This window comes from Equus quagga, chromosome 3, assembly GCF_021613505.1.
Source record: "Equus quagga isolate Etosha38 chromosome 3, UCLA_HA_Equagga_1.0, whole genome shotgun sequence".
NCBI classification, from domain to species: Eukaryota; Metazoa; Chordata; class Mammalia; order Perissodactyla; family Equidae; genus Equus; species Equus quagga.
Genome location: NC_060269.1, coordinates 65339662 through 65411750, shown reverse-complemented (window position 1 = coordinate 65411750; position 72089 = coordinate 65339662). Strand labels below are relative to the sequence as shown.

The 72089-nt window shown below is 40.4% G+C and overlaps 1 protein-coding gene across 1 annotated transcript; it reads left to right on the top strand.

Annotated features, from left to right (window-relative positions):
* Positions 1-25948: 25948 nt before the first annotated feature.
* Positions 25949-47108, top strand: BNIP3L (BCL2 interacting protein 3 like). The gene is made up of 6 exons (XM_046656631.1): positions 25949-26133; positions 33072-33255; positions 37342-37414; positions 42340-42443; positions 42578-42727; positions 44346-47108. The coding sequence occupies exons 1-6, from the start codon at positions 26034-26036 to the stop codon at positions 44392-44394; spliced, it is 660 nt and encodes a 219-aa protein (XP_046512587.1). The 5' UTR covers positions 25949-26033; the 3' UTR covers positions 44395-47108.
* Positions 47109-72089: the final 24981 nt, after the last annotated feature.

Sequence of the window (72089 nt, the reverse complement as noted above, 5' to 3'; positions counted from 1 at the left end):
TGGCACTCCCACCAACAGCTCCTCCAGCAGCAGCGGCTGTATACAAGTCCCCAGGTCCCCGGGCCCCTGGCAGTGATAATGACACCTGTGAACCCACCACCCCTGGCAGTAGAGCAACCAGCACCCCCAGACAACCCAAGAGCAGCCGTATCCATGCCCATTGGGAGCCCATGGACAGCCAGTGGGGGAACACGAGACCCAGGGGACCCTGAAAGAAGCAGAAATGCTTGTACCCTGGTGACCCCAGTAGTGACAGCTAAGACTGTGCAACATCATAAGAAGCATGGCACTGGCAACCTCAGAGGCACAAGTGGTACAAGAAGGGCACTAATGACAAATCTAGCAGAGGCAGTGGAGGAAGAAATGGGCAAGCTCTCAAATACAACAAGCAGCTCAGAACCAAAGTAACCAAAGCCATACCCAAATAAGAAAAGTGATTACTACCACAAATGCACTGGCAGAGGATCAACTCATCAAACACCATGAAGAACTACTGTAACATGGGAGAAGAGAAAGAGAATGACAACTCTCTAGAAATGAAACTTGAAGTCACAGAAGATTAGACTCTGACAGAGAATTCAAAATAGCTGAGTTACAAGAAAATTCAGAAAGACAGTTCAATGAGCTCATGAATAAAATTAATGAAGAGAAGGAGTATTTCACCAAAGAGATTGAAACACTGAAGAAAAACTAAACAGAAATTCTGCAGATGAAGAAGACAACTAAAGAGGTGAAAGATAATGTAGAAAGCATTAAAAATGAGCAGACCATATGGAGAAGAGAATAAATAAGCTTGAAGATAGAAACCTAGAAACCATTCAGGTGGAGGAGGAAAGAGAACTAAGACTTTTTAAAAATATCTGACTCAATTAGGAAAAGTAACATAGGATTATAGATATCCAAGAAGGAGAAGAGAGGGAGAAAGAAGCAGAGAGCTTATTCAAAGAAATAATAGCTGAGAACTTCCCAAACCTGAGGAAGTAACTGGACATGCAAGTACATGAAGCTAACAGAACACCTAATTAACTCAATGCAAAAAAACTTTCTCCAAGGTATATAATATTAAAACTATCAAAAATCAATGACGAAGAAAAAATATTAAGGGCAGCAAGAGGGAAGAAATAATCTACAAAGGAACCCCCATCAGGCTTTCAGTAGATTTTTCAGCAGAAACCCTATATGCTAGGAGAGAGTGGAATGATATATTCAAAATACTGAAAGACAAAAACTATTAGTCAAGAATACTCTATGCAGTGAAATTATCCTTCAGACATGATGGAGAAATAAAATCTTTCCCAGACAAACAAAACCTGAGGGAGTTCATCACCACTAGACCTGTCTTACAAGATATGTGGCCCTCCTACCTGAAACAAAAAGGCAAAGGTTTACAAAGCTTCAAGCAAGGAGATAAACAGACAAACATAATCATAAAATTGCAGCTCTATATCAGAATAGGTTAATAAACACTTAATTATAACATAAGGATAAAGGGAAAGAAAGCATCAAAAATACCCATAACCACTTCAGTTTGCTCACAAACACAACACAAAAAAGAATAATTTGTCACAACAAAAATATAGAAGGGGGAGAGGGAAAGGAGGGAACCTGCATAGGCTAATGGAGAGAAGATGCTATCAGCAGAGAAGGGAATATCTCATCTATGAGATCTTTTATACAAACTTCATGGTAATCACAAAACAAAAAATCAGAGCAGAGTCACATATCATAAATAAATAAAAAACTGAGAAAAACATTACAGAAAACCATGAAACTGAAATGACAAACAGGAATATAAGGAAAAAGAAACAATGGAAATATAGAACAACCAGAAATAAGTGGGAAAATACACTCTGAATCTGTTGTGGGGCACTCCTTCTGTGCTTTGCCAAGCTGTTTACAACTCTGTCTGAGTCCCTACTTCTTGCTTGTGCTGAGCGTAGAGATCAGCCGGAGGTCTTTTCAGGTCTTTTGTAAGCACACATCCTGCCTTGGGCACATGCATGGCTTTGTAAATTCCTCAGTATACGTGGTCACTTTTGAATGCCCTAATTTACAGAAAAGACTCTCTCCCCAGGTTTTCCTCCCGCACCTTTGGCTCTACTACTAGCCTCAACTGTAATCTTTTGCCCAGGCAGCAGCAATAGTTCATTTCATTTACAGTTATTCCAAGGAATTTCTTTTGTAGAGCCACTTTTCTGCCCTGATTGGCTTCCAAGTTAGGTGAAACCAACGCAAGCACCTTCAGGTAGCCCCTACACAGGTTAGAACAGACAGACATACTTCTTTGATAATACAGTATGCTCTTCTCTCTCTAGAACCAATGACTAGCGTCCCACAGTGGGGATGCAGACTGCCATCATCAAGACCACCTCTGACCCAGGCAAGTGTGAGCTCAGGGCAAGTAGCACCGCCCACAAAGCTTTCCTACCATTTTCTAGTTGTCTTTTTCATAACTCAACAGTCCTTTGATTGCTGACTATTTAGTATTATCCAGAGTCCTGAGAAATTTGATTCTGACAGTTTTGCTTTGTTTTAAATGTTCAGTAGAGGAACAGACCCTTGAAATTACTTTCACCATTTTTGCTCGTATCACTATTGCCTTAGCTTTTGAAAGATTTTTAGGTTGACAGTTTTTTCTTTCACTACTTTAAAAATGTTACCTTGCTGTCATCTTGTTTGCATTATTTCCAGTGGGAAATCTGATACCATCCTTTTTTTGTTCCTCTAGATGACACACCTTTTTTTTTCTTTCTGGCTTCCATTAAGATTTTCTCTTTATTATGATTTTCAGCAATTTGATTATGAGGTGTCTTGATTTAAGTTTCTTCGTATTTCTTATGTTTGGGGTTCATTAACCTTTTTGGATCTCTCCGTTTATAGTTCTCTTCAAATTTAGGAGAATTTCAGCCTTATTTCTTCAAATGTTTTTTCGGTCTCCTGTTTTCTCTCCTCTCCTTGGGGACATTATTTATTCATATATTAGGTTCCTTAATGTTGTCCCAAAGCTCACTGGTGCTCTTTTCATTTTTTTTTTCTGTTTAATTTAGAATAGATTCCATTGCTATGCCTTCAAGTTCACTAATCTTTTCTTCTGAAATATTTAACCAGCCATTAATCTTATCTGGTGTATTTTTAATCTTAGACCTTGTAGTTTTTATCCCTAGAAGTATGATTTGAGTATGTTTTGTGTCTTCCATGTCTCTCCCTAACTTTTTTAACATATAGAATACAGATTTTAAATTATTTTAATGCACTTCTATCTTCTGTGACTGTTCTGGGTTGGTATCAACTGATTGATTATTTTCAAAAAATTAACTGAGCACGAGCTAAAGGAACAGAGACTTCAGAGTTCTCACATTACAAAGAATATGGACTTACAAAAATAATTTTTTTATTGATTATAGTAGTTTATAACATTGTGAAATTTCAGTTGTATATTGTTATTTGTCAGTCATCACATAAATATGCCCCTTCACCTCCTGTGTTCCCCCTACTCACTTCCCCCGGTAACCACTAAACTGTTCTCTTTGTCCGTGTGTTTGTTTATCTTCCACATACACGTGAAATCAGACAGTGTTTGTCTTTCTCTGCCTGGCTTATTTTGCTTAACATAATACCATCAAAGTCCATCCATGTTGTTGCAAATGGAACGATTTTGTCTTTTCTTATGGCTGAGTAGTATTCCATTGTACATATATACCACATCTTCTTTATCCAATCAACAGTTGATGGGCACTCGGGTTGCTTCCATGTCTTGGCTATTGTGAATTATGCTGCAATGAACACTGAGGTGCATAAGTCTCTTTGAATTGTTGAGTTCACATTCTTTGGATAAACACTGAGTATTGGGATAGCTGGGTCATATGGTATTTCTATTTTTATTTTTTTGAGAAATCTTCATAATGTTTTCCATAGTGACTGCACTAGTTTGCATTCCCATCAGCAGTGCATGAGGGTTCCTTTTTCTCCATATCCTCTCCAACATTTGTTATTTTTTGTCTTGGTGACATTATGGGCTGTGGTTTTTTAAAAACTATTTTATAGATGTCATATTGGCTTATAACATTGTGTAATTTCAGGTGTACATTATTATATATCAGTTTCTGTGTAGATTGCATTATGTTCACCACCAACAGAATTTATCCATTTCTTCTAGGTCGTCCAATTTGTTGGCATATGGTTTTTCATAGTATTCTCTTATAATATTTTGTATTTCTGTGGTATCCATTGTAATTTCTCCTCTTTCATTTCTAAGTTTATTTATTTAAGCCTTCTCTCTTTTTTTCTTAGTGAGTTGGCTAAGTGTTTGTCAATTTTGTTTATCTTCTCAAAGAACCAGCTCTTGGTTTAATTGAGCCTTTCTGCTGTCTTTTTTTTTGTTTCAACTTCATTTATTTATGCTCTAATTTTTTCCCTCCTGCTGAGTTTGGGCTTTGTTTGTTCTTCTTTTTCTAATTCTGTTAGGTGTAATTTAAGATTGCTTATTTAAGATTTTTCTTGTTTGTTAATGTGGGCCTGTATTGTTATGAATTTCCCTCTTAGGACTGCTTTTGCTGCATCCCATATGAGTTGGTATGCTGTGTTTCATTTTCATTTGTCTCTAGATATTTTTTGATTTCTCCTTGAATTTCTTCAATGATCCATTGGTTGTTCAGTAGCATATTGTTAAGTCTCTGCACTTTGTCTCTTTCCCAGCTTTTTCTTATAGTTGATTTCTAGTTTCATAGCATTGTGGTCAGAAAAGATTCTTGCTGTGATTTCAGTCTTCTTGAATTTATTGAGGCTTGCCTTGTTTTCCAACATATGGTCTATCCTTGAGAATGTCCATGTGTACTTGAGAAGAATGTGTATTCTACTGTTTTTAGATGGAGTTTTCAATATATATTTATAAAGTCCATCTGGTCTAGTTTTTTGTTTAATTCCACTATTTCATTATTGACTTTTTGTCTGGATGATATATCTATTGATGTAAGTGGGGTTTTGAGGTCCCTTACTATTATCGAGTCATTGTTAATATCTCCTTTTAGGTTTGTTACTAGTTGCTTTATGTACTTTGGTCTCCTGTGTTGGGCACATAAATATTTTTAAGTGTTATGTTGTCTTGGTGGAGTGTCTCTTTTAGCGTTATATACTGCCCCTTTTTGTCTCTCTTTACCTGTTTTATCTTGAAGTGTACTTTGTCTGGATATAACTATGGCAATACCTGTTTCTTTTGTTTGCAATTAGCTGGAGTATTGTATTCCATACCCTCACTGTGAGCCTGTGTTTGCCTTTGTAGCTGAGATGTATTTCCTGGAGGCAGCATATTGTTGGGTCTTGTTTTTTGATGCATCCTGCCACTCTGGGTCTTTCGATTGGAGAATTCAATCCATTTACATTTAGAGTGATTCTTGATATTTGAGGGCTTGATGCTGCCATCTTATTTCTCATTTTCTGGTTCTGTATTTCCTTTGTTTCTTATCCCATGTATTTCAGACTACCAATTCAGTTAGGTAGTGTTATGACGGTTTTCCTAGTTTCCCCTTATTCATAATTTGTGTCTTTATTCTAATTATTTGTTTAGTGATTACCATTAAGTTTGTATAAAAAATCTCATAGGTGAGATAGTCCATTTTCTGATAGCCTCTTATTTCCTTAGAGTAAGCCAACTGCATTCTTTTCCTCTTCTCCTTCTAAGTTATTATTGTCATATCTTATTCCATCTTGTCTTGTGAGATTGTGGTTAAAGTGATGGGATTATATTTATTTTGGTGTTTTCCTTTCCTCTAGCTTTAATGGTATAACTAAGTGTTTACTAACCTGACCTGGTAGAGAGCTGCAACTTTCTGATTTTTCTTACCTATTTATCTCCTTTGTCAGGGCTTTATAGACCCTTTCCAATTTTTTTTCAGGTATGAGCACCTTCTTGAGGATTTCTTATATGGGAGGGTCTTGTGGCAATGAACTCCCCCAGCTTTTGTTTATCTGGGAAAGTTTTTATTTCTCCATCATATCTGAAGCATATGTTCACTGTACAGAGTATTCTTGGCTGAATGTTTTCGTCTTTCAGAATTTTGAATATATCATTCTACTCTCTCCTAGCTTGTAAGCTTTCTGCTGAGAAATCCACTGAAAGCCTGATAGGGGTTCCTTTGTAAGTTATTTTCTCATGCCTTGCTTCCCTTAATATTTTTCTTTGTCATGATTTTTGCGAGCTTTACTACTATATGCCCTGGAGTTCTTTTTACATTGATATAGTTATGAGATCTATTGGCTTATTTAACTTGTATTTCCAGCTCCTTCTCCAGTTTGGGAAGTTCTCAGCTATTATTTCTTTGAACAAGCTTTCTGCTCCATTCTCCTTCTCTTCTCCCTCTTGAATACCTATAATCCTTATGTTGCATTTCCTAGTTGAGTTGGATATTTCTCAGAGAATTTCTTCACTACTTTTTAGTCTTAGTTCTCTTTCCTCCTCCGTCCCAAGCATTTCTATATTCCTACCCTCTAAATTGCTAATTCAGTCCTCCATAATATCAGCTCTATTTTTAGGGAACACAGATTTTTCTTTGTCTCTACCATTGTGTTTTTCATCTCCAACATTTCTGATTGGTTCTTCTTTATAGTTTCAATCTCTATTGTGAAGAAGTTCCTGGATTCATTGAACTTTCTGTATTTTCTTGTAACTTGCTGAGTTTTTAGCTATTTTGAGTTCTCTGTTATTTAGATTATAAATTTCTTCAGGTTGATTTCTGGGTGCTTGCCATTTCATACTGCTAGACAGCATGGATTTGTGACTCTACATAGTGATACTATCTGGTTGCAGCTTCCACCTGCCACCATTGGGTGGGGGTCAGGAGCTGTGTATTCTGAGCCTACCATGATCCATGGCTTCCTTGCCACAGACACTGGGTGCTTTCCTGTCTGTGCACACTGTGGCCACCTGCTGAGCTGGATCACTGGGCAGGGGGAGGAGCGCTTTCTTTTGCCCATGCAACCCCCGCAGCTGCTGACTTCTTTTCTATCTGTGCATGCTCTAGACATCTGCTCAGCTGGAGTGCCAGTTGAGGGGGAGGTGGCCTTTCTTTTGCCCACACATTCCCCCAGCCACTGACTGCTTTTCTCTGTGTGCGTGCTCTGGCCATCTGCTGGGCTGGTGCACCAGGCTGGGGGAAATGCACAAAAATAGCTTTTAAAAACCACTAAAAAACTAGACTACAGTCCACAACTAACAAAATAAACCCAAGAAGGAAAACATCTGATTTCCAGAGTTGCCATATTATAATATGCAAAATGTCCAGTTTTTGACAAAACATTATGAAGCATATGAGAAACAAGAAAGTATGGCCCATTTATAGAAGAAATTAACAGAAATTGTGCCTGAGGAAGCACAGACATTGAATTTACTAGACAAAGACTTCAAGTCAACTGTTTTAAATTTACTAAAGAGCTAAAGAAAACCATAAATAAAGAACTAAAGGAAACAAGGACAATAGTGTATCAACAAATAGGGATTATCAATAAAGAGACAGAAATTATAAAAAGGAACCACACAGAAATTCTGGAAGTGAAGAGTATAATAATTGAAATGAAAAACTCAATAGATTTAAGTGGACAGAAGATTTAAATGTACAGAAGAAAAAGTCAGCAAACTTGAAGACAGGTCAACTGAAATTATCCAGTCTGAGGAGTAGAAAGAAAAAAGAATGAAGAAAAACAAAGTTTTCTAGTTTGTGCTCTGGCATGTAAGAAGCTTGGAAGTTGCCACTCCATCCTATCAAAAAGTAAAAAGCTGAAGAAACTGAAAAAATTAATCCTTCTAGGATCCATAAGAGAAGTGAGAATGCAGAGCAAATAGCTATGTCCCAAAATGGAGAGCCTGACAGTCAAATACAGAGACTCACAACTTTTCAGGGTAAAAATCCATGAGCTGAAACTTCCCTAGCAGCCAGTGCTGGGGGTAGGAAACCTGAACTGTAATTGATGAATTGCTAAAGGCTCAGTGCAGATAACTCTGAGAAGTAAAAACTCCAGGGGGACCCATCATTGGGAGATCCCCACACTTGTGAATTTTGCCTCCTGGATTTCGACCAGTTTCTCACAGTGAATACCAGAGAAAAATCGCCTCATGGCTTCCAGCACAGGGAGGGGTAAAAACCCTTTTGAAATATGCCAGATCATTCTGTTCTTAATAAGGTCTGCCCTCAGGAGAAACTATTTAACCAGACCAATACCTGCTGAGGTTGTTATCAGAGCCTAACTGACCCAGGGAAAGGGAAATATCCAACCACAGACGACTCTAGCCTTCCACATGGAGGAAGGAAAGTATTCGACTCCAGGCCCTTCTAGATCTCCACACGGGAGAAGGAAAATACACACCCTCAGCCCGTTCTAGCCATCCTGTATCACCTAAGGGGAGTGGAGACTGAGAAGTCTGTGTGAAGTGTACAGGCTACAAGCAGAGGCTCATTACTAAAAGACTGAGACCTAATCATAGGACTGTAGAATATTCCCCCTCATCTATACCTTATCAGCGTGTTACTAAGGGTGTATTTACAGCAGATCCTTTTAGCCAGTACAGCATGCCCAGTTATCAAAAAGACAATTACAAGACATACTAAAAGGCAAAAAACATGGTTTGAAGAGACAGTACAAGCAACAGACCCAGACTCAGATATGGCAGGGATGTTGGAATTTTCAGGCTGAGAATTCTAAACAACTATGATAAATATGCTGAAGTCTTTAACAAATAAAATAGACAACATGCAAAAATAGATGGGCAATGTAAGCAAAGAGATAGAAATTCTAAGAAGAATCAAAAAGAAATGCTAGAGATCAAAGACACTGCAACAGAAATAAAGAATGCGTTTCATGTGCTTATTAGTAGACTGGAAATGGCTGAGGAAAGAACCTGTGAGCTTGAGAATATGTCAACAGAAACCTCCCAAACTACAAAGCTAACAGACAGAAGACTGAAAAATGCAGAATACAATATCCAAGAAGTGTGGGACAACTACAAAAGATGTAACATATACAGGTTATAACAGAAAGTTATAACCGAAGGAGAAGAAAAAGAAAAAGGAACCAAAAAAAACATTTGACACAATAATGACTAAGAGTTTCCCCCAAATTAATATCAAACACCAAACCAATGATGCTGGGAGCTCAGAGAACACCAAGCAGGAAAAACGTCAATAAAACTACATGTAGGCATATAATTTTCAAAATACAGAAAATCAAAGATAAAGAAAAAATCCTAAAGGAAGCTAAAGGAATAAAGATAATTACATCAGACTTCTCTTCAGAAACCATGCAAGAAGAGAATAAAATGAAATATTTAAAGTGTTGAGAGAAAAAAACTCATGAACCTAGAATTCTGTATCCTATGAAATTATCCTTCAAATGTGAAAGATAAATAAAAGCTTTCTCAAGCAAAAAGTGAGGGAATTTGTTCCCAATCGTCCTGCCTTGCAAGAAATGTCTCTCTGTAGAGAGAAGGACAACTATACAGGTCAGAAACTCAAGTGTACACATAGACTGGAAGAGCATTGAAGAAGAAATAATTGAAGGGAAAATAAAAAGTTATTTTTCTCATTCTTAATTGATCTAACAATTACAGTTTGTTCAAAATAATAACAATAGTAACAAGGTACATATACTTACCTATAATTTAAATAGATGAGAAAAATGATACAAGAGAAGGGATGAAAGAATTAGATTATTTTGTTATTATACGGTACTCAAACTACCTGAGAAGCAGTATAATGTCATTTGAAAGTAAACTTGGATTAGCTGTATATATGTATTGCACACTCTAGGGCAACCACTGAAAAAAGGGGGAAAAGCATAAATAATATGCTAAAGAGAGAAAATGGAATCATATAAAAAACTCAATTAAAACAAAAAAGTTTGTTAGACAAAAATAGGAAGAACAAGGGCAACAAAAAGAAAACAGTAATAAGAAAATAGTAACAAGTAACAGCCATAAAAAAAAAAATCTTGCCATTTGTGACAATATGGACGGATCTCAAGGGTTTTATGCTAAGTGAAATAAGTCCACCAGAGAAAGACAAATACCATATGATCTCTGTTGTATGTGGAATCTAAATAAATAAATAAGTGAACGAATTTTGAAAACCAAGCTCATAGATACAGAGAACAGGTTGGTGGTTGCCAGAGGCATGGGGTGGGAGAAATGACTGAACAGTTTTTGGTTTTTTAAGTTTAAATAAATTGAATTAAACAAAATAAAACAGTAACAAATATGGTAAATCTTAATCCAACTATATCAATAATCACTTTGAACACAAATGCTCTAAATGTGCCATTAAAAGACAGAGATTGTCAGAGTGGATCAAAAAAAAAAACAAGACCCAACTATATGTCTACATAGACACATACAGTCTACAAAAAAACTTATTATAAATATAAAGACACGTGTAGATTAAAAGTAAACAGATGGAGAAAGATATACCATGTTAACACTAAGCAAAAGAAAGCAGAAGTAGCAATATTAATTTTAGACAGAGCAGACTTCAGAAAGTGGAAAGTTTTTAGGGTGAAGGAGGGGCATCAATTCTCCAAGAAGACATAACAATCCTTAACAGGTATGCACCAAACAACAGAGCATCAAACTACATCAGGCAAGAACAGAACTGCAGGGAGAAAGAGATGAATCTACTATTACAGTTGGAGACTTGAACACACCTGTGTCAGAAATGGACAGATCCAGCTGGCAGAAAATCGTTAAGGACAGTGGAAATCAACACCACCATCAAAAAACTGGATATAAAGGACATCTATAGACTACTTCATCCAACAACAGCAGAATGCACATTCTTCTCAAGTTCACATGGAACATTCACCAAGACAGACAATATTACGGGCCATAAAACATACCTTAACAAATTTAAAAGAATATAAATCATATAACAACTGCTCTCAGATCACAGTGGAATTAAACTAGAATTCAATAACAGAAAGATAGCTGGAAAATCTCAAAATACTCAGAGAATATACAATACACTGCTGAATAACACATGGGTCAAAGAAGAAATCCCAAGAGAAATGTAAAAATATTTGACCTAAATGAAAATTAAAACACAGGTTATCATAATCTGTGGGATGCAGTAAAAGCAGTGTTTAGAGAGAAATTTATGGTGTTGAATGCATACATTAGAAAAGAAGAAAGATCTAAAATCAATAATCTAAGCTTCCATCTTAGGAAACTAGAAAAATAAGAGCAAACTAAATTCAAAGTACATAGAAGAAAACAATAAAAATTAGAGGAGAAACCAATAGAGAAAAATCAAAGACACAAATAGCTGTGTCTTTGAAAAGATCAATACAAACAATAAGCCTCTAGCCAGGCTAATTAAGAAAAAAAAGAGAGAGGACACAAATTATCAGGAAGGAGAGAGGGAACATTAATATATATCCCCTAGACATTAAAAGGAAAATAAAAGGATACTATGAACAACTCTCTGCCCACAAATTTGATAACTTGGATGAAATGAATGAATTGCTTGAAAGACATAATCTGCCAAAACTCATGCAAGAAGAGATAGACCATCTGAATAGGGCTATACTTATGAAAGAAACTGAATTGATAATTAATAACCTTCCAAAACGGAAAGTGCCAAGATGGGTTCACTGATGAATTACAGCCAAAATTTAAGTAAGAAATCATATCAATTCTCTAGAATCTCTTTCAGAAGATAGAAGCAGATAGAATTCTTCCTAACTTATCCTGTGAGGCTAGCATACCCTAACAGCAAATACCAAATTTTTTATACCAAATACCAAAACCAGACAGAGACATTATAAGAAAACTGCAAACCAATGTCTCTCATGAACATAGATGCAAAAATCCTCAAAAAACATTAGCAAATCAAATCCAACAATGTATAAAAAGAATTATATACTACAACCAAGTGAGATTTATCCCAGGTATGCAAGGCTGGTTCACATTAGAAAATCAATTAATGTAATCCATCACATCAACAGGCTAAAGAATAAAAATCACATACCATATCAATAGACACAGAAAAAGCATTTGACAAATTGTAACACGCACTCATGATAAAAACTCAGCAAACTAAGAAAAGAGGGGAACTTCCTCAACTTGATAAAGAATATCTACAAAAAGCCTGCAACTAACATCATAATTAATGGTGAGAAATTCTAAGCTTTCCCTTTAAAATCAGGTACAAGGCAAGAATGTCCCCTCCTACCACTCCTTTTCAACATCTTACTGGAAGTTCTAGCTAATGCAATAAGATAAGAAAATAAAAGGTATACAGATTGAGAAGGAAGAAGTAAAATTGCCTTTGTTCACAGGTAATATGATCATCTATGTAAAAAATACAAAATAATCAACAAAAACCTCCAGGAACTAAGAAGCAATTGTATCAAGTTGCAGAATACAAGGTCAATATACAAAAGTCCATCACTTTCTATATACCAGAAATGAACAAGTGGAATTTTAAATTAAAGAGCACAGTACCATTTACATTAGCACCCCCAAAAATGAAATACTTAGGTATAAATCTAACAAAATATGTAAAAGATCTATATGAGAAAAACTACAGAACTTTGATAAAAGAAATTAAAGAAAAAATAAATAAATGGAGAGATGTTCATGTAGATGGATAGGAAGACTGAATATTATTGAGAAGTCAGTGCCTCCCAACTTGATCTATAAATTCAACACAATCCCAGTGAAAATACTGGCAAGTTAGTTTGTGGATACAGACAAACATATTCTAACATTTATATGTAAAGGCCCAGAAAAGTCAACACAATATTTAACATAAGAATAAAGGTGGAAGACTGACACTATCCGACTTCAAGATTTACTAAAAATCTAAGATAATCAAGACAGTGTGGTATTGGTGAAAGAACAGAAAAATAGATCAATGGAACAGAATAGACAGCCTAGAAATAGATGCACACAAATATAGTTAACTGATCTTTGACAAGGAGCAAAGGTGATACAATGGAGAAAAGACAGTCTTTCCAATAAATGATGCCAGAATGACAGGATATCCATGTGCAAAAAAAATGAATCTACACATGGATTTTACATCCGTCACAAAAATTAATTCAAAATGGATCATCGACCTAAATGTAAAACACAAAACTACAACACTAAAAGATGACATATGAAAAAATCTAGATGACCTTGCATTTGGCAATGACTTGTTAGCTACAACACAAAATGCACCATCCATGAAAGCAGTAATTGATAAGCTGGACTTTGTTAGAGTAAAAACTGCTCTTTGAAAGACATTGTTAAGAGAATGAAAAGACAATCTACAGACTGGGAGAAGATATTTGCAAAAGACATATCTCATAAATGACTGTTCTGCAAAATATACAAAGAACTTAAAATCCTCTAAGAAAATAAACAATCTGATTTTTAAAAAAATGGGCCAAAGACCTTAACAGACATCTCAACAAAGAGAATATACAGATGGCAAATAAGCATATGAAAGATGCTCCACATCACATGTCATCAGGTAAACACAAATTAAAACAACAATGAGATACCACTACACACTTATTACAATGACCAAAATCCAGAACATTAACAACGTCAAATAGTGGCAATGATGTGGAGCAACAGGAACTCTCATTTATTACTGGTGGGAATGTAAAATGGTAGAGCCACTTTGCCATAGCAGTTTGGCAGTTTCATACAAAACTAAACATATTAGCATATGCACCATCTAGCAGTTGTACTCCTTAGCATTTACTCAAAGGGGGTGAAAACTTATGTCCACACAAAACCCTGCATACAGACGTTTATAGCAGCTTTATTCATAACCACAAATTTTAGAAGCAAGAAATCCTTGTTAGTTCAATGGACAAATTGTGGTACATCCAAACAATGAAATATTATTCATCACTAAAAAGAAATCTGCTATCAAGCCATATAAAGACGTGGAAGAGCCTTGAATGCATATTGCTAAGTGAATAAAGCCAATGTGATAGGGTACATGCTATATGATTTCAACTATATGATGTTCCAGGAAAGGCAAAACTATGAGAAAAGCAAAAAGATCAGCCATTGCTCGGCATTGGGGGAGAGAGGGAGGTTGAATAAGTAGAGCACAGAGGATTTTGAGGGCAGTAAAAAAACATCAATATCATAATGATGGATACATGTCAATATACATTTTCCCAAACCCAGAGAATGTACACCAAGAGTCATCCCTAATGTAAACTATGGACTTTGAGTGTTAATGATGTGTCACCGTAGGTTCATCAGTTCTGACAAATGAACCACTCTGGTTGAGAATGTCGATAATAGGGGATGCCATGCATGTGTGAAGGCAGGGGGTATACGGGAAATCTCTGTAGCTGCTCAATATTGCTGTGAACCTAAAACTGTTCTAAAAATAAAGTCTATTAAAAAAAAGAAAAATGAACAGAGCCTAACACACCTTTAGGATGCCATCAAGCACACCATCTTATGCATAATGGAAGTCCTAGAGAATATTTGAAGAAGTAATGGCCAAGGACTTCCCAAATTTGATAAAAGGTACAAATCTACACATCCAAAAAACTCAATGACCTCCAAAATGGTAAATGCAAAGAAATACACACCTCTACACATTATATGCCAAACACAAAAAGAAAATCTAGAAAGCAACAAGGAGAAGTAAATCCTAACACACAAGAAATCCTTGGTAAGACAACAGCTGATATCTCATTAGAAACCATAGAGGCAAGAAGACAGTAGGATAATATACTTAAAGTGTTGAAAGAAAAACTATCAACCAAGAATTCTATATCTGGCAAAACTATCCTTCAAAAATGAAGATGGAATTAAGACATTCCCAGATAAACAAAAGCTTAGAAAGTTAACTGCTAGTACACTTACAGTACAAGAAATGCTAAGGGAATCCTTCAGGGGGAAATGAAATGATATTAGACAGTAACTCAAAAATTTATGAAGAAATGAAGGACTCTGTTAAAGGTAAGCACATAGGTAAACATAAAACCAGTGTTGTGATTTTGGTCTGTAACTCCTCTTTTCGTTTCCTATATCATTTAAAAGACTAATGCATAAAACAATAATTCTAAATCTAGGTTAATAGGCATACAATGAATAAAAATATAATTTGTGACAATAACAAGACAAAGGGGAGTGGAGCTATATAGAAACAGAATTTTTGTATGTTAGTGAAGCTGTGTTGGTATTAATTCCAACTATGTTGTTATAAAGTTAGAATGTTAAATGCAATCCCCATGGTAACCAATGAGAAAATATTTGAAAAATACACAAAAAGGGAAATGAGAAGAGAGCCAAAACTATACAATGCAAAAAAAAAGTCAATTTAATCAAGATAAGTAACATTGGAAGAAATGAGGGGAACAAAGCTATGACATACAGAAATAATCAGCAAAATGGCAGAAGTGAGTCCTTCCTTATCAATAATTACTTTGAATATAAATGGATTATACTCTCCAATCAAAAGGTGGAGATCAGAAAAATGGATTTAAAAAGTATCATCCAAGTATACACTGTCTACAAGAGACTCATTTCAGATCCACAGACATAAATAGGTTGAAAGTGAAAGGATGAAAAAATATATTTCATATAAATGGTAACCTAAATAGGTCTGAGATGGCTATACTAGTATTAGACAAAATAGTCTTTAATTCAAAAATTGATACAAGAAACAAAGAAGGTCATTATATATTGATAAAAGGGTCAAGTCATCTAGAAAATACAACAATTAAAAACATATCTACCAATAAATAGATCTCCAAAATATATGAAGCAAACATTAAGAGAATTGAAGAGAGAAATAGAAGCTTCCACAATAATACTTGGAGGGTTCAATACTCTCACTTTTAATAACTTATAGAACATATAGACCAAAGATTGATAGGGAAATAGAGGATTTGAACAACAGTATAAACCAACAGTATAAACCAATAACAGACGTATATAGAACACTACACCCATCAATAGCAGAATATATATTCTTCTCAAGTGCAAATGGAACATTCTCCAGGATAGAACATATGTTAAGCCACAAAACTAGTCTCAATACATTTAGAAAGATCGGAATTATACAAAGTGTCTTCTCTTACCAGAAGAGAATGAAGTTAGCAATCAATAAGAGAATGAAAACTGGAAAATTTGCTAATGTATGAATTAAACAATACATTCTTAAATAATCAATTGGTTAAAGAAGAAATTGCAAAGAAAATTATGAAATATTTTGATATGAATGAAAACAGAACATAACACACCAAAACTTATGGGATGCAGCAGAAGCAGCGATCAGAGGAAAATTTACTAATATAAATGCCTACATTAAAAAAGAAGAAAGACCTCAAGCATATAACCTAACTTTATGACTTAGGAAATTGGGAAAAGAAGACCAAACTATACCAAAAGCTAGTAGAAAAAACTAAATAATAAAGATTACAGCAGAGATAAACATATTAGGCAAATAGAAAAACAGAGAGAATCAATGAAAGCAAAAGTTGGTTCTTTGAAAAGATCAACAGAATTGACAAACCTTTAATTAGACTGACTAAGAAAAAGAGAAGCAAATAATTAAAATCAGAAATGAAAGTGGGGACATTGTTACCAACAACATAGAAATAAGAAGAATTGTAAGATATACTGTGAACAATTATATGCCAACAAATTATAAAACCTAGATGAAATGAACAAATTCTTGAAAGATACAAATTACCAAAACCCACTCAAGAAGAAATAGAAAATCCAAGTAGACCTACAACAAGTATAGAGCTTGAATCAGTAATCAAAAACCTCTCAATATGAAAAGCCCAGGACCAGATGGGCTCACTGGTGAGTTCTACCAAACATTTAAAGAAGAATTAACGTCACCACAAACTCTTCCAAAAAATAGTAGGAGGAAGACTTCCTAACTCATTCTTTGAAGTCAGTATTACCCTGACACCAACAGCTGACAAAGACACCACAATAAAACCATAGACCAATATACTTTATGAATATAGATGCAAAAATCCTTAAAAAAATACTAGCAAACTGAATCCTATAGCATACTAAAAGGATTATACACCATGACCAAGTGAGATTTATCCCAGAAATGCAAGGGTAGTTCAATATAAGAAAATTAATCAATGTAACATTGATAGAATGAAGGAGAAAAACACAGGATCACCTCCAGTGACATAAAAAATGAATTTGACAAAATTTATCTTTTCATGATAAAAACACCCAGAAAACCAGGAATAAAAGTGAAATTGTTCAACATGATAAAGGACATTTATGAGAAACCCACAGAGAACATCATACTCAATGGTGAAAGGCTGAAAGCTTTTCCTCTAAGATCAGTAAGACAAGGATAGCTGCTTTCACTACTGCTATTCAGCATTGTACTGGAAGTTCTAGCTAGAGCAATTAGGCAAGAAAAAGAAAAGAAAGGCATCCAATTAGAAAGCAAGACATAAAGCTGTCCATATTTTCACATAACATGATCTTACACATAGAAAATCCCAAAGAATTTTTTTTTAAACTACTGGAGTCAATAAACAAATTCGGCCAAGTGGTGGGTACAAGATGAACACAAAAATTAGCTGTTTCTATATACTGGCAATGAAAAATCTGAAAATAAATTTAAAAAATAACTTACTCACAAAGTGACATCAGCAACATGACAGAGTGAGCTGTTCCCTTTGTCACTCCCCTTTCAAATTACAACTAAACGGACATTCACTGATCAGCACAGGATATCCACACAGCACATCAGTATGCCTGAGAGACCTGTGCAGCTATACATCTGAAGGGGTTGGACTACCCCTGGGGAGGTGGTGGATATAGGTGAGCACTCTCCAGCCCCCCAGCAGTCCTGTGCATATGTGCGAATGCTCTCCCAGCTGGAGCACCTATTGCACCACTGCAGCCCCAAGGGTGGGACTGCATCATGGCACGATGTTGGGAAAGGTGACAGCAGCCCTGAGGCACTGTATGATCGCTTTCCCATGTGGTGGGAGAGCCCACATGCTGTCATGGTCTCCAGGAAGCACCTCAGGCTTGGACCCTGTGGGGAGGCCCTGCCCACCAAGCACAACAGCTGGTGCAACCTACGAGGAGATGGTGGTGTATCTGCATGCCCAAGTGAATGAGTTCCTAGCTGCTGTGAACACCCAGAGTACTACTGCTGCCCTAAAGTAGGGAGTGTGTCTTGGAAAGACTATGGGAGCAGCTGGCAGGAGGCCTGAGCCCATATGATCATTTTCCTGTCCAGAGGGAGAGCCCACAGTACCACTGCAGTCCCAGGGAGTGGCTCAGGCTCAGACAGGCAAAGCTGACAGGGATCACAGAAGGCTCAGAATACACAGCTCCTGCCCCAAACCCCACCAATGGTAGCAGGTGGAATCTGTAACCAGATACTATCACTATGCAAAGACATAAATCCACCTCATCAAATAGTAATGAAGAAGTATATTAATACTCCAGACCAGAAGGACAAAGACAAATACCCAGAAATCAATCCTGAAGGCACAAAAAGCTACATAAATGACAGAGAATTGAAAATAGCTATTATAAAAAACTCAACAAGTTACAAGAGAACTCAGAAAGACAGTTCAATGAAATCAGGAACAAAATTAATGAACAAAGGGAAATCTTCACAAAAGAGATTGAAACTATAAAAGAAAACCAATCAGAAATGTTGGAGATGAAAAACACAATGAATGAGATAAAGAAAAATCTGGAGTCCTTAAATAACAGAGCTGATATTATGAAGGATAGAATTAACAATTCAGAAGATAGTAATACAGAAATGTTTCAGATGGAGGAGCAGAGAGAACTAAGACTAAGGAGAAATGAAGAAATTCTCTAAGAAATATCCAACAGGAGCACAAAAGTACATGAAGCAACTATTAGCTGACCTAAAAGGAGATATTAACAGCAACACAATATTAGTAGGGGACCTTAACGCCCCACTGTCATTCAATGGATAAGTCATCCAGACAGAAAGTCAACAAGGGAAAAGTGGAACTAAGTGAAAACTAGACCCAATGGACTTAATAAATATATATATATAAAACACTCCATGCAAAAACAGCAGAATACACATTATTCTCAAGTGCACACAGAACATTCTCAAAGATAGACTATATGTTGGGAAATAAGGCAAGCCTCAACAAATTTAAGAATATTGAAATCATATCAAGCATCTTTTCTGACCACAATGCTATGAAACTAGAAAGCAACTACAAGAAAAAAGCTGAGAAAATGACAAATATGTGAGACCAAACAATATGCTACTGAAAAACCAATGGATCATAGAAGAAATTAAAGCAGAAATCAAAAAATATCTGGAGGCAAATTAAAATGAACATACACCATACCAACACTTACGAGATGTGGAAAAAGCTGACCTTACAGGGAAATTCATAGCAATAGAGGCCCAACTTAACAAACAAGAAAAATCTCAAATAAGCAACCTTAAACTACACCTAACAGAATTAGAAAGAGAAGAACAAATAAAGCCCAAACTCAGCAAAGGAGGGAAATAATAAAAATTAGAGCAATATAAATGAAATAGAAACAACAACAACAAAAAACAGTAGAAAGGATCAATGAAATTAAGAGCTAATTCTTCGAGAAGATAAGCAAAACTGACAAACCCTTGGCCAGCTCCCTAAAATAAAAAAGAGAGAAGGCTCAAATAAATAAAGTCAGAAATGAAAGAGGTGAAATTACAATGAGTACCACAGAAATACAAAGGATTGTAAGAGAATACTATGAAAAGCTATACACCAACAAATTGGACAATCTAGATGAAACAGATAAATTCTCAGACTCACACAACCTTCCAAAACTGAACCAAGAAGAAATAGAGAATCTGAATAGACCAATCACAAGTAAAGAGATTGAAACAGTAATTAAAAATCCCCCCCCAAAATAAAAGTCCAAGACCAGATGGCTTCTCTGGAGAATTCTACCAAACATTCAAAGAAGATTTAGTACCTATTCTTCTAAAACTATCCCAAAAAATTAAAGAAGATGAAACACTGCCTAACACATTCTATGAGGCCAATGTCATCCTGATCCCAAAGCCAGACAAGGACAACACAAGAAGGAAAATTACGGCCTATGTTGCTGATGAACACAAATGCAAAAATCCTCAACAAAATATTGGCAAACTGAATACAGCAATACATCAAAAAGATCATACACCATGATCAAGTGGGATTTATACCAGACATGCTGGGTTGGTTCAACATCTACAAATCAATCACTGTGATAAACTACATTAACAAAATGAGGAATAAAAACCACATGATCATCTCAGCATGTCTGGGTTGGTTCAACATCTACAAATCAATCACTGTGATAAACTACATTAACAAAATGAGGAATAAAAACCACATGATCATCTCAATAGGCACAGAGAAAGCATTTGATAAGATCTAACATCCATTTATGATAAAAATTCTCAATAAAATGGGTATAGAAGGAAAGTACCTCATCATAATAAAAGCCATATATGACAAACCCACAACCAACATCATACTCAACAGCGGAAAACTGAAAGCCATCCCTCTGAGAACAGGAACAAGACAAGCGTGCCCATTCTCACCACTCTAACTCAACACAGTACTGGAGGTTTTGGCCAGAGCAATTAGGCAAGAAAAGAAATAAATGGTATCCAAATTGGCAAGGAAGAAGTAAAACTCTCACTGTTGCAGACAACATGATTTTATATATAGAAAACCCTAAAGAATCCATCAGAAAACTATTATAAATAATCAACGACTACAGCAAAGTTGCAGGGTACAAAATCATTTTACAAAAATCAGTTGCATTTCTATACTCTAATAACAAACTAACAGAAAAAGAACTCAAGAATACAATCCCATTTACAATCACAACAAAAAGAATAAAATATCTAGGAGTAAATTTAACCAAGAAAGTGAAGGAGCTAAACAATGAAAACTATAAGATATTACTGAAAGAAATTGATGATGACATAAAGAAATGGAAAGATATTCCATGCACATGGATTGGAGGAATAAACAGTTAAAATGTCCATACTACCTAAAGCAATCTACAGATTCAATGCAATCCCAATCAGAATCCCAATGACATTCTTCATGGAAATAGAACAAAGAATCCTAAAATTCATATGGGGTAAGAAAAGACCTCAAATAGTTAAAGCAGTCCTGAGAAAAAATAACAAAGCTGGAGGCAGCACAATCATGATTTCAAAATATACTGCAAACCTATAGTAAACAAACCAGCATGGAACTGGTACAAAAACAGACACATAGATCAATGGAACAGAATTGAAAGCCCAGAAGTAAAACCACACATGTGCAGACAGGTAATCTTTGAAAAAGGAGCTAAGAACATACAATAGAGAAAAGAAATATTCTTCAATAAATGGTGTTGGGAAAACTGGACAGCCACATGCAAAAGAAGGACAGTAGGCTATTATCTTCCACCATACACAAAAATCAACTCAAAATGGATTAAAGACTTGAAGGAATTCGTGAAACCATAAAACTCCCAGAAGAAAATATAGGCAGTACACTCTTTGACATCAGTCTTAGAAGGATCTTTTTGAATGCCAGGTCTACTGGGGCAAGGGAAACAAAAGAAAACATAAACAAATGGGATTTCATCAGACTAAAGAGCTTCGCAAGGCAAAGGAAACCAGAAACAAAATGAAAAGACAACCTACCAAATGGGAGAAAATATTTGCAAATGATATATCTGACAAGGGGTTAATCTCCAAAATATATAATTTAAATATTATAAAATGTTTATATTGTATATAAATATAATAATAAAAAATATAAAAATATTAGAAAATATAAAAACTCATACAACTCAACAACAACAAAACAAAGAACCCAATCAACAACTGAGCAGAGGTGGGGCTGGCCTGGTGCCATAGTGGTTAAGCTCCCATCCTCTGCTTTGGCAGCCCAGGGTTCACAGGTTGGGATCCCGGGCACAGACCTGGCTCATCAAGCCATGCTGTGGTGGCATCCCACATAAAATAGAGGAAGATTGGCACAGATTTTAGCTCAGGACCAATCTTCCTTGGAAAAAAAAAAACAGGCAGAGGATATGAACAGACATTTTTCCAAGGAAGATATACAGATGGACAACAGGTACATGAAAAGATGTTCAACATCACTAATCATCAGGGAAATGCAAATCAAAACTACAATGAGATACCACTTTACACCTGTTGGAATGGCTATAACTACCAAGACAAAAAACAACAAATGTTGAAGAGAGATGGAGAAAAGGGAACCCTTGTACATTGCTGGAGTGAATGCAAACTGCTGCATTATTATGCGACAAATCATAATGTACAAGTGAAATTTCACAATGTTATAAATTATTATGATGTCAATAAAATAAAAACTCATTTTACAATTGCATACAAAAGAATATCTAAGAATAAATTTAATAAAGGAGGTTAAAAATTTTTACACTGAAAAATGTAAAACTGCTGAAAGAAATTAAAGAATATCTAAATAAATGGAAAGACATGCCATGTTCATGGATTGAAAGACAATGCTGTTAAAATGCTAATACTACTCACAACGTGTTCAATGCAATTGTATCAAACTTCTAGAAAAAAACAGAGTAGAAAATCTTTGTGACCTTGAGTTAAGCAAAGATTTCTTAGAAACAATCTGCAGCCAACAGGTCAATCTTTTAGAGTATGCATTACCTTAGGGAATACTATTCTCAGGTAGAAAACTTCAGCTAGCTAGAGATAATTGCGCAAACTGGCAATAGGACCGATAATGAGCTGTGAATCTATAACTACAGAATTGGAAGTGAAGCAACACGGGGATTATGCTAACATACTGTTGTAGATTGTATTATTGTTCCCAATTCTTCGTCCTCCTGGAACCCATTCCCTTCACAATGTGACTTTGCGATTGGCTCTCTGACTTGCTTTGGCCAGCGGAATGTGCACAGAAATGATACTTCAACGCTGTGTCTGCTCATTCTTCTGGAATTTCTTTCGTCATCGTGAGAGGAACATGCCCTGGCCAGCCCTTGGTCCAAGGAGGATGGCAGACAAGGGAGCAGAGCTGGACCATCTTTCACCTTGGAACCAAATCCACCTGAGCTAAGTCTATATTAACTATCTTTCAATTGCATGAGGGAGAATAAACGTTTCTTGTTTAAGCCAGGGAGTTTGGAGTGTTTGCTACACAGCATGATTATGGCAATAGCTATAGGATACATAGACTATGATGTATAAACTCTAATTTTGAAATGAATAATTAACAAAAGTAGGTTGTGGCGGGGAAAAAGGGAGAAAAGAGATAGGGCAAGTATGCTACCTTATTTCTACTTGGCAAAATGTATCATATTACGTTGATAATCAAGAGATACATGTACCACTATATCTAAAACCACAAAGGAAACTTAAGATAGAATATGATCAACTAACAAATGAGTGGTAGAGGGAAATGTAGAAGAAGAGGAATTATACTAATTTTATTATTGTTCCTTTCTGGGCATTAAAGAAACTGTCTAAAGAAATGGAGAATTAAAGGAATTATATAAACATATAGCTATAAAGGGAAATCACTAAGAAAAAAATTTTTAAGCCATAAGATGAAATATATTGTAAAACAAATAGGTTCATAGTGAAAGATATTTTAAGATATCAAATGGAAAGCATGACATAAAATAACATTAAATCCAAATACATTTATATTATCAATAAAAGTAAATGTGTTAAACTACCATATTAAAAGAAAAAAATACTGACTAGATCCTAAAGCAAAGACTACTTTTTGCAGTTATAAATGACACACCTAATAGACAGTGATTCAGAAAGGAAGAAAATTAGAAGCTGCGTCAGGATGTTGCAACTGAACATACAATAAAAATCAGCATCATGATTTTGATAACAGACAAGGTTGAACTGAGGACAAAATTTTAACCACTTCACAGTGATAAATAAACAGTTATGAATATCTGTGCATCACATAATGAAGCATCAACTATAATGAAAGGAGACAGAAGAATAGAAATATATTAGGAGTAGGAAATATTCATTGACCTCTTGGAATTGATGACGCACAAAGAGGGGGGAAATATACAAATTTAAATGAAATTGTTATTAGAGTAGTTCCAATAAATACTTCAAACCTGATACCTTGAACACAGAAACTATGGAACATTTCCCAAAAGGAACCACATATTAGGCCCTAAGGAAAACTTAAGAAAAATCTCCAATCTAGAAATAGTGCAAAAACACACTCTGACCAGGGACAAATTCTTAAATAGCCAAATAATTAAAGAAAGAATGAAATAAACATCCAATGAGGAGTGATGGCTAATGAGTACAGGGTTTCTTTCAGGGACGACAAAAGTGTTCCAAAATTAGATTGTGGTGATGGTTGCACTACTCTGTGAATATGATAAAAACACTGAATTGTGAATTTTAAATGGATTAATTGTACAGTATGTGAATTATAACTCAAGCTGTTAAAAAAGGCTTAAGAATAATACAATTAGAAAAAAGCAATTCGATTCTAAAAACCCCATAAAATAGATAAACAATTATATAATATAATCAAGAAAAAATAGAGGAAAAATAACACAAAATAAGAAATAGAGGTAACATCCTACAGAAACAGAACTAATCCCCCTAAAAACACTAGGTCCGGATGTTTCCTTAGGAGAATTGCAACAAATCCTTAAAGTAATTTCAATTTCATCTACTTAAGACCATAGAAAAGGAAACTTTCTAATTATTTTTTATAAAATGAGCATAAGATTGTACCAAATTCACAAAAGATTAAAAAATGTTTAACACATTTTTGAAGAAGGACTTTTCTTTTAATTAAGAAAAATACAGGGGCTGGCCAGTGGCTGAGTGGTTACGTTTGCCCACTCTGCTTCCGTGGCCGAGGGTTTCACCAGTTCGGATCCTGGCTGCAGAAATGGCACCGCTCATCAGGCCATGCTGAGGCAGGCGTCCCACATGCCACAACTAGAAGGACCCACAACTAAAAATACACAACTATGTACCAGGGGGCTTTGGGGAGAAAAAGGAAAAAATAAAATCTTAAAAAAAAAGAAAAGTTATAGGGAATAGATTCTTAATCTGGGTGTGAGGGTATTCCCAAACCATATAAAAAACAATAAATTTGATTGCATGAAAATTTTAAACATCTACAGAGCGAAACAAAGTTAAAAGACAAGTGACAGACTGAGAGAAATATATGTCACACCTAAATCAGACCAAGGACACTGGACAAAGACGTGGAGATACGAGGTGGGTGGAGTGTTTAAGCTGACAGTTTCATGTCACCCACATATAGGAAACACGGTTTCCCACGTCATGTCCCCCAAAATAAATTAGGTGATGGGATTTGGGTATTTTCTTCTCTAGGTTTTCCTAAAATTTTCCAATTTTTTACAATGATCGCGAGTTACATTTCTAATTAAAATCTTTGAAATTCCTTAACAACTAAAAAGTCTGGCCTGCTTTATATTGTTCCCTGTTTGGAGTGTTAATGTTCCACCAGCTTTGCTTTAGGTTTACGGCGGGGAGGGACCGGGGTTTTAGCCTCCTTTGTGTCACCACGATACCCATTGCAGAAGTGAGTCCTTACAGATGTTAACAAGGAAATAATCACAGATTGGCTAAAACAACACTGATCCTGTAGGTGTGGAAGATTTGCCTGCCAACACGTGAGCACCTTACACTTCCTCATTACACACTTCTCCCTAGCCTCTATCCTAGTTCCAAGCGCATCACTCACTCCATCAGGCCATTACAAATGACACGCAAGAATTCATTCCTGGCGCGCGCGTCAGCGCACTCCCGCGCCTCCACGTCTGTAGCCGGCCTGGGAACGCCCCCGCCCCGCCCCGCGGCTTGTTGTGTTGTCATCACGTGGCCGGGGCGGGCCCTGACGTCAGGGGCAGGGGAGGGACTGCGCAGGCGCAGAAAAGGGGGCGGGGGACTCGGCTTGTTGTGTTGCTGCCCGAGAACCAAAGACGGTCCTGCTGCAGCCGCAGCTCTTCCAGCCGCCCGACGATGTCGTCGCATTTAGTAGAGCAGCCGCCGCCTCTGCATAACAACAACAACAACTGCGAGGAAGGTGAACAGTCTCTGCCCCCGCCAGCCGGCCTCAACAGTGAGTGCGGGGCCGGCGGGCTCGGTGAAGGGGATGGGGGAGGAGGAGCTGCTCGGGCCGCCGCTGCCAGCTCCGCGCGGGGGGCGGGAGGAGAAGGCAGCCCATTGGTCGAGGTCGAGGATGTGAGGGTGACTGACAGTTCCCGTCACCTGTCAGGAGGAACTGCTCCTGTCTTCCCTTTGACCTGTCTCCCCTTCCTCCCGGGGTTTTGGGTGGGGGACTGCTGGGGTTCCCTGGCGGGGAGGGCGGGGGGGTGGGAAGAGAATGGGGACGAGCCGATCCCACCTGTGGTGGGCCCTTGAGCGGAGCCAATCCGGGCGTGGGGGGCGGGCCTTGGGCGCGGGGAGGGAGGGTGGGCGGAGCGGGCGGCGGACGGTACGTGGGCAGGGATGGGGACGTGCGGCGGGGACGCCGGGGGATGGACGCGGGCGGCCGGCCGAGGGGAGGGGGCGGCCGAGGGATGGCGGGTGGTCAGGTGTGCGGCGGGCCTGGGGCGGATCCCGCTGACCCCACCTCGCTGGTCCGTCTTTCCCTAGGGCTCGAACGAGAGCCCTCTTGTCTCGGTCCTTTGTTAGCACGGGCTGGCCAGGAAAATCATTTGGTAATTTAGTGGTTACTTGTATCACGGACGGGGGTGGGGGGAGGAGGCTATGCTACTTTTTTTTTTTTTTTTTGAGATTTTTCAGAGTTGCTCAAGTATCTTTTTTTTTGAAACGATGGGGTTGTGTGCCATGTAAACCTGTTTATGAACAGCCTCTTGAGCCATCCAAGATTGCACAAATCACGGAGTCTGGGGCAATGAATTTTCAGAAACAGCGGTTAAAAAGACACACAGGCGATTCAAAGTTAATGGACAGTGTTGAGTTACGATCAACTACAGTTGCTTTTCATAACATTCTGATGCCGAAACATCTTGTCGGATGGTTGTTCCCAGTTGTCTTTACAGCTCTGTGTCTTGAGTAGGTTCTTGCCTAACCTATCCGTAATTCATCTCACGAAAGAGGTCGCTGGGACAGTTAGCATACGGCCAGATGAAATAGTTTAAAAATCATTTGGCTGCTTAAATGACATTTAAAGGCGCTGCAATGTCTTTCTTAAGAGGGAGGTGTTCAAACATGGCCTAAAGATTATTTTGAGAAGAGAGTTTCTGTCCTCCCAAGATGGGCATAGAATTAAAGTATTTTAAGATGTTATCATTGCTTATTGCTGCTGCTCCTTTTTCTTGATGGATAAATTCCTTAAATGCTGACTTTTTAAAAATTTTGTCTATTTTATGTTCTAGAATGTAAGATTTATATATTTCCCACAGTAAATTGGGATTAATTTGTGTCTTTAAATGTTATTTGCTTCACATATTAATATGCACTTTTAAATTATTTCCCCGGTTTTAGCATACTCTTAGAAGCATGAGATTTGAGAATGGGAAGAGACTTTAGAGATGACAGTCCCCTGGTATTTACCGGTACAGAAACGGGTCTAGAGTAAAGTGTGTTGTCCAGGTTTGCAGCAGGCTAGGACCTAGAGCTGGGGTTTTACTTTCACCGATCTAGTGCTCCTTTCAGGACGTGTCTTTTCAGTGGCCTAGAATCCCGATTATGTGTTTCTTATTCTTTCAGCATGTTATTCCGCCTAATGTACAGAGGTGACCTGCCTATCTCTTTCTAACATACTGTTTTTTAATTGTACTCAGTGTTTTCCTGTGATACTTATAAGTTAGCTATTTGGTTACTGTGTGCACGTGATTTCACAGAAAGCAAAGGAATTTTAATTTTCCTTTGACCATTCAACAAAAAAATGGGGTTGAGCCAAATGTGACTGTTTATCTCTGAATCTGACACACCTATGAAGCGGTTGATGTCCTTGCCAGTTTCTGCTACGTTCATATGAACTCTTACAGAAGTGCAAGAGCGCTCAGCCTGTGTGTGATACCAAAATGTGGCTTTTTGGGAAATCTGCTAGATAGGAAGTTTTCTATTTGGTGTAGAGTAAGCTTTTAAAAGTGACTGAAAAGCTTCTAGATAGTGCCATATTTCGTTCCTCCGCTCTTGCCTTTGACTGTTTTTTTTTTTATTTTAGCTTATTATACGACACCAGACTGAACAAAACAAGAAGCCTTATTGATTCCTTCAAGTGATTTTTGAGCACTGAGCAAAACAACTTATTCAGGCGTCTAATACTATCCAAATTGCTGATAAGTTGAAGCTCTTTGTTGGGTAAAGTTGCACAACTAAGAAAAACAGGAGATGAACTCATTGTCCAGATTATCTCTGGCTTGGGATTTTATCTTTGGCTCAGGGGTCAAAGCAGAATTTTAATAGCAAGTTATTGAAATACTTGGAATAATGAAACCTTTCTCTAATTTTTTTCTTTTTTTAGTTTACCGTTGTAGGGGGGACTGTAGACTTTCATTACAAATTAGTGGACAAACATCTGAACTACGTCCAAAGTTAAAAGGGTGTTTTCCAGTTTCCACTTGTTAGTTTTATTCCTGAAAAAACTATCAAGTTACTTAAGAATATTTGTATTGGACATTTGTGTGACAAAATTTTCTCAGTAATATAAGAAAAATCATGGTAGTAGAATTTTTTTTATTAATGTGGGAAGAACAGCCTTTTTCTTGTTAAACATCTTCAACCATGATGTGCTTGCTTCCTCACTGTGGCAAGAAGGCTTTTAAGGCTATGACACGTGAAACTTCACTGCCTTGTGATACTGTTTTGAATACATAAGTAACTGGTGTGCACGTACCTAATTGTGCAAAACAACAAACTGTTTTTAGAAGGAGGTCAGTGACAGTTCTTGGTCTGGATTCCAGCATCAGGTACTTGAAATAAAATAAAGGCTTTCAGGAAAAAAGATAAGACATCATGACATGTGTTACCCCTAGTTAGGGTGAGTTACACGTGGGACCTTGCAAAGTTGGGGAAAAAATGAGAAATTCTCTTTTTCCTTCTCTCTCCTCCGCCATCCCCTCGCCGTCCCAGTCGCCTTCTTGCAGGAAGATTGAACTCGTGATTATTTAACTATCAAGAATATATACGGCATGCAGTCATGAATGCCGTCACGGTTACTGGACCAGCCTTCATGATGTGCTATATTAGAGAGTGTAGAGGAATGCTTCTCTGCATCTCTTAGCAATTCTCAAAGACTTAAACGAGAGAACGTCTCCTGTATTGTGTATATGTACAGTCTGGCCTAGGAAAACAGGTTTCAGTGTGTTAAGTAGTCTTTTAATATAACAGAGAGAGCCTCCAGTTTTTAATTTTAAAGCGTCATAGGAAGACAGTTCACTCAGATTGTTTTTCATGTTGTACTGCTTGGACAGCACACTCCTCGTGTCTTGCCTTGTTTCCTTTTCAAGTAAAAAGGGACATTGTGAAGATTAGTAGAGTTAGAACATCAAGAAATTCTGAGGCTGTAAATCAGGAATGAAGTAGGTAATGAGAAAAAGGCCTGTGTAGTTCGTCTATAGAGAAAGACCAGTTTACTTTTTTCCATTTTACTCAAAAGATGAAGTGAATATGTAACCCCTTAATGAATATCTGTGTCCTGACTTCCTCTGCAGAAATACCCATAGATGATATTTCTGGAAGAGAGTTATTGAGTTAAAGGAAATCTACCTTTTTAAGGCTCCTAATACATATTGCTAAATCACCCTCTAGAATGTTCCCGGAAGCCCTAGTTGTAATAACCAGATATTAGAAACAGTCATTTGGGTAATGATTAACCACTGCTGTTTGGATGATCGGTAAAGATGGGACATCTTTATGGTGGGATGCAGTGCACTTGTTCAGAAGAGGGGAGTAAGGCAGTGTATATAGACGTAGAAAGATATCTATAAGCTGTTAGGTAAGAAGCACTATTTACAGAAAAATATGTATAGTACGGTTCCTTTTTTTTGTAAAAATGAAAGCAAAACAATTATATTTTATTGGAAAAACTCTGGAAGTCTACATATGAAACTGTTAAAAGTGGTTTTCTTTGGGAGTAGGTATGGGAGGTTGAGAAGATATTTTTGCTTATGTTTACATTCTTAAGGAATGCATTAATTTTGCAATAACAAATGTTTTTTAAAAGATACGGAGTATAATTATAATAGTAATAACACAGAACTTACCATGTACTGGAGACTTTTCTTACTTTTCTATGTGTTTTATTCATTTCATCCTCCTAAGGATGAGGTATGAGGTAGATAAAATTTTTTTTTCCTATGTGAAGGCAACAGTCCTTTTTTATTGAGATATAATCAACATAGAATATTATATTAGTTTCAGGCATACAGCATAATGATTTAACTTTGTATGTATTGCAGAATGATTACCACACTAAGTCTAGTTAACATCTGTCACCACACAGTTACAAACTTTTTTTCTTGTGATGAGAACTTTTAAGATCTTCTCTCTTAGCAACTTCCAAATATACAAGACAGTATTGTTCACTATAGTCACCTTGCTCTACGTGACGTCCCCAGCACTTATGTATCTAATAACTGGAAGTTTGTATCTTTTGACCTCCTTCAGGTAGATACAGTTGTTATCCCTGTTTTACAGATGAGAAAACTGAGATGCAGAGAGCTCAAGGAACCTGTCCGGGGTGTAACAGCTGCAAGCGATAGACTGGGAGTCTGGCTTTAGTCTCTGCTCTTACCCACTACACTAATATGTGCCAAATAAATGTCTGTCTTGAGAAGAAAAGCCTTCAGTTCTGCTCTAGAGTGTGAGGGCAATTACAGAGATCTCTTCTGCTAAGCCCTTCTCCCTCTGCCTCCTCGAGTTCCAAGGTTATGATTGCTTAGTATTTTTAATGCGGAAACTAGGATTTAGATACTTGTTTGGAAGTCCTTCAAAAAAGGAAGGTCCAGAAAACCTGATACCATTACAGCCTTTTTCTTCTTGATCAGCTACTTTAAGGGAATGTTAGCTGTGTTGTAGGGCAGCCTGGCTTCCTAAGGGACCCATCTGGAACTCCTGGTTCCTTAGTTCTGCTTTTGCCAGAGCAGCTCCCACCTTTGGTTTGTTTTTGCTCATGGTGCACATGGAGCTTCTGTACCAGAGAACTGATCGTATTGCTTTAAAATAAGTTTGCCCCTCCTGGAAACAGTGGGACTAGAGAAAACAGTTTAGATATAGCTCTGTCTCTCTTTCCCGTTAGAGTATTTTGCAGAGCTCCAAATTTAGGGATGCTTTTACTATATTTCTTATACACACCCGGAGCACTCCAAATATTTAGTTAAATTCCCTTTGGTGTTAGATCTGTCTTAGCTGTGCTTGTTGCGTTTGTTAATCCATTTTGAGTTCTATCTAGTCTTTGTCCATTTTGTGTAGCTAGAATGAGACCACGGAGATGTCATACGACTATGCTGTTTGGCAGTTTAGTCCCAAAGAATTGATGGTGACTAAGAGACTGTGATAACGACTGAGACTGCCTTAGAGGGAAAGAAGGGAAGGGTAATTTCATTTTTATTTAGCCAACGTTGTTCTAAGTACTTTACAAATAGAAAGTCGTTGACCATTGTGTAGCGAGCATCTCCTGTTTACTAGGCACTTTACCTATGTTCCTATTGTTCATCCTCCCAGCAACTCTGGGAGGTAGGCACCATGATATGGTCTGTTTTACAGATGAGGAAGCTGAAGGTCAGAGGGCAGACAGACAGACAGTGGTGGAGTCAGATTTCCAAGCAGGCCTGCCTTTGAGCTTATCTGGAATAGTCGTCACCTCCTTAAGAGTGCGTGTTAGGCTTTGAGCCTGTCGTGGTGATTGTTCTGGTTTACTGACCGAGAGCTCTTGAGCCACAGAACTCTCTGTCTCTTCTGCTGGGAGTCGAGAGGAATGGCCCGCCACCCTGCTTGATTACATTTTCTAAAACAATATTTGTTGTAAGGAATGGAAATGAGGAAAAAATACACCACTGTCTCTATCTGTTGTGAAGTTGGTTCATTGGCTACTGTTATAAAATTAAAGCACCTTAATGTGTTCAGCAAACTCATTGAGCCAATAAATATTTTGAAGACTTATCCAGATTACCAAGGCCACCTCCCCTTTCCTGTGGCTCCACCCCTTCAACTGTTGGCCTGAGAAAACTTGAGTGTCCCTCTGACAGGTGCACAGTTGTCTCTCCCCTCCAACCAACAAGGCTGAATGAAAACTCTAGGAAGTTAGGAACTCGTGGGAGAGAAGAGAGAGAAGACAAGTTTGCAAGGTATGGTTCATGCATAGGGAAAGGAGAGAGAATAGAAAGAGTGAGGTGTAAAGGAATGAAGAAACTGCTTTGTGAGATAGAGGTAAAGCTTTTTCAGAAATTTTAGCGTTATCACCTGATTTAGTTAAGAGCCAGCTGCGTTAATTTTATGCTCCAGATTTGTACACAAACTGAAATTTTTATGATTGTAGTTAAGTTTCCTCTCTAGGAGCTTCTCAGTTGTTTGTGCTTGTTAAGACGTTGTTAACTTACTTAGGTGAGCTTTAGGAAGTTTCTAGGCCTTATGGGTATTTCATTTGTGGGGAGGATACAGCTAAATAGCTGAGGTAGACTATGGAAAAAATATGTAACAAACATATTAAAGGTAAGTAGCCTGTCTGGTAATAAAGTAGCTATTTATTTTTTCAAAAGCCACCTCAAAGTTTTTAGTAAAGTGTTTATTGTTTATAAACTAAGCTTTAACCAGAGAGAAAAATTGGCTGAAAGACACGTTTTCTAAGATACCGGTTTTAGAATTCCAGCTTCTTGTAAGTTGGCTGATTACATGAGCTACTTCAGGAACAGAACCATATAGGTTTTTAGACTTTTGTTGCTCCTTGTTTATTTTCTTCAGGATGGTTTTACATTTGGTTTGAGCCGACTCAGAATTTTTATCAGAAATCGCCATGTTCGCATCTGTGTGCACATGACAGATTTGGTTCTGCTGTGGGTAACTTCAGTTATCTGACTTGCCCAACAGGTTCCTGGGTGGAGCTGCCCATGAACAGCAGCAACGGCAACGATAATGGCAATGGGAAGAACGGAGGGCTAGAGCACGTACCGTCCTCATCCTCCATCCACAATGGAGACATGGAGAAGATTCTTTTGGATGCACAACACGAATCAGGACAGAGTAGTTCAAGGGCCAGTTCTCACTGTGACAGGTAAGTGAGATCCACGTTTTGGTAGAATTTGGAAAATAGTTGGGTTACAAGTTGATTCCCATTAGAAAAAGTAAATGGCTTATGTCTTCATTTAACAAAATATGACTCCTGATTTATTGCAGCATGTGTGTTTAAATCAGACAGCCAATTGACAAGCACTTGAGTGCCCACTGTTTTTCCCCAGATCAAATCAGTTTCCTGATTCAGATTGTGTCATTTTTAGATGTTTATAAGTTTAAAAGTCAGTAGCATAGAATGAATGTAACTTTCTCCCCTTCTTCTGTGTGTCCCTGTTTGACAGATCACATACTGCCTTGAATACAGTTATCTCTGTATATATCTCCTCCCTTCTAGATGGTGAGGCTCCAGAAGGCAGGGGTCCTGTAGCATCTCCTTCGTACGCTTGACAGCAGTGGTGCCGGCATGTAGTAGACACTAGGAAACGTTTGCATCACAGGTGCTGCAGGTCGATTCAAATGATAGCAGTGTTTTCACGGTGGAAGCACCAGCCGAGGTCTGTAAAGGTAGTTAGTTCTGAAGGCCGTTCCAGTTCCTCAGAGGAAGTTTTATTTCAGATTTGATTTTTGTGTATTTGACTTGAGGAAACTAATTCCGCTGATTAAGGACTGCTTATGGTGAAAGAGTAAGAATACAGAGATAAGCATGAGGAGAATGAAACCAAATTGTTAGTTTATTTTTCAGTATAATCTTTTCTTTTTTTCTGAGAGACTAGGTATTAAATGGCACAGAGGTGTATTTAACAGTTCTTAGACCAGTGACAGCCATACTGTTGGCATTGTGGGGTACTGGATGATCTCCTGGTTAATTAAGAGTTAACTGATATTAGCCGTGGAGAAAATGCAGATACACAGGAAAAACATTAAGGAAGTATTCGAAAATGTGAACAGTGCTTATCTCTAGGGGCTGGAACTATAGACATTTTTCTTCTTGCGAATATTTTTGTATTGTAAAAGTTGTGTATATGTATCACATATTATTAGTTACCGGAAAAAATATGAAAGGAGAAACCACAGGTCAGTCGTGTTCTTGGTTCCTGCGTGTCTTCCGGTCCACGGATGTCGGCGAGGCAGCAGAGGACGGCTCGGACGGCTCTGGCGCCCTGTGCGCTCCCGCCACCCCGTCTCATCTCTGACTTGTCCCTGTGCTGCTTAAGAGCCTGGGATGGCTCTTGTCATAAGCAGAAGCAGAGCAGATGGCTCTTTCTGAGCAGCTTGTCCTTCGTGTTCATTCCAGTAGCTACTGCCTTAGTCTGTGAGAATGAAGTTTATATGTTACTTTTCATTTATATTATAGGACTCGCTGATGGGTTTCTGAAGTTTTCTGCTTGTTGTGGGCTTGTTGATAAGGATTTTACTATACATTCAAGTACCTGACCCTCGATTATTGGTACCATTTGTCCCTTAACCTGTTGTTCACTTGGTGCTGTGACCGAGCAGGGCACAGGTCACCTGCTTGCGTCTCTGGTCCTCATACTTCTTTTAAGGTTGCCGTTAACCTTGTGATCGAATATGAATTCACCTTGCCATGATTATGTTAAAGTTAGGTTTCTAAACATGTGGAGAAGGTATTGCCAGTGCTTTTGGACACTTTCCTATCCCTCGGCTTATGTATCGTCAGGCTCTGGGTGCTCCAGCTTTCCGAGGAGGCCTGGAACTCCCGCTCCATAGTGCTCTCCCGGGATACCCGACTGACACGCTCTGACGTTGAAAAATGCCTTCACAGTTCATGCCGTTTGAATTGCCGTGCGTCTCTATATTCAAAGTCGTTGAGAAGTGTTTCTTGTAGGAGGAAAAGTTTTAGGATTGTTGGATATTAGTCCCAAAGCTAATTTATGTATATTTTCAATATAAAAATTATTCTGTAGACAATGTTTTGGTCGCCATGGTGGTGGTTAGAGGATAACCCCTGTGTGTTTTGCTTTGTGTCCCATCCTATTGGAGGAGTTTTCAGCCCACATACTAGATTCACCTGGGTAGCTTTTAAAAACACCAGCGGGCAGACTCCATCCCTGGAGATCCCCATTCTGTTGTCGGGTGGGGTAGAGCCTGAGAATAGTTTAAAAGCCCCCCAGCTGATCCTTATACGAGCCAGAGTTGAAGCTCTGATACATTCCAGATTGTTGGGAGTAGTAAACACTTCACCAGTGAACTGTTTAGTGTTTTTCTAAGTGAGATTGGTGCCGGTGGTGAAGAAGAGTGCACAAGTAGAGCCGGGCTTCTGTAGGATTCTCGACTTTGTCGTTCTCCTGCCTTGACGTGGTCCTGGCTGTGTAAAGCTGGCCCTCAACTCGATCTCTGGCTGTGAACCCAACAGTGTTATGGGCCTAACGACAGTAAACTGAGGACAAGGAGAGTGCCTTGTTCTGCTTGGTTCCTGTGCAATAGGCTGAAATTTCTAGTTCAAGACAAGAATTTTCTAAAGACATTAGTATGTTTGTTACAGAATCAGCTTTTCTCTTTTCCTATCCCCATTAAGAATCTCCTGTATCAGTTGTAATAGTCTGAGGCTCCTAGGCCTAACCAGTCAGATACATTTCTGGGGATCTTACTTAATTTTGAGTACATCTCGCCTGCATCTCCTTATATTAGCGTTGTACACAGGCTCTTGATCACTTTAACGGTTAATGTCTATTCCTTCAAGCAAGGTAAGTGTGGAGCGTTTCTCACCCCTGCTTGAATTTAGATTTGCCCCGGAAGATGGGGTGTGTAGTGAAAGATCTAGCAACTTGCTGTGGTTACACAAGCAATCACTGATAAAGCTGAGAGAGCTTAGCACGTTGTATCCATCTGTTGCGTCAAGTACAGTTTGTGACCATGTGTTTCGGTCTAAAAATTTATCGTAAATTTTTGTAGTTCTGGGAGTATATTTCGTACTTTTCATTATAGGTTGTATATTCTTATATAAGCTTATATAATTCCCTCTGAAATATCTCAGAGCAAATATTTCTGAAATAAATAGAATAGTCATTCTCAAACTATTTGGTCTTAGTACAGCTTTATCCTCCAAAAAATTTTTAGGGACCCCAAAGATGTTTTGTTTATGCGGGTTACATATTTTAATATTTACTATATTAGATATTAAAACTAAGATAATTTAAAAATATGTATTCATTCAACAGTAACAAGCCCATTAGATTTTAACATAACTTTAAAAAATTTTTTTTTTCTTTTTTTTGAGGAAGATTAGCCCTGAGCTAACATCTGCCGCAAATCCTCCTCTTTTTGTTGAGGAAGACTGGCCCTGAGCTAATCTGTGCCCATCTTCCTCTACTTTATATATGGGATGCCTACCACAACATGGCTTGACAAGTGGTACCATGTCCGCACCCGGGCTCCAAACCAGCAAACCCCGGGCCACAAAAGGGGAACGTGGGAACTTAACCGCTGTGCCACCAGGCCAGCTTCTAACATAACTTTTTTAAATGAAAAATAACTATTTTCCCTAACCAAAAAAAGTTAGCAAGAATAGTGACATTACTTTTTGCAAATCTCTCTAATGTCTGCCTTAATAGAAAGCAGCTGGATTCTCATCGGCTCTTGCATTCGCTCTGTTGTGCCCCCACACATCACGGAGCCATCGGACAGTTTCACTATCCACTCGTGAGAGAATGAGAATGAAAACGGCAAATAAATCCTAACAGTATTATGGAGACAATTTTAACCTCGAAGACCCTGTGAAAGAGTCTTTGAGAACTGCTGGTGGTGAATTATTTAATGATGAAAGAACTTTGAGAAAAAGAACCCCAAATTAGGTTTCTGAGTTTGAAGATCATTTTACCTTTATTGGAAAAGGAGTAAAAATAAGAAAATGTGACAGTCTTGTGTCTTCAGGTAATATTTCCTTTGAAAATTTATCATTGCAAAGGAATTCATCACCCCCAAAAATTCCAGGACATTTTGGGAGGAAGAGTGCGCAGTTTCATTTTTTCTTGTATAGGGTCATGATGCACTTTCTGATTTGCTGCTTTCTCAAAGCTGTGTTGCTGTAACTGTTCATTTCCAGTAGAGGCTAATTTATTTGACAAAATGAGCATTAAAACTAATGGCGAAATTCTTTCTTTTGTAGCCCTTCCCCACAAGAAGATGGGCAGATTATGTTTGATGTGGAAATGCACACCAGCAGGGACCATAGCTCTCAGGTATGTGTGTGTGTGTTTATTTTTCTGATTTACCATAAATAATTGGAAAAAATGCAAACCTCTAAGTAAGGATGTTTTGCTAAAATATATCGAAGAATAAGAAGACTTTAAAAAATAATTTGAAACTGCTTTAAGTTATTCAGTTTCTGATTTTGGAATTTATTTAGGATGATACAGTCCTTGTTATGCCCCTTTACAACTAAGAATTTGGAGCCCTGTAACCATAAAAGAATTAGAAAATTTTTGTCTATAACGTATCATTCTAATATTCCAGGCTAGTTTCTTGAGTCTACAAATAGAAAACTGGGACAGATGTCTTATTTAAGGTCACAGAATAAATGAAAAGGAAGGTGGTTGTAGAACCAAGTATGAAAACTTTTTCTGCATCTGAAATCAAAGCAATGATTTTGACATGAATTTTTACAGCTAGAGAAAAAATTCATCTAAATTATGTGGGATTCTTGGATAAATATAGTTCACTAGGAGTTGACGTTGTTGGAAATATAGATGGATATAATATTGAAAGCTTACAAAGGTTTTATTATAAAACTTGTGATAAATAATTGTTGTTAATGATTTAGAGTGTTCATAGCCAGCCTTTAACTCTGTTGGTGTGTCAGGTCACCTAAGAGTGTCACAGTGCAAATCCTTGAGAACAGGGACCATATCTGTTCTCCTAGGTTAAGGTGCTTGAAGAATATATGTCGAATGCATGTTGAAGTGAATTCTAACAGAACTTGGTTTTGTGGGTTCTCACTGTACAGCGTCCTGAATCCCTTTGCACTTGAAATATCTTGCATGTGGTCTTGAATCCACCCGGTATTCTTTGTTTCAGAGGCTGCACAGCTTCTCCCTACTTTGTGCTCTATTTGTGCTGTTGTCTGGCGCCTAGAAAATCTGTGGGATGGAGTACCCCTTTGTTTTATGATGAGCTGTATACCACAGAGAAGCTTACAGTAGCAAGGCTCTTTTGTGGGAAGGTGTCTGACTGGAATTGTTGAGTTGCTAGCTTACGTATGTCAGTTTTGCCATATGCAGTAAAATGTAGCTAATACAGAAGAAAGTATATAAAGTTTACAGGGCAAAAAGTGTACTAAGGAATCCCAAGATAGAGAAATGAAATTAATGTGGCCTTTCCTGAGGAAGATGGCCTCAATCTATATTGTTTTTTGGACAGACAAGTTGAAAATCTAGAGGAGCATTTTCCAAAATGTGTTTTGAGGAACGTTTGCTCAATGGGAAGCTCCATAAGATAGTGCTGAAGTCAAATAAGTGGAAAATAATGCAGCCCCTGGGCTCCCTCACCCTCCCACTCCAGTAATCACCACATGTAGTAGCATATTCAGGGCTCTGACAGTTTCTGCAGTAAAGAAATATGTTTATTTAAACGAAGAATTTCCCAGGCTTATTTGATCTTAGACCTCTCTCCGCCTGCACACACACTTTTTTCCCCTAATAATCAACCTAACAATCCAGTGGAACACTTTCATAAGTGGTAGGTGTTCAGTCAGGCTTAACTCATAGTTGCGTTCACGTGGAATTCTAGAGCTGACCCTTTGCATCCTGGAATCCCAGAGGAGTCTGTGAAATTCAGGAGAGAAAATGTAAGAGTTTGGGCCCCTGCGTCAGGTTATGGTAGGCTGGCCAGTGTGACCGCTATTCAGAAACAAGTACCTAGAAGAACATTGTTATCATCAGGTGTTGGGTAAGTGATATTAGCAATGAGGTCAGTCATTTGAACAAGGTTACATTTTTGGAAAAGCATCTAGCTCCTATAAGAACAACATTACACCTTTCAGAATAAGACTTCTAATAAGCGAGAAATCAGGTATGCTTTATTTAAACGTTCAAAAAGCCTTTTACGTTGCTTTTTTTAAATTGAAGAAATGATAATTTAAAAATTAATTACTTTAGGGTTTGGGAGGATGGATTTTTTCATGAATGAGAAGAAAGCTTAGGATCAGGAAACAGTTAAAAATGGTTAACAAAGGTCTCCTACGGTACTTGCTCATGTTGAGTATTTTTGTATATGTCTATTTGAGGAATATATGACATTTTTAGCCTTTTTCAGGAGGAGGAAGGAAAGGCGCTAATTTTTATTAGATATATTCTAGGTACTAAATTTATTTATTAAAAAAAATGTTTTTCCACTTGTGGTGTTCTCAGTCCAGTAAAAGAGGTAGATACTATCCCCATGAACGAATGGGAAAGGGAGACTTGTCTTAATTGGGTTACTTATCTAAGATCACAGGACGAGTGAGTGAGAGAGCCAGGATCGAAACCAGCGCCATCTGAGCCTGTGGCCCCTGCTTCTCCTCCTGAAGTCAGTCAGTGAATGGGGTTGATTGCAGGAGAGCTCATGAGGCCATGAGGATGGGCTCAAACATCTGGTGAGATGTGGAAGCCTAAGGTGTAATGCATTTAGGAAAAAGTCATTTGAACTATACTTGTAGCATGATAGTCCTCAAGAGTCTCAGTTTTGTAGCAGAGAATAGACTGTAGACTGTCTCTGGAAGGCATTTTGCAGTGTTTTGTTGGGACCAAAGAGGCCAGCATAGTGTTGGGGATCATTGGAAGACGATTCAAACAGAAAATGTCCTCGCTTTTCCCCCTTGTGAAACTGCGGTTTATCTGTGCGTGGACCACAGTGTGAAGTGTAATGTCCACGTTTAGAGACCTGAGAAGTGGAGGTGGGCCAGAGAAGGAAAATGTAAGTGATTAGAAGCTAAGGGACTTGCACATGAGAACAGGCTAAAAGGATCAGAGTCGTCTCTCGGAATAGATGGAGGTGGGGGGGAGAGGGTTATTGATTCAGTTGAAAGCATGAATCTGATTTAATTAGACTAAGTGCATTTTTACCATATTCCGGAATTCCAAGAACCAAAGACAATTTAAAACCTAAAACTGGCAAGATTAATAGAGGGAACCCAGGACAGTCGTAAATGAGGAGGGCCTCTGGTCCTTATTCTCAAGGTAGGCATTCTAGACTGATCTGGGGATTTTTTTTGAATAATAGTCCAAAGATAACTACTTTACTCAACTGAGAGAACATTACATCATCTTAAAAATTAAAGCAAAAAGTCTTATTACAATTTAATTCTCTTGGAAGGTATGAAATATGAACTTGTTCACAAATTTAAACCAAAATGTTTGAGCAGATTTAGAGAGAGACGCGTGACAGCCAAGATAGAAACTGTAAACTGAAGTGCCCTGCAGTGTTGGATGTAGTCAGATACAAACTGACTGATAAGTAAATTGTAACAATTTATTGTTTTTGATTTAGAATATTTTACTGCAGAGAGCCAACTCATGATTCTGAGTAGTAATCTCACTACCCAGTGGAAAAAGCTTAATCCTAAAGGCAACATTGCGTCATTCAGTGCAATTTGCCCAGTCCAGCAACCTAAATAAGAATGATGCCACCAGAGTAGCAAAAATCCACAGGGATTTTGCTTCATTTTGATGGTCTGGAGCTATAGATAGTCCCTGTTACTATTGGAAGCTACACCTTCCTGGGGCAGCTTTTCATAGAGAGCTGGACCTGTGGAAAAGGACTCCTGTGGATGTGACAAGCTCTGTGTTTCATGACTGCCTGCTGAGAAGAATGAAAGCTCAGGTCAAAGAGTGAGTCCTGTTCAAACAAGATAACAAAACAGAACAGTTCTTAGCTCGGAGAGCCTTTGCTCTGAAGTCAGAGCATCGCATTCCTCAAACCTGAATAAATAAAAAAGGCTGTGTCATTTTTAGGAATTTCTCGTTCCTGTGGGTTCTATTGAAAGAGAAGCTGTTGGAAATTTTGATTATTCTTGGCCTAAAACTGTAGGTTATCATTAGCAAGAAAAAAGGATTTTTTCTTATATTTAATATGAGAGATGTCAAATTCTGACTCAGGATAAAATAAATTGTTCCAAAGAACTTCTAGCTTAAGTAGTTTTGAATAAACCTTGGGAAATGTTTGGATACTGATTTGTCTAAAAAGTAGAGTCTCCTTCCGGGAGTAAAACCTTGCTTGAGAGCGGAGACTCCACAGACACGTTGCCTGGGTCTGAATGCTGACCCTGCTACGTGCTGCCTTCTGGAACCTCAGGCAGTTACATACTCAGTTTATGTCTCGGTTTCCTCATCAGTAAAGTGGAATACAGTCATTCATTGCTTAATGACGGGGATACATTTTGAGAAATGTGTCATTAGGCGATTTCATCATCGTGCGAATACCACAGAGTGTACTTCCACAAACCAGATGGTACAGCCTCCCACACACCTAGGCTGTGTGGTGCTTGTCTTAAGAGACCACCGTTGTGCATTTGGTCCGTCATTGACCAGGAAGGTCGTTGTGTGGTGCATGACTGTACTAATAGTTCCTACTTGTATAGCGTTGTTGCGCGGTCAAAGTCAACGCATGAGAAGTGCTTGGAGTGAAGCTTGTCTCTTGATAAATACTTGATAAATACTATTATTATTTTTTCGTCATCACATCCCCTGGTTTATTTAATCATCACTTTATATTTGTTAGCATATACTTTTTGCTATGTTTCCTTTTATTTTTAAATATGAAAATTTTTAAATACTTTAAGAAGTAAAGAGAATATCACAATGTTCCTCCATGTAGGCATCACCCAGATTCAGCAATTATCAGTATTTTCTGTGCTGTAGTTAGCACTATATCCCGAAATACACTTTTTTCGGGTTCATAGTCTGTGCTTAGATGTAACAACAGTGCAACTTACTCAAGTTCTTTGTAAGATATTAAATACTCTGATCCTAGATAATTTTGTCAGCCTTTTTAGGAAAAAAGCATATTTCTTACATAAAAATTACTGACACAGAACATCATGGTTTTCATCTATTTTGTCTAGGTTTGTCTTGTAGTAGGAAGACTTGGTCTTCCTTTTTTTGTTTTTTAAAGTTTGAATTCTTCTTTACAGTCAGAAGAAGAAGTTGTCGAAGGAGAGAAAGACGTTGATGCTTTGAAGAAAAGTGTAGACTGGGTGTCCAACTGGTCCAGTAGACCTGAAAACATCCCGCCTAAGTAAGTTCTGACGGGTTTCTTTTCAGTGGACACTGTGGATGTCGCTCACACTCTTGGGGCCAGGGGACCTATCACTCCCAAGGTGTTTTCAGCAAATGTGCTTCTGACACCTGCCTCTGAATTTCTTCCCCCAGGGAGTTCCACTTCAGGCACCCTAAACGTTCCGTGTCTTTAAGCATGAGGAAAAGTGGAGCCATGAAGAAAGGGGGTATTTTCTCCGCAGAATTTCTTAAGGTGTTCATTCCGTCTCTCTTCCTGTCGCATGTTTTGGCTTTGGGGCTTGGGTAAGTGCCAGTGAGCTCCCAAAGGCTCTTTCCTCTGCTTGATCCTCGTGTTGGATTTCCAGGGCTGAGAAATACATGTCAAAGCAGTTTGTATTGTTTTGCTTTTAATGTTTTAGTGCAAATAGAGTGAACTTAGAAGAATTATCAAAGTTGATACACCTCTGGTAACTGGTAAGAATTTTTAATAGTAGAGTTTTTGTATTTGAAAAATAAGTTGTTCATGTTAAGCCCCTAAATGATCATTTTTAAGTGGACTTTTCTATGCTTGATTTTTCTTTTTGGGTTTTGTTGTTGTTTATAAATTACTCAAGATTAGCTACATTTTAAAGTAAACTAATCTTTAGTGTGTAAATATTTGGGTTGATATGAACATTTTTTTTCCCCAGATGGGAAAATACGCCATTTTATTGAATAGTCCTTGAATGAAACCAGTAAGTTGGTTGGGGGTGCTGTTTTTTTCTCTTTGGAGCATTTTCATTTATTCTTCTTAAATTGGCCCCACATTTACCTGTAATTCATTAATTTTTCAGGTATGTCTTTTCAATTCGTTTTTTTTCTTGATTTTAACAATTGAGGAAGTATATTTCCGAAAGATTTTGGGAGTTAATCACTAGCTGTTAAGTTTTTGCAAGACCTATCGGTTATTCTCTTTAAGTATGTCCAGTGGGTCATTTCTGTATGCAATGGTGGGTCATCCCTTCTCTCCCCTTTAAGCAGCTCAGCATGTGGGAGAGATGTTCAGTCAGGAGCGTGGAAACACATATGGGACTTTCCCACACGCTGTGTCTTTCTGGTGCTTGATCTGCTTTTGTGATGGCGAGGACAGTGCTCACAGCAGAATGGAAGGCGTTTGTGGAGGACAGGGGTGTGTGCCTGCGGATGGGGTTGCTGTGGGGGGTGGGGCGCAGTTTAAGTTCCCCTACAGGATTGGCTGCAGGAGTGAGCTTGCCCTCAAGAGGGTGGCTTTTGTACCTTGCAGTATCTCTTTCTTTCCTGAGTCTGCCGGCTGTGTCTCTTGCTGGCGTGTTAACCCTTGTTATAGATGAATGTAGAAAAAAGTTAAATGAATGTAAAAAAAAGTTGGTTGGTTTTATTACGCTGGGGGGTGGGGCTTGTTCCATAGTTTCCTTAACTTCCCTTCTGCTTCTGTCATTTAAGGTAAAATACTTGTTTAGCATGGAAAGATAATGTTAGGCCCATAATCCTTAAGAGTTAAACTGTTAGTAAGAGCCCCCTTTGAAGCTCTGGCAGCTTTGTAATTTGGCTGTTACTATAGTTTGTATCTGGAATTTCACTAGAACTTGTCCACCACAAAGGAACATCTCAGAAGAGGTTGGTTCAGCTTCCCTCTTCGAAGGATCTGCTGTCTCTGACTTTCCTCCGTGTAATCGCTGACCCTGTGCTGTCCAGTCCTGCCTGATGAATAAACACAGTCGCATAACCCAGTTCGGCTGCTAGGGACTGGCAATCTCAGGGTGTTAGGAAATTGTGCATGTAGCCCTTAGAGCCTTTTCCAGGGACTGCAGAATTTAGGTTTTAAATACAGTTCAGCCTGTGGACAGGCTGGTGTAGAACTGTTGAAACGGATGAAACATGGTACACTCTTGTTTCCTTTCAGCATCTATATTGGAAAACGACTGAGCACACCTTCTGCCAGCACCTACTGAGGGAAAGAAAAGCCCTGGAGAAGCTTGTGACCTGTGAAGTGGTGTATTGTCACAGTAGTTTGTTTGAACTTGAGACCATTGTAAGCATGACCCAACCTGCCCCCTCTTTTTACATATCCAAGTTCCAGTAACTCTCAAATCCAGTATTTTATTCAAACTCTGTTGAGGCATTTTACTAACCTCATTCCCTTTTTGGCCTGTAAGACATTTTAGAATTTCCTAACAGAGTTTACTGTTGTTTAGAAATTGCAAGGGCTTCTTTTCCGCAGATGCCACCAGCAGATTATAATTTTGTCGACAATGCTACTGTCTCCTCTTAGTGCCACCACACTTAGACCTGCATCATTCCTGGTATAAATTTTACTCTTGCAAGATAACTACCATCTCTCTCTTAAAACCAGATCAGGTTAGCAAATGATCTAAAAGCTTTGTTGTTTTGTTTTTCAAGACAAAGACAAGCTTCCCTAAGCTTGAATTTATAATTATTAAAAAAGAAAACAAAAATGAAAAAAACAAAACACAAGAAAAAAATATCCTGGGCAATAAAAAATTATTTTAAACCAGCTTTGGAGCCACTTTTTGTCTAAGCCTCCTAATGGCGCCTTTTAATTTGTAGGAGGCCTCTATATCAATGATAGGTATGAAATAGAGTAAGAACTCAAATATGTCAGCAGTTTAATACTAGTATGTTGTAATGCTGTCTTTTCTATGGTGTAGAATCTTTATTTCTGATAAGGAACGTCTCAGGCCTAGAAATACATGAAATCGCTTTTGGGACTTGTGTGTGTGTTTGGTATTTTTATGTTTATTAGCTACATGTGAATTTTTCATGACTTTCTTTAAACTTTTTTTTATTTCTTTTTTTTTTCTAAGAAGAGGCTTTGGAATGAGTTCCAACATGTGGTATAAATACAGGCTTCTTGTTTTAGGAAGCATCCCTTATACTCTGAAGCCTTTAAACTCTGAAGATAATTGGTTCAGAGTTATTCCAAGCACTTGTGCAACTTTGAAAAACAGACTTGGTTTGTGGGAACAGTTGACAAGGTTCTGAAAAGATGCCATTTGTTTTCTTCTGATCTCTCCCTTTTCAGTGTTTACCGTACAATCTTCCCAAGGTGATTCCTGTGATTCCGCAGGCCCTGGTCCTTTTCTCACGTAGCCGTCTTTTAAGTTATGTTAAACTCTTGAAGTTCCAGAACACTCAGCAGTTTCCTTCAGTGATATACTTTTTTTGTTTGTTTGTTTTTAAAATGTGAAGCTTTAGGACCAAATTGTTAGAGAGCATCAGGATTACCAATTATTTCAAATAGATTTATTGGATTTCAGAACACGCAGCATGACTCCGAAGGATACCATTATATGTTTTATATATAAATAATTACTGTTTATGATAGAGACATTACTATTGAATATTTAGAGAACCATCGTTAATTTTAAAACTAGCGATCTATTCATTAAAGTGCAGCAGGTTGACTTGAGTAAGAACACTATGCCAGCCAGATTTGCCAGTTTGCAGAAATGAAGTCTCTTCTCTCTCACATCAAGTTTTGTAAAATTGATGTGTTATAGTGGAAAATAACATACAGATTAAACAGAAAAATTAATTTCTATCTTTTTTTAACAGTATAGCTGGCTATCTTTATGAAAGATGGTATATCCAAAATAGTTTTCTGAATTATTTTACTTTGTTTTTCTTTTAACATTTGATGTCTAAATAATTTTGGACATCTTTTTATTATACCTTGTCTCTATCTTGTTCTTAAACCTGGTAACACTTGATTTGCCTTCTAGAACCTATTTATTTCAAGTGTTCATATTTGAATTTCTTTGGGAAGAAAGTAAATCTGATGGCCCAGTGATTTTGAAAAGCCTGAATGAAATTGGAAAGGCTGGTAAAGTTAAGAGAACTAAGTAGCTAAACTGCTCTAATAGACAATTTGTATTACAATTGGTATCATGGCAGAGAAAAGTAAAATTTTACTTAAAATAAGAGCAACTTTTTACAAGCGACACCTTGCCCTCTTTTGAAATTCAGTAGCAATTCTGTCAGTGTAACTGAACTTGGGTGTATTTATGATTTTTTTTTCAACATTGAAAATAAACTTAATTCTGCCCTTTTTCTTAAAATATCTGAAATTTTGGACTATTACTTAAAACAAGAATACAGGATCACAGTAGAACTTACCATAAGCTGAAATCATGCAGTATTTATTGATAGCCCTAACATATGGCATAGAGGTTTATGCTTCTACCCAGATTTGTGTTGAACGGAAACAGCTTATGTGATTGGAAAGGAGAATTCAACAATTAACAGTTGACATTTTAAGATTAATGTTTAAAAAGCTTTACACCTGTTTACAGTTTGGAGACTAAAAAGGTTTCATTTTTCTTATGTTTGATGAAAACTGGCTTAAAATATTTGTAAATAGAATCAAGAGGAAAACTGCACAAACTTGCACATTGACAAGTGCAACAATTTACTTTGATAGCAGTAAAAATATTTACAATTCTAAAAAATGAAAATTGAAGACTTAGCCAGTCAGATAAATTTTTAAGTGAACCAGTTGTTGAAATGATTGGAATTAACTGAGCCAAAGTGATTATGCATTCTTCATCTAGTTAGGTAGCACTTTGTATCATTATATACAGTTTACAATACATGTATAACTTGTAGCTATAAACATTTTGTGCCATTAAAGCTCTCACAAAACTTCTTCTGTCAGTCTATCATTTTATGTCACATGTGTCGCCTGGGAGTTTAGAGGACAGAGCCCTCGCCCATCTGCACAGAAGGTTTCCATCCTGGAGTTCCTCAGGTGCTGGAGTTGCTAAGTGTGCCATGCGCTGCACGAGTGAGTGAGCCTCCTACTCTCCCGAGACAGTCACCACATGATGTGATTTTGCATCAGAGAAGGGTGTGGAGAGCCATGGGTTCATGACATTCGGAGCATTTGTCCTGCCTGATAGCATCAGGACGTCATTCACAGAGGGGTGATACATTGAAAGACAAGTGCGTGTTCAACAAGCACAGAGGGGAGTGAAGAGCATGCCTGCAAAGGGAATGGCAGGAACTGCCAGGTGAAAATATATTCCGGAAGTAACATGAAGTTCCATGTGGCTGGAAAACAGTATGGTAGACAGGAAACTGAAAATATAGTTTACTGTTGATCCAAGTTGAAATTTATGTGCCCTTCTCGGGGTTGAACTTATTTCTTTGTGTAGTCGGTGGAATGCCTTTGAGGGGCTTATTTAAAGCAGGGAAATGATCGAAGACTTAAGTATTAGATGGTTATGAAAGAGTGAAGGAAAGAGTTCCAGAGGAACGGAGATGAGTCAGTTCTGTAGGTGAGGAGCAGGGGCCTGCCCCAGGCGGTGACTCGAAGGATTCCAGGGAAGATGGGCCAGGGTAGGAGGGTGTAGACGGGAGAGACAAAGCTGGAGTCAGTGGCGAGAAGATGATTTAGAGAAGAAGGCATGTGTGCTTTTCTTTGGCCTGAATATTTATTGATGCTGTTAACTGAGAAGGTAAGGACAAGAGGAGAAATGGAGTAGTAAGGGGGGAGAGATGATTTCAATTTCGAGGACATTGAACCTGGTTTGAACATAACCAGTGGACACTTTTATAGCACTAGATCTCAGGGGAAAGGTTGACGTGGAAATGAAACACTGGGACATATATGCACATATATGTATAGTATGTAAACATTAGACCACGGGGAAAGAAGAAAGGAGGTAGCAGAATTGCAGTGAAGTCCAACATTTGAAGACTGAGCAGAAGAGAAACTCAAACGGTGAGTGCTGTAAACAGTATGATAGGAGAACCCCCCAAAAGAAGAGGACGAGACCGATCCTGTCAGAGTTAGTGGTTAAAGAGGGTGAGTTGAAGAGAAGCTTTTGAACTTGGCAGTTGAATCACTGCCCGTCTTTTCAAGAGCATTTCCTGTAAGAGCAGAAGAGGTCTTGGATAAGACTTTGTTGGTCAGTACAATGAATAGCAGGTAACAAAGCGTTGGCTTTTCTCGGTAAATTTGGAGATGAGGAAAATGAAGGGAAGGTTCCTAAGAGGAGACAGGAAGGTAGGATTGTTTCCTTAGATTGGGATATAGAGTAGGTTTGTAGCCTAGGGAAAGAGCGCAGAGGGAAGTATTAAAGACATGAGGGAGCAGATGCATAATGGAGTAAGATCCCGAGGGAGTAGGAGCGGTATAGGAAAGACTCAGAAAGGGGAGAGGGACTCGGAGCCATTAAAAGTTCACAAAACCCAAACGTTTATGATGGGAAATGAAGAGGTAGGTGAGAAAGGGTTGAGAGAGCTGTTAGGAGTGGAGGAGTGGTAAGTTGAGGAATCCGTATCTGAGGGCCTCTGTTTTCTGCATGAAGGCTAGGTCTTTGAAGACAGATGGTTGTAGATGCTCAAGGAAGATGGGGCTCTTTTCTGTAGGTATTTCCTTATCTGAAAGGAGATCAGAACTAAAGCTGAGACTCTTACATTGCTCCTGCCATGCCATTATTCCCCAGTACAACCAAAAGCATTGGTCAAGTCAGCGAGGCTGGAGGCCCGGCCGAGGCTCTACCACTTTTCATCCTCGTCAACTCAACGCTTTTGGGTTTCAGCTGTCTCGAAAGGAACTAAATGAACTCTTCAGACTTATTTATTCTATAATTGCTGTTGGTAAATTATGGTTCAGTCTAAAAAGCAGGGTTGAGAATGGCTGAATTAGGTAGAGATGTTATGGGCATCTCATCAGTATTACTTTATATTTGGTAGTGGAACAAGAATGGGTGTGTATTCTACATGTCTCCTTTGTGCCTCTTGGAAAATGGACCACGTAACTGAACCAGAATGCAGAGAAAAAGCTACAAATTCTGGATTTAGGTGAGCTAAGATGCCAAATCACAAATGATTACTCTTCAGTAAACCAGGAAACCCCATTCCTGACATTTTAATTTACATGTTTTAGCCCTGGGGTCATACATTGTACCTCTGCTTCCTGAGGGTATGAAGTTCAAAGTATTCCCACTTCGTAGACTAATTATAAAATTTAGCGAAATCTTTATTTAGAGAGTGTGGAGAACAGTCTGTACAGATCACCGTGTCGTCATCTTTTACTATTATTTCTTACCTAGAAGGGTAGAAATACAAATAGAAACGCCATGAAATTAGTTTATAAATTCAAATCAAGGGGAAAACAGTTTTGCCAGAGGCCTCATTTCTCCGGGTGTGAGGACAGAAAGAGCTCATCAGAAGTTAATGGACAACAGCAAGTCCTATAAACAACTGAAAAGAGCATTTGAGTGAGTTTCAAAGGGTTTTAAATAATTGCTGATGGATGGCCAAGCTGCTGATCAATTCCTAGACTCAGGTGCGAATTTGGAGTTTGCCTCAGTGAAGCGGGATTGGAAACTTGGGGTGAGGGAGGTACGACTACAAGTCCTGTCAGAAATGATTCGGTTGCCCCTTAGTAAAAGGTGCACCTTCTCTGCAGTTTGCATCGTTCTTTGAAGTGCTCAACAAACAACTCCTTCATGTGAATTTTACCTTCACTCCACTTAGTGTCCTGTCCTCTACCCCCACTCCTAGCATGAGGAAGGAAAAATTGTGGATATTTTCAAAAAGGAAACAAACTGACAGTTGGGGAAAAAAAGAGCTACAACAGTGGTTCTGATGCACAGCCAGGATTGGGAATCACTGAAGCACGGGCGTCCGGGAGCGCGGCCCACAGCTCGCTCCAGCCTGATCTCTGCTGTGCCCCCGCCCGAGAAGTCCAGCTGCCTGGTGGATCTCGCCGTTCGAGTATCCACAGGCGTGTCAGACATCACATGCCCTGGACTCCTCTTGCCATCTCCCCTGCTCCCCCTTTCCTTCCATGCACCCCTCTTCTTATGTTGTCATTTTTGGAGAACATGACTATCCCTTCGATTGCACAAACCAGAAACTTGCCAGTTCTTCTCCATTCACACCTCATCAGTCACCATGGCCTGTTAATTTCACATGCAAAATCTCTGCTCCACCGTTTTTCCCACCTTCCACTGCCGTAACCCAGGCCACCCTTCCCTCCCATGGATCACTGCGAGAGCATCCTCTGTGGTCCCTGTGGCTCTCTGCTTTTCTCTCAGCAGCCACAGTTGTTCTAAAATACAAGTCTGATCATATCACTGTCACTTGAAACCCTTAAATGCTTCCCCATTGTCTTGAGGATAAAGTTTCCTGAAGTTGCTGCCAGGCCCTTCCTCATCAGGCCTGCTCATCTTCAGCCTCACCTCTCCTGTGGCTTCTCTCCCACCCTCTCCCCGACTTAGGTCGGACTGAACGTCTCTTCACGCTCTTCTAACACCTGGCTTTTGTAAATGCTGTTTCCTCTGCCAAAGATAACCTTTCCCCACCCCTCACCTTCTTCCAAGAGAAACCTTCCTTGACATCCATCAAACACACTCCACACCCAAAGAGTAAGGTACCGCTCCTGTCACCTCCCAGAACATCTGACCTTTACCCCCATTGTGGCACCGTTCACCGTGAGTTATGATTGTCTTGCTTGCTTGTCTGCCTCCCTCATCCTGGGAGGTCCTCTGGGCAAGTGTCGTATCTTGTTTGTTTTCCACTGTGTCTGAGAATTGACACAGTGCTTTTCACATAATGCAACAAGTTACCTCCACTGCATGTTGAGAAAGCCTGCATCTGTAAAAGATTTTGCCTTCGCCCAGCATTTTGGTTGCTGTTAGTTAATAGGGTCCAAATAAGTAGCTTTATAGGTGAAGGAACCAGGGCTCAGAGATGTTAAGTAACTTGCCCATATCACACCATTAATGAATTACAGAGTTGGGATGCCAGTTCAAAGCAAAAGCACTTTTCAGGGCCTCAGTCTCTCTCTAAATCAAGCATCTGGGATTTCTTAATTTTTCTGAAATAATTCAGAAGTGTCGGTTATATCCTGAAGATCACAGCTTCTAACCAAGACATTAATTAGACTTCTGCAGTAAGTATTCTTGAAAACGCTTGTCAACTGTTCTAACGGTTCTAATGGGAAACAGAATTGGATCAAACGCTGGGCGTTGTTGTGAGCATGGCATATTTTGTTGTATTTGGGAACACTCATAATCCTCGTGTAAAGATCGATTCTAAGCTTCAAGCTATCCATGTGGGCATCGCTAAGTTCAGCATCATGAATAAATCTGAAAAAGAAAATCCTTACACATTTCAACCATCTCTGAAAGTTAATTTTCATATCAGCTCTGCTTTTATAAATGCTGTCATGTTCCTGCCAAAGGATCCATATTTTGGAGGGTGTAATTCTGGGTGAGAATAGCATGGAAAAACTGTCAGTATCATTGGTTTCTTACACATTGCTGTTTCAAGCGATGATTTAATAAACAAGTCAGTGTCTGAGGTGAGGAGTGAGGAGCAACGGAGGGAGGAGGAGAGGGAGGAAGGAAGGTTGGAAACGTTGAGGGAGTGCTTAGCACGGGCAGACCTTGACTTTCAAGCTCTTATGTTCCTTGATGCTCCCAACAACCCATTTGAGGTAGCTGCTCTTTCTGTTTTACAGAAGAGATCTAGACCCAATAAATGAACCCGGCCTCTGCCTGAGATTCTTTCTCATAGAACAGCTTCTGAATTCCTGAGGGTTTTAGGCTACAGCTAGGTGACCCTTAACCTCCAAGTGGACTGTCCTTCGCATAATGCAGACTCCCTGGTTGCTGGGTCAACTTTTTATTCTTGAGTGGTTGTGACTTTTTTAGTGGGAAAATCATGTATTAATGCAGTGGGTACGATCTTAAAGGAATTTCCAGTATCTAATGCAGTGTTTTCCAAACTTTGCCTTAACATTTGTGGTTTCTGCCATTTAAATGTCAAGTGGAAATGAGTTTTAAAAATCATTCTCTGTAAGAATAAGGGATCTTCAGTCCACAGAGGCACATAGTTCCCTTTTGTGTCATGCATTCCTTTAACCAGCACATTCACTGTGTGCCTGCTGTATACCAAGGACTCTTCTGGGTCACTAGATGTATAGCTGTTGGATTAGTCAAGTCTGACTAGTAGGTTCTGATGTAGTCTGACTCTGATGCACATAGGATCTATTAAAAAGTTGATTACAAGTTAGCAAAATCATTGAGAGAGCTGGAGAGCCACTCCCCACTGATGGAACTGATGCAAACGGCCGAACGCCAGGCACTAGGTTCTCCACTTCTCCCAGAACTCACTTGGCAGCCACTGCTGCTGCCAGCACCAAAGCTGCTTCTGCCCCAGGAGCTCGCCTTCGGAGCCACCACAACCACGACTTCCGCCCAAAGCAGAGAAGTGAGTTTCCCTACGCTTTCCTCCTGGGTTAACCAGTTCTGAAGCCAGAATCCTCTAAGGATGTGCTCACGTCCTACCTGCAGGAGAGGCTGGGAATGTGAGTGGAGTTGGCGATGGTCTTTCACCTTCCTGCCCCTTCCACCAAGATTCATAAAACGGTTGGTTCTTCCAGCAGAGAAAGTTCAGGTGCTGGGTGGCCAAGAGGAAAGACAAATGTCGTCTATGACTAACAAAACAGACATGGAACTTTCTGTCCAGCAGAGCAAGTAAACAGACAAATAGTTGCACAACTCTGACAAGTGTTGAGAAGAAGTAAAGAAAACTTTGAGAGCCTGTCACGTGGGGTCTTAAAAAAATGTGGGTGAGCAGAGGAAGTGGCCTTAAACCAAGCTCTGAAAGCTGAGAAGCAGCTGCTAGAAGAAAAGGAGAACGTTCTAGGCATAGGGAGCAGCTTATGCTCTTAAGGTACAGGAACGACATGTGTAAGTAACTGAAGGAAGTGATGAGACTTAGACGGGAGAAATTGGAGAGGCAGACAGCAACCAGGTGAGGCAGGGCCTCGGAGGCGATGCTACAATCATGGACTTCATTCCAAGAGTTTGGGGAAGTCATCGCAGACTCTTAAACAGAGGACCAACAGACATAGATTTGCATTAGGAAAAGCCCACTCTTACCTTTAGAGGGTGAACTTGAGAAGGCTAAGAATGGATGTGGGATGACCAGTTAAGAGGAAGAGACCATAGTGGCTAAAAACTAAATTTGTGGTTGTGGAGATGGGGAAAAAAAGGAGATTTGAGAAATATGCAGGAAGTAAAATCAATAGGATTGAATGAATGGTGGGCTGTAACACCCAAAGGTGAAAAGGGTTACTCCTAGATTGTGCCGGGTGATGGTTCCATTTCCTGAGGGACATCCAGTCTAGTAGTCCAGAATGAGACTGAGGACTTGTCAGAAAACCGAGTTGAAGTGTAGACCAGGTCATCGGGCAGATTAAAAAATTTAGGCTTAATTTACATAATGTAAAGCTTTTCTTATCAGTACGCAGTCCTGTGAGTTTTGACAAATGCATAGAGTTGTATAATCACCACTACAGTCAAGATACAGATTGGTTCCATCACCTGCCCCCCAAATTCCCACAGCCTCATATTATCCATCTTATCCTCATATTGAGAACAGAATCCTGGGCTGGCCCCGTGGCTGAGTGGTTAAGTTTGCGTGCTGCGCTTCAGTAGCCCAGGGGTTCGCCAGTTCAAATCCTGGGCTCACATATGGCACCGCTCACCAGGCCATGTTGAGGTGGCATCCCACATGCCACAACTAGAAGGACCCACAACTAAAAAAATACACAACTATGTACTGGGGGGATTTGCAGAGAAAACAAACAAACAAACAAAAAAAACAGAATCCTGATTGGAAAACTGGAAACAACCTCAATCAATGGTAGTTTTGGATGCTTATAGCAGTCACTTGACAAAATTGTCAAAACAAAAAAAGAAGGATGGGAGAGGCAAAGAAACTTAACGTGGATTTAATAGTTACAAGTTTTACCCGGGATGTGGCATTGTAATTGAACGTGTTGGATATAGTTGCAAGCATGCCTTTAAAAATCACTTTACAAGCGATATTTAGTGGCTTAAATGGTATTGTAAGAAGCTCTCTCCAACCTGTTCTAAGCAAGTCAGATAGATAGATAGATATATATTTTTTAAGGAGAGGACAGCCATAGCCTTGCCCAAAACAGGATAACCATCTCCACAGCACAGAACCCTAAACCCGTGAGCAGAGGTGAGAACGGCTGCTTTCTGGGCTCCAGTTCAAAAGCAGGTGGTGGAGCTGGAAATCTGGAGTAACAGGGCTCCACAGGATGTGGGTGTGGAGCCAAGTCAGCCAGCACTTGGGTTCTGGTGTCTGCAGGAGAGCACAGTGAGGGCAGTCCAGCCACCACCGCGTCACACCTTGGCTGGCAGGAAGCCCGCAGCCCTAGAGAGGACAGGGCCACCCTCACTCCCTGGAGCTGAAGGAGCCGAGCCGTCACTACCACAGTCTGGCCTGGGGGCCTTTGGAGTCTGAGCAGAGACACTACAAACCGCACAGGTTGGGGAGAGCCCCTGAACGTGTGAGTACCACGAACACCTCCGGCAGCATCGGATGAGCCGGCAGACCACTATCGCAGAATAGGAAGATACACAGTGGTGAAATGAAGCGGCCCACACAGTCAGCCATCAGAAGATTATTGGTTCCAGGTGAAATGAAAATGAAAGGACAGTTTTTAAAAAGATTGTGATTAAATATACATAACATAAACTTACCATCTTAACCATTTTTAAATGTCCAGTTCAGTGGTTTTAACTACATTCACATTGTTTTGCAACCATCACTACCATCCGTCTCCAGAACTTTTCATCTTCCCACACGGATACTCTGTACCCACTAGACAGTAACTCCTCACTGTTGCCTCCCCCCCTTCCCCTTAGCAACCACTGTTCTCCTTTCTTTCTCTATGAATGTGACAGTATTTGTCTTACTTCACTTACTTAGCATTCGTCCTCAAAATTCATATCCATGTTGTACCATGTGTCAGAATTTCCTCCCTTTTTAAGGCCGAGTAATATTCCATTGTATGTTGATGGACACTGGCTTGCTTCCACCTTTTGACTCTTGGATGATGCTGTTCTCATGGGTGTACAAATATCTGTAAAGGGCAGGTTTTGCAGCATAGCCTAATGATTCAAACCCAGACACTTGGGTTTGATATTTGTTAGCTGTGAGACTTTGGTCAGTTTACTAAACTGCTCTTCCTGTGCCTTAGTTTCCTCACCTGTAAAATGGGATAATAATAGTGCCTCCCTTAGAGGGTGCTTGTGATTAAATGAGATTTTATATCCACATAAAATGCTTAGAACAGTGCCTGGCACAGAAAGGCCACATAAATGTTTATTACTATACCTTGAGTTACATATATTTAGGATCCCCAAGGAGATAAATGAAGGAATAACATCTATTAAAAAATAAAACAGAATATGCAGATATGAAGCAAAATCAAATGGATATTAAAAAAACATCTTGGGAATGAATTACATAGTCACTGAAAAATAAAAGACACAAGATAAGTGATAAACTAGAATTAAAGAGAGAATTGGTATTCTGATTAACTAGAATTGGGAACGGGAGACACTGCTGTGGTGTTTACCTCAGTGCGGCGCATCGGAGAGCTTCCTGGGGGATGCTCGGGTTCCTGTTATTTGGCGGGGAGGGGCTTCATATTTCCTTTCGGGTGCTTTTCTTTGCAGCAAAGATCCTTGGAAAAGTCCAACAGTTCTCCACTGACTCTCTTTTGATCTTGAACTCACTCTGGTCAGGCTTCTCTCCGTCACCTCAGCCAGACTTACTTTGTCACGGTCACCGAGAACCTCCATGGTGCCAATCCAATAGTTCCTTCACATTCCTTGTCCTCTGTCACCTCCAATCACCTTTTGACATGGTTGGCCACACTCTCCGTGAAGTACTGTCTTCCCTTGGCTTCCAGGATCTTGGCCTCTGTGTTTTTCCTACTACCTCACTGGGGGCTGCTCCTCAAGCTTCCTTGCTGAACCCCCATCCTGTCTTGTCTCCAAATACCAGCGTGCCTCCCAGAGCTCCTTCCCTGGATGTGAGCGCCCATTGTCTCGTGGGTTCTAGTCACTGAAGACTCCCAAGTTATGTCTCCAGCGGAAACCTGGCCCCTGGATCCAGAGTCATATGTCTGTCTACCCCTCACCTCCTTTTGACATCCACTAGGCATCTCAAACTTATTGTGTCCAAGATACACTCCCCCACACACGCACACACTCAGACACAAACCACTCATTTCTGATGCATTTCCCTCCATCTGATTAAATGGCAACTTCATCCAGCCGGTGGCTTAGGTCACCTCTCTCTCTGTGTCTCCCTGTCACAGCCCCATATTCAATCCACCAGCAAATCTTAGACCCTACCTTCAGATAGATCCCAAATCTAACCGCAGTCGCTACCTCCACCACTGCCACCCTAATCCAGGGCTCCAGCAAATCACTGCTCTTCTCAAACCTCTCCAACGGCTTCTTACTCCCTTACGGATACAACTCAGAAGTCACCATGACCTAACAGACCCGACCCAATCTTGTGATTCTCCTTTCCTAAGTGTCACCGCGGTCCAAACACGCTGACCTCCTTGATGTGCATCCTGCCAAGCTGGCCGCACCTCATGACCTTCTCATCGGCAGCTCCCTGGGCTGCTTGTTTCATGGAGAGCTGATTAGCTTCTTTCCTTACTCCATTTGGGCCTCATCAGAGAGGGTGGTCACAGAAGGTGCATCTAAAATAGTCAGTCCTCCCTTCTGTCATTTCGTATCCTCTGCTTTATTATGTTCACTAGACATATCGCTCTTAATACATATATACGTGTATATGTGTGCACGTGTGTGTGTGTTCCCTACCTCCACTGGAATATAAGCAGGATTTTCTTTTCGTTGTTCATCACAGCTGTATCACCCAGCAGGCACTCAATCGTAAAAATATAAAGATTCTCAATGTCCAGCACCAGGAGATGGTTTAAATACACTCTGGTGCATCCACAAATGGAGAATTACACGGCCGTTTAAAGTGACCTTGTAGGGGAATACTTAATGACTGAAGCAATGGGAAGGATAACATCGCCGTAAGAAACAGAAGTTCATGGTCAGCAGATGGAGTATTGAGGTTTAAGATATCAAGGTAGAAGGATTCTGTTGATGAAAAGGCCCAGTGTGCGGCTGAAATAAAATGGAAGTGAAAACCATCCAAATGAATGTTGAAATGACCCAGCTGTGCAGTGGAATTTGGGATGAAGAATGAGGCTGAGCAGTTTCTAACATCCTCAAGGAGAGATGGTGAGTGATGGGGAACTGGCAGGTGACACATAAAGATGTGGAGGCGGAGAGGGTGGGAGAGCGGCTGGCAGGAGCTGCTCAGGAGCAGGCAGCAATGGAAGCGAAGCCAGTGACAGCCCCGATTCTCGATTCTTGGCCATGGGCTTTGGGAGAAGGACCAGCCTTCGCTGCAGGTGAGGTGAGGAGGGAGGGGGCTGCGATGAGGTGAGGCAGGGGTGGAGAGGGCCCTCCTTCTGAGGACAGCGTGTAGTTTAGGGAGCAGCACAGCATGAACTGCACTGCTTCCGATGTTTCCAGTGGGACAGGCAGGCTGAGCACAATAGCAGCTCCCTTCGCACTGTCTTGAAGTAATGGAGATCAGTCTGTACACTGCTCTCTTGGTATTAAAAAAATGTTGTATTTATTTTTTCTACTTGTTTTCTAATTAAAACATTGACTTATTTTTCTTTGTTGACTTCTTTCTCCACTGGACCATATATTCCTCACCGACATCTTGGGCAATTTCCCTAACTTCCCATTGCTTTTAAAAGTTCAATCTGATCCACTTTAAAACTCTCAACTCAAGTTCACTTTAACTCAGTCTCTTCCCCCCACTTCCCCCAGCACAGGCCAGTCCTCAGTCTCAGGGAGTGAAGGGGAGGGGGCTTGCTCTACTCCCTGACTCCTCCTCCCTTTCTCATCTCGGGACACCCCCTCCCCCGCTCCAGTCTCTGGGAGGGAAGGGAACGAGAAGAGGCATGATCTGACCCGGTGACCTTGTGTTTGCTGCCTGTCAAAGGTTGCGAGGAGCGCTGGATGTCCCCAGCTTAGCATGACGCTGGTGGCTTTTGCCACTGGGCAGTCTCTGCACAGTTGGTGCGTGAGGTTTTCTCAGAGTGGGGCTCAGCAGGCATCAGTTTCTGTATTCACTTCCTTTTCTAAACTCCAGGGACAAATATCAGGGTCTCCCCTAAACTCCCCCACGTCTCTGCTTTCCACTCTGAGGGGGGCACTGGGGCAGGCTCAGGCGCTCCAGCTGGAGAAGGGCCTGCGGCTCACCCACGTGGCCCTGATGCTCTGACAGTCCCCTGCCTTGGCTCTGTGAACCCTCCATATTGCCTGCTCTGAACTCCTGAGGACGCCAATGATGCCTCCTCCCTTCATCTACCCAGACTTTTCTTTCTAATTGTGGAGAAATTCACATAACATACAACTAACCCTTTCAAATTGAACAATTCAGTGGCATTTAGTTCATTCACAATGTTGTCCAGCCACCACCTCTATCTAGTTCCTAAGCATTTCATCACCCCAAAAGGAAACCCTGGACCTGTGAAGCAGTTGCTCCCCATTTCCCCTGCCCCAGCCCCTGCCAACCACCAGCCTATGTTCTATCTGCCTATTCTGGATATTTCCTAAAAATGAATTATATAATACGTGGCCTTTTGTTTATGGCTTCTTTCACTTAGCATATGTTTTTGAGATTCATCCGCATTGTCACATGTAGCAGGACTTCATTCCTTTTTATGACTGAATAATGTTCTATTTTTTTAATATACCCTCCCCAGACTTTTGCAAATGCAGTAGTATTTTTTACATATGAGAAGATATACAAAATAGTGGCATGAATGCCACCAGCCAAGTTTAGGAGTCACACACTATTTGTGAGTTACCTTATGCCTTTAAGTTTCTTAAAGATGCCTTTCACATCTTTACTGTCATTTTAATAGGATTTCAGGAGGCAGCAGAAGTCAAAGAGGGTGTTTGATCTGCCCTCTTCATTCAGAAGTCCCTATTTGACTTTGTTGAGCTATGTAGATGTAGAACTTTGATAAAAATAAAGCTAAATAAAAATAAAATAAGCTCAAATTTGTAAACAATCGGACAAATTTCAGTTGAAGTGAGCATGAGTTATTACTCTATATCCATGAGATTGGCAAAAATTAAAAAGAACTCTATCATTACAGGGGGGCTGAGAGGAAATGTGGCGTGTCAGGGCCTTTTTGGAGACGATCTGGCAGCATTTATTAACATTTGGCATACATACATGGCCTTTGGTCTTGGAATCGGACTCTTGGGAATCTATCCCATGGGAAAAAGTCTCAAGTTTGTGATGACATGACTACAAGAATGTTTGTCAGTGTTGTTTGTAGAGGCCCAAACTGGAGACAAGTGAGGGCCTATCGGTAGGGAATGGCTGCATCATGGTTCATCCACGCTGTGGAATATTAAACAGTCGTTAAAAAGAATCAATTAGAGCCATAGAAGAGGTCTTGCAATGAATTCTATGAGGTATTGTTCAGTGAAAAAAAAGTATGATAGGAAAACTCTGTAAAGTATTATTCACATTTTATTTAATACTGTCCATTCTCCTTTATATATGAATATACATAGGTAGTGTGTATGGCATTGTATGACTTTGGAGAAAAAATGACTAAAGAGAGGTGTGGAGTTGGGGGACCTGATACAGAGGAAGGTGAGGGAGGGGGACGTTTTTGTCTTTGTTAGTGCTGTGGAGTTGATTCCAATTCTTGGTGACCCTGTGCACGGCACAGTGGAACCCTGCCCAGACTTTTTAGGCCATCCTCTCACCTTCCAGTGTTGTATCAGACCATGCTCTGCTGCTCTTCACAGGGTTTTCCTGGCCAAGTTTTTGGAAGTGGGCAGCCAGGTCCTTCTTCCTGGTCTGTCTTAGTCTGGAAGCTCCGCTGAAACCTGTCCACCATGGGTGACCCTGCTGGTATTTGAAATGCCAGTGGCATAGCTTTCAGCATCACAGCAACATGCAGCTGCCACAGCATGACGACTGACAGATGGGCAGTGTGGTTCCCTGACCGGGAAACAAACCCAGCCCTCGGTGGTGAAAGCACCAAATCTTAACCACTAGACCACCAGGGCTGGCTAAACAATACAGTGTAACAGCTATTTACCTAGCATTTACATTATATTAGATATTATAAGTAACCTAGAGGTGATTATAGTATACAGGAGGATGTGCGTAGATTATGTGCAAATACTGCGCCTTTTTATATAAAGGACTTGAGCTTTCACAGATTTTGGTATCCATGGGGGGCCTGGAACCAGTTCCCAATGGATGCTAACGGATGACTGTATGCCCTCCCATGTTCATTGCAGCATTATTTTCAGTAGCCAAGACATAGAAACAAGTGTCCATCGATGGATGAATGGATAAGGAAAATGTGATAGATATATATATGTGTGTAAATACACACACAATAGAATATTATTCAGCCATAAAAAAGAATGAAATCTTGTCATTTGGGACAACATGGATGGACCTTGAGGGTGTTATACTAAGTGGAATAAGTCAGACAGAGAAAGACAAATACTATACGATCTCACTTATATGTGGAATCTAAAAAAAACACAAAACCCAAACTCATAGATACAGAGAACACATTGTTGGTTGCCAGAGGCAATAAGTCAGGGGTGGGTGAAATGGTAAAGGGAGTCAAAAGATACAAACTTCTAGTGATAAAATAAATAAGTTATGGGGATGTAATGTACAGCATGGCAACTATAATTAATGATACTGTATTGCGTATTTGAAAATTGCTAAGAGAGTAGATCTTAAAAGTTCTCATCACAAGAAAAAAAAGTCTGTGACTATGTATGGTAACAGATGTTAACCAGACTTATTGTGGTGGTCATTTCACAATATACACAAATACCAGATCAGTATGTTATACACCTGAAACTAATATAATGTTGTATGTCAATTATATCTCAATAAAACAATACCATGAACAAAGTCAAAAGATAAATGCTAAACTGGGAGAAGGTTTTTCAATACATATGAAAAAGAGAAAAATTGCGTCTTCTCATAAGGCACCCACCCCCACCGCAATTTCTATGTAAGAGGTTACAGGGTTGAGAAGGGAGGAGTCTGGGACTGGGGCAGGGGCCTTTACAGGAGATACTGCATTATAATTTTTGGAGTCCTTAAAATCTTTGTGAAGCTTTTCTCTCAGAATCAGCCTTATGTAGGGACAGTGGTCAACTTCCATGGTGTTGGGGTCACCATGAAGCCTGTAGCATCTCCCATGTCCTGGCCGCCACATGACCCCTGCCTTGATTTCTGTTGCGTTAGGACCCTAGTGACTGGGGCTGGGTGAACAGGTCCCGGGTAGCCTTAACAGCCTACTTAGACAGTTTCTTCTCATCTATATGTTCTGGCTTGCAGTTTTGCCTTTATGTAGATAATATCTATATATGTTGATTGCCTCCTGGGACTTCTCCATGAGGGTATCTCACAGTACTTCAGATTCAACATACCTAAGATGGAAATTAACCTCTTCTCCTCAAACTCCTCCTCCTGTTCCTTATCTCCTTTGGAAAGTATTACCACCATTCAGCTGCTCCAGCCAAAACCTCGTAACACCCATACTTCCTTCTCTGCCCCTTCTCCCCAGGTGGAATATATCAAGTCTATTACAGCATGATCAGGCACCTCTCCTCCTTACTCTCCCACCTCTTTGAAGGTACAGTGCGTTCCGGCTTCCAGGCCTTCTCACAAACTGCTTTCTCTGCCTCATTGGCTCCTCTCTCTCCCTTCACTTGACTAAGACCTGCCCTTCAGGTTACTTCTTTAAGGAAGTCCGCTCACCCTGCAGACATTGTACTTTGAAAAGTACGTAATGCTAGGCTGCCTTGCAGGAGATGTGTTCCAAGTACCCTCTCACCAGCAAGATATCAAAGGGCTGGGTTTCCTGTATTTACACTCCTACAAGTGGCTTTTGTCTGTTCTTTTTAATCTTGACCGTTTTGATAGACACAATGATAGTATCTCCTTGTTGTCTTAATTAGTATTTCTTTGATTCTAGTGAGATACTATAACGTGTTTACTGTCCATTTGAGTTTTTCTTTTATGATTTTTCAACTTATCTCCTTCATTTATTTTTCTGTTGGAACGCTCATAGTTTCATCATTCATCCAACAGCATGTTTGTTGCATGTCTACTATGTATTAAGCAGTTATTATGGGCTGAATTGTGTCCTCCCAAAATTCATGTTGAATTGAATGTGGTTAGAGTTGAAGCCCTAACCCCCAACACCTCAGAAAGTGACTGTATTTAGAGACAGGCACTTTAAAGAGGCGATTAAGATAAAATGAGGTCATTGGGGTGGGCCCTAATCCTACATAACTGGTGTCCCAATAAGAAGAGGAGATTAGGACGCAGACACACAGAGGGAGGACCATGTGAGGATACAGGGAGAAGATGGTCGTCTACAAGCCAAGGAGAGAGGCCTGAGAAGAAACCAAACTTGCTGACACCTTGATCTTGGACTTCTAGCTTGCAGAACTATGAGAAAATAAATTTCTGTTGTTTGAGTCACTTAGTCTTTTGTTCTGGCAGCCTGAACAAACTGACACAGCAGTGTTCTGGGCACTGGGGTTTCAGCATTGAGCAAGACGGGCAAGTCCCTGCTCTTATGGATTACAGCAGGATGAAATAAATAAGACATATATATAGATTTATTTTATAATATATCTTACAATGTTTATGTCTTATTATAATGCTTTATTTATAATAAAAAGTAAGATAATAATAGCAGTAATGGTAATTGCTATAAGGAAAGTAAATAGGGGGTCTGACAGAGAGATGAGGCCCACTAGGAGAGCAGGGGGGTTGGAGCGGGTCTCCCTGAGGAGGTGAGACCTGAAGACAGGAAAAGCTGGCCATGTGAAGTTTGGAGACTGACGGAAAGTAGGATGGTGGTTGTCTGGGGCTGGGGGCGGGGGAACAGGGAGTTACTGTTTAATGGGGACAGAGTTTCAGTTTGGGAAGATGAAAATTTCTGGAGATGGATGGTGGTGTTGGTTGTACAGAAATGTGAATGTACTTAATGCCACAGTGCACTTAAATATGGTTATGTGTACACTTTAAAATGTGCAGTTAAAAATGGTTAAAATGGTAAAATTCATGTTATATGTATTTTGCCACAATAAAGAAAAAGGAAGGGAGATAGTAATAGTGTCTGCCTCATAGGTTCACTGTGAGGATTAACAGAGCACACACATGTAAGGAACAGGGAGCAGTGCCCAGCAGTGGCAGGGGCTCAGCGAATGTCCGTCATTATCTTCTGAACACGTTCGCCTCAACGAGAGGCAAGCTCACTTTACGGGCAACTGTCTTGAACAGTCCACCGTCCAGGCATGTCCTCCACGGGACCCCCATACGGCCCTCCAGTTTACCATATTTACTTCTGAAGTGTCTCATTCTTCTTAGGAAAATGGGCAGAATTGGTTAACTTGATCTTAGCAGTTTTAACCCTAGTTATAAATTAATCAGTTTGTTGACAGAACTTGAGGCAGGACACAGCTGACAATACTTAGAAGTGCCTCAGCCACTTGTTTACTGTATGGTCCAAGAACAGCTGGGCCATCTAGGTCTCCCGTCAGGGAGCACATTCCAGCCGGCTGGGAAAGGGAGGAGGTGCTCGGGCGGCGCCTGGGACGACGTGCGTTCAACTGCAGCCTTGGTGCCAGCAGCAAGGCATGCTGGGTCTCTGTGGCGCCCCTCCTCTGGGCTCTCAGATCCTTGTGTAACGATCCCAGTGGTATTATTTATCATATGTTGTAAGTGTCTGCATCATCCTAGACAGTGAAGCACTCGTCTTTGAACACCCGGGCCTGTTTCAGTGTCTGGCAATTGGTAGCTGACCAGTGAATGCTGTAGCACGTGAGTTCATTGCTATAGCACTGTTGCCTTCCCCCATCCTTGCCAAACAAATGCTATTTTTGAAGCATCTACTCTGTGCGTGGGAATTATTGCCCCAGGGCTTTACAGACTGAGCAGGCAGAATAATGACCCCTCAAAGATCTCCACGTCCTTATCCCTGGAACCTGTGAATATGTTTGTTACCTCACGTGGTAAAAGGGACTTTGCAGATCTGATTAAGTTAAGGATCTTGAAAAGGGGAGATTCTCCTGGATTATTCAGATGGGCCAAATGTCATGACAAGGTCCTCCTAAGGGAAGGAGGGAGCATTAGAGTCAGAGAAGAAGATGTGATGATGGAAGCAGAAGACCAAGTGGTGTGGGGCCACGAGCCAAGGAATGCAGGCAGCATCTAGAAGGTAAGGAAACTGACTCTCTTCTAGAGCCTTCAGAACGAACACAGCCCTGCGGACTCATTTTAGACTTTCGAACTCCAGAACTGTAAGATAATAAATTGGTGGTGTTTTAAGCCACTGGATTTGTGGTAATTTGTTACAGCAACACTGGGAGACTAACACGCATGCGTTCTCTCATTGAAATCTCATGACATCCCTGAAAGGCGGGTGTTGTTATCCTACTGTGGAGGAGGAATGGGGGACTCAGTTCGGTAAGGACTCAGTTGTGAAAGGTAGCAAGTAATGGAGCCTGGATTTGAAGAAAGAGCTGGCTGAATCCAAGCCGTGGGCTTTGAGTCCGACCTCCACCCAAGACTCCCTCCTCTAAAAGGAAACCGAAGTTCAACAGTGAAGGCTCGGCTGCCATGGTACCATAGCAAGAGATCATCTCTGGTAAGGACTTAAGCTCCTTGGAAGGAGAGAGAGGCCCTAAAACAATGAAACATATTGGCTTGAAATGTCCAAGGTTTTACTACTACTGCTTTTCTCCTTTTTTCCCCTAATGAACAACACTCCTGAATATTTTTGCTTATTTAAGCAAATCCCTGTTTCAGTGTCCTTTGGTTGATGGACATGCATAAGTTGGGTATTATTCATCACAAGTTTCATGAATAAATGAGAAAAACGTCCTGGTTACAATTACAGTCCAGGACCTGGAACTGTGCTGAGCTCAAAGTTGGCGTTAGTAGGTCATTGACTCATTCAATTTTAGGTTCAGAAAGGACTTCAGAGGCCATCCTACTCAGCCTTGTGTTTCAGAGCTTGAAGTGCTTAAGTGTTTTGCTCAGATACATGTAGCTACTTGGTGGTGGAGACCCAAGTGGCCTCAAATGAATGAGCAATTACTTGTTAGGATAATAATGAGTTCACATGTATTGAAGCTCACCACGTGCCAGACACCATTCCTAGCTCATTCCCAGTGTTAATGCATTTAATAATACATGAGCCCCTAGTTTGACAGGTGAGGACACTGAGGCAAGGCTACACAGCCACCAAGGGGCAGGGCCAGGAGTCAAACACGTGCATGCTGATTCCAGAGCTTGTGCCATTACCCAGCATGCTAGGAGAACTGACTGACGTGCCTGAGAGCAGCACATGGCCCAGGAGGGCTGTTCATCAGCGTGACTTTCACTGTGTCATCATGCTGGAACCTGAGTGGCCACTGCGGGCTGGGCGAGTTTGGCTAGTTTTGGCCTCTGTAGACTTTTTGGATTAGACTCTTAACAGATCAGTCTGGTCTCTCAAAGGGAAAGGATTGCCTTCATTATTGGCATTTCATTAAAAGAAGCTCCTGCTGCTTTTACTGCAGCTTTTAAGAGAGGGACATTCAACAGAGGATATTCTTACTTGCAGGAGTCAGGTAAGACATTGACCAGTGCTGTTCAGGAAAATGGAACCGATCCTTATTTTGGAAGCTCTCGGCTGCCCAGCTATGCTTAGGAAATGAATCAGGCAAAATGGGGTTTCAAGACCAGGGAACTATTCAGTTTACTGTCTTTCAGGGACAAACAGGAAGCTGGTCTTTCTCTACTTCCTTCCCCCACAAACGGACTTACATAGCCCTTTTTTTTTTTTTTTACAATGAATCTGGGAGTTGACTTCCTATACTCCCATATATGTTTTGCCCTCATTTATGTTTTACCATCAATGGCATTTTACCTTTGTTTGTTCAAAGCATAGTGTTTTAGATCAAGTCCCTAGAAGCAGAGCATGAGACAGATAATCTTGTGAAAGTGATTTATTAAGAGGGTGCTCTCCAGGAAAAACCTGTAAGGGAGAGACGGACGCAGGATAGAAAGGGGGAAGGGCCAGGACCGGGCAACACCGTTCAGTCACGTGCTGCTTAAGGACAGGGGCACGTTCAGAGAAATGCATTGTGTGGCGATCTCGTCGTTGTGCGAACGTGGTAGAGCATACTTACACAGACCTAGATGTTACTCTGTGGGACCACCGTAGAACACGGAGTCCTTTGTTGACGGGAACATCGTTATGCAGCACATTACTGTAGTCTCAAGTTTAGTTATGACTTAATCCCCAGGCGGAAAGTTCTGGAACATAAACCGCACTGCAGAGCTGACCCTCCTTGAGGCAAGACATCAGCTTCATACACTGTATCAATCAGTTTGTAGCTGTGTGGGGCTCCTGTCAGTAAAGGGTCATTCTCCAGACACGGGGGCTGTGGGCGGCGCCCCCTCGCTGCAGTGGGCTGGCAGTGGCTCTGGATAGGGCCCCCCAGCTCCTGCCTCACACAATGCAGTGTGATTGCCTGCTGTCTGACCCTGTTTCCCAGCAGGCTCCCTCTTCCTCTTCCTGGGCGTGATGCAGTACAGTTACCAAATCAGCCTGGGAGACGTGTCCTGAGAGGTTGGCGAGACAGGAAGGTGGTGGTCTTTAGGAAACTAACTCCAAGTGACCATTTTGCTTTTGTCCTAAATGACAGACTCTGTGGGTACCATGCTCAAGGACATGCAGTGAATTAGTGATGAAGTCAGGACTGGAACTCAGGTCTTCTGACTCCAGACCAGGGCTCTTTTCCAACGGTATGCTGTCTGCGCTGCCTCCTCAGATGGTCTCCTGATGGTGTCCGCCTCTGGGGCTTATTATTGGCTGCATGACGACCCTGGAGGGAGCACATCAGTGCAGGCTCAGCAAGGTGGGGATGAACAAGGGCAGGGTGGGACGCTTGGTGGTCCTGCAGTGGTGAAGTGCAGGCAAACAGCTATTGATCCCATTAGCTCTCTTTCAGAGAGAAGAACAAGGAAGTCGGAAAATAGTCTTCATTTCACTGGTTTGGAACCCATGCTAAGTCTTGAAAACAAACCGATCACCCCTGGTTTTTCTCACAGGCATCTCGGCATTGGCCTTCTCCGGCAAATGCGGCCTGGATTCACCTCTCCACTTGGATCAGCTGCGTTGTGCTGGCTGGGCTGCCGCCTGCAGCCCGTGAGTCAATGCTCCATAGTGGACTGGTTGTATTACACTCACTGCAAGGTGGGGTCCAAACTTTTCCCTGCTGCCATGAGCCCAGGGCTCAGGTGAACCTCAGATGCTATGCCCTCTGACCTACCACCTGGCCCTCCTACCTGCCATGATGGCCCCATCGTTCCACTGGTGTTCTGACCCCACGTTCTGTTTGGCACGTCAGGTCTGCTCTGGACCTGACATCCTGCTGAGCTCTTGGGGCATTCTCCCTGAACAGGAGTCTCCTGCCCAGCTCAGCAGCTGGGATTGCAGCTCCACTGTCCACCTGCCCTTCAGCACATCTGCCGCCTGGAGCCTCCCCTGGCAGGGCCTTCCCCACCTTCGCAAGTATCGACGTCCTTGGCCACCAGCCTCCGTCAGTTCCTGGTGGCTCACCACAGCCCTTGTCATGTTTTAGGTTGCCCTGTTTTTCACCCACACCTGAGGCTAGCCCTATGCTGGCTATTTCTGTCAGCCCTGGCTGGGTCTAGCCTTCTCATCCGTTTCGCTATCATCCCATGTTTCTTAGGTCCCAGCTGTCCCTGGGAGCCCTGGCGCCGAGCCTACTTGAGTTATGTGGACTTCACCTTGTGGCAAGTTTCTTCCTTCCTCTCTCCTTTCTATAAACCTTTCTTGGGAACCTCAAAGGTGCCAGATACTATGATGCACTGTGATAGGCATTAGGGAGAAAAGAATGAAAGAAGCATGACTGCTGATACTCCAAAGAAACTTGGGATTACGTTAGGAACAGCATTTAGGTCTGAACATGTCTGGACTGGACAAGAGCTCTAAACTGAGGTTGAGGGAAGGATGATTAACCTGGGAAAACCTCAGATCCACAGACAACTCATCGGTGGCTGTTTTAGCTCAGGTGTAAATATCTTAGGAGAATGTATCGTTATTTAATAATTCAGATAGTCTATATGCCTCCTGCACACGGAATTATCTTCTTAAATTTCTCTTTGATCACGCTACTTTCTTAGCATAAAAATCACCAATGACTGTTCCTTGCCTACAGGATGGTTTAAACTTCTTGGCCTGACATTCAAAGCCCTTCCCAGACAGGTCCACTTATATTTCTGGCTGCATCTCCCAGTATTGACCTGTTAGAACCTTCTTCTCCAACTATTCTGGTTGATTGGCTGACAGTCAGACTGACGTTCCATTCCCGCCACCCCGCGCAGCTTCCCTCCCTCCTCCAATACCCCTATCCTGTGTTGTCCACACTCCCCTCTACCTCAAGGCTTAGCCCTCCAAAAGCCTCCCAGCCTCCACCTCTCCTTCTCTTATGTCAGTGGTTCTCACCTCTGATTACATACTAGAATCACCTAGGGAGCTTTAAAAAATGAGATGGAGTGGGGAAGGGAGCACCAGACCAATTTGATCAAACTTTCCAGAGTCTTTAAAAAAAAAAAAAACCTCCCAGGTCATTCTAACATGTAGCCGGGGTTGAGAGCAACTGTTGTGAACAAATATGTATTGCTTCCACCCCTTTGGCTGTATTGTTATTTAAGACGCACGCAAGGGAAACATTAACTTCCGTATTAAAGTATACCCTTAAAGCACAAGATATGCCCTTCCTTTCTTTTTGTTCTGTGTAGAGTGTACCACAGCATCTTTTACGTGAAAGCACAGCAAGCATCTGCTGGAGGAATTGAAACGACCCAGTGAGGTGGGTCAGCCATTGTCTTGTCGATCTCAAAGGGTGAGAAACCCAGCCAGCGGTTATAATATAGTGATGTGCTCCTGTGAATGGAATTCTTCTCTTGCAATGCATTTTTGGAGCCCCTACTCTGTGTAGGCCACTCTGCTCAGGCCCAACATGCCTTGGGCAGATATGTGCAAGACTAAGGTCAGAGTGAGTAGCCCGCTGCAGGAAGTAAGCAACTAATCATAACATGATGTGTACTGCATCCAAGCTAAGGGTCCAATGTCACGGATGCTTAGAGGAGGAAGCCACAGTCTGACCAGGAAGTTTGGGACTACTTCTCACAGGAAGTAGCAATCTACCCAGAAAGATATAGAAAGTTGAACAGCTTACCAATGTTTTGGTTAGAAATGTGTTCAGCTGCAACTAACAGAATGCTTTGCTAACAGTGATTTAAAAAATAATAGTAAATAAATATTATAGATACACATAATATATGTATTATATATTTATTATAATAAGTCCAGGGTTAGGCACTCAAAATGAAACATTAGCTCAACAATGTGGCTGAAGTTTCTGGAATTCTCTTGTCCTTTGAGTTATGGTCATAGGTTGGCTGCAGCAGCTTCAGTCATTGTGTCCACATTCAAAGGAGAACGATGAGGAGGAGGACAGTGCCAGCCATGTTTTCCCTTTTTATCAGGAAAGCAAAAACTTTCCCAGAAACCTTCCTGTGGATTTCTCCTCACATCTCATTGGCCAGAAGTGTGTCACGTGGTTACCCTTAGCAGCAATGGAGGCTGGGAGAGAGAGGATTTGACTTTTCCAGTCTCTATATAGGAAGGTAGGAAGGAGAAGAGGGTTGAGAGTGGCTCCTAAGTGAGCCAACTAACAGACAAAACATTTACCAGAAAATTCTCCCTTCATTTGCAAAAACAGGGAGCTGTGAAAGTGTATGGAATATTTAGGATCAAATAATTTAGTATCACCAAAGTAGAGGACGTGTGGCAAGTGAGTGAGGGCAGACAAGATGGAGAGAAGTTGAGATGAGATTCTTTAGGTTCTTGAATGACGTGTTAAAGAGCTTGGGATTTTTCTATAGGGCCTGGGTAACTAATGGAGATTTTTAATAAGAGGAATGATGAAATCAGTTTATTGGGGGAAAAGTGGCAGTATGGAGAATGGACCAAGAAAGAAAAAGATGGCAGACTATTTATAGCAATCCAGGCAAGATATGATGAGGGCCTGCACTCAGATTTCTTTCAGCATATTGCTGGGGGAAGAGTTGGGCAGGATGGCCAAGAGGCCAGGATCTGATGAAAGCAGCTACCCAAATTTCATCTTTGGGTAAAATATGGCTTACCACCAACAACACTTTGTAAAAGTCTCTTGCGTGTGTTTCTTGGGAGGAAGAGATAGGAGGTCACGACATGCTCAACACCATCTGCTAGAGGCTGTATTAGGTTCCTAGGGCTGCTGTCACAAAGTGCCACAAACCAGATGGCTTAAAACAACAGAAATTTATTCTCTCATGGTTCTGGAAGGTAGAAGTCCAAAATCCAGGTGTCAGCAGTATTAGTTCCTTCTGGAGGTTATGAGAGAGAATCTCAGGGAGAATTTCCATGCCTCTCTCCCAGCCTCTGGTGGCTCCTGACACTCCTTGGTGTCCCTTGACTTTTAGGTACGTCACTCCAATCTCTGCCTCCATTTTCACATGGCTTCTCCCCGGGTGCGTCTGTGTGCTCAAGTTTCCTTTGTCTTATAGGGCCCACCCTAATACAACTGACCTCATCTTAGCTTGATCACATCTGCAAAGACCCTAATTCCAAACAAGGTCACACTGACAGGTACCAGAGGTTAGCACTTGAACTTATCTTTTTAGGGGACACAATTCAACCCACCACAGGTATATTAGGCCTGCTCTAGTTGAAACTGTCAGACAACCTTTGACTTAAGGGGGAAAAAAAGGAGTTTATCTACTTGCATAATTTGAAGCACAAGGGAGTGGCTCTCCTGTCCTCAGCGTTGCTTCATGCTCAGGAAGGAACTCTCCATGGCATGGCTAAGTTACCCTCTGCCTGCCCTGATTACATCCAGGTTTACGAGGGTAACCTCAGAAAAAGCTCTACCCCCAGGTCCATGGCGATCCCTCCACAGGAGTCGTGGGTCACAGGCCCATCCTTTGAGGCCTAGAGGCAACTCGCCCAAATCATAACTGAAGAGGATTATTATGGAATGTGGGGGATGATTCCCCAAGTGCTGCCAGGCAATGTTCTTTCTCTGCCTCTACCCAAATGAGGGCAAGGAGAGAAGGCCCGAGCTGGAAATACCAGCTTCTTCCTGGCAATCTTGATGTTGTGGGCAGCTTCCACGATGGACAGGCATTGCAGCTGTTGACTTACTGTTCACGTGGTTTTGATGGACGTATATCTGTTAACCCCTACTTTATTCTGTTCAGAAATCTGGCATTTGCCCCTCTGTCCCCACCGGTCCACAGGAGATAAGAGTCAGTGAGCAAGGTTGCCCAAGTGAATAAGCTGGGCTCAGCACCTAGAATTTCTCTACTGTTCTGAGCCTCTGGGACCATAAGTCTGAGGATGGCTGGCCATTGGGCGTTGCTCCTTTGGGAGTCTCTGTCACACATCAGCTTCTCCCTTTACAAGCCTTGGGATGCAAGGAGTCTCCTGTTTGCCTAGTGCTCCAAAATGGCCTGCTCCTCCCTCTCCCAGCACAGGCAAGCAAGAAGCTAAAACCATTTTGAGGTCCATACCAGGCTTGTGACTCCATAAATA

Excerpts from the sequence above, each read along its gene's own strand:
- BNIP3L (XM_046656631.1), top strand. The coding sequence starts at position 26,034 with ATGTCGTCGCATTTAGTAGAGCAGCCGCCGCCTCTGCATAACAACAAC. Across the intron at positions 37,415-42,339 it reads GCAGGGACCATAGCTCTCAG|TCAGAAGAAGAAGTTGTCGA; the intron begins GTATGTGTGTGT and ends TCTTCTTTACAG. Across the intron at positions 42,444-42,577 it reads CCTGAAAACATCCCGCCTAA|GGAGTTCCACTTCAGGCACC; the intron begins GTAAGTTCTGAC and ends TTCTTCCCCCAG.